The following is a 68,800-nucleotide window of genomic DNA, read 5'->3' as shown; positions in this document are numbered from 1 at the left end:
GTAAGTGAGAGAGGGGGCCGGCCTGTGGAGGGGAATGCTTCAGTGAAAGACTCGTCAAAACAGGAAGTGTTTTATGTTGCTGAAACATTCCATATTTAACTCTCCCAGGCAAACTAAAATAAATAATACACTCAGAATGGCTGGGGGGGAGGAGAAGGTGGGAGGGGGGGATTTGATGGTGGGGGAGGGAGGGGGGAGGGAGGGGGGAGGGGTGTAGCATTGGGGGAGGGGGAGAAGGGAGGTGACAGCCTTGCCCCTGGGCAGTATGGGGTCCCTCAGCATCATGGAGTCATTTCCTGTATGTGTGTGTGTGTGTGTGTGTGTTTGTGTGTGTGTGTGTTTGTGTGTGTGTTTGTGTATGTATGTGTGCATGCGTGTGTGTGTGTGTGTGTGTGTGTATGTATGTGTGCATGCGTGTGTGGTGGAGGCCAGATGATCAGAACTGGAAGATGGAACTCTGATGTTGGTTCTAAGAACAACAGAGAGGAACATTCCAAACACGGGGGCCTCCACCGACTGGATTCTAATACGGTGGCACGCGAACACACGCCTACACACACACACATGCACACACACAAAACCACACACACAAAACACCCCACACACAACACCACACACACACACAGACTGGGAGCGTGTTTCAATACATGGTCACAGCTGAAACACTGGAGGATTTTCCAATCCCAGAATTCCACCCAGCCCACTCTACTTCCTGTGGTAGTAGGCCTTCAGCTTTTCCTCCGGGGAGGGAGGGGGAGGGGAAAGAAGGGGGGACAGATATTTCATACTTACTCATACTCATATCGATTTTATTGTAATATGTGTGAATTTCCCCTCCTCCTCTCCTCCCGCTCCTCCTCCTCCTCTCCTCCTCTCTTCTCCTCCCCCTCCTCCTCTCCTCTCCTCCTCCTCCTCCTCTCCCTCCTCTCCTCTCCTCTCCTCTCCTCCTCCTCCTCCTCCTCCTCCTCCTCCTCCTCCTCCTCCTCCTCCTCTCCCTCCTCTCCTCCTCATCCTCCTCTCCTCATCCTCTCCTTCTCCTCCTACTCTCCTCCTCTTTTCCTCATCCTCTCGTCCTCCTCTCGTCCTCCTCCTCCCCCTCTTCATCCAGCTCTGACAGACACCCCTGGGATGTATGCTCCAATCACGATTCCTGTCCCAAAAAAGAATTCCTGTTTTAGCCGTCGCCATGACGTTCCCTGGAGGGGAAAGCCCCAGTGAGGGACCACAGAAATGTCCCTGCCGAGATAAACACACACACACACAGCAGGAGGGGGCGCTGTGTGAGTACGTCTGTGTGTGTGTGTGTCTGTGTGAGTACATCTGTGTGTGTGTGTGAGTGAGTGATTGTGTGTGTGTGTGTGTGTGGGACGGGTCTGTGGAGAGGAAAGGCCTTGTTTTTTAGAACTGTTCTGTGATTGCACCCTTGTGAGTGTCCAAAAACAGACAGCTGGAGGAAGAGAGAGAGAAGGAGAGAGAAAGAGGGGGGGAGGGACCGTGTGTGTGATGAATATGGACAGAATAGCTTGTTTGTAAAGATAACTGTAGTGATGTGAAATAAAGGGATGGATGGGAGGAGGAGAGGAGGGATGAAGGGGTAGAGGCATGGAGGGATGGAGGGGTGGAGGGGTGGAGGAGAGGAGGGATGAAGGGGTAGAGGCATGGAGGGATGGAGGGGTGGAGGGGTAGAGGGATGGAGGGGTAGAGGGATGGAGGGGTAGAGGGATGAAGGGGTAGAGGGATGGAGAGTTTGTACCCCAGCTGCAGCAACAGTTGTCTGCGGCTCTTCCCGGATCTCCACGGTAACGTGAGATGGGCGGTTATCTGATCCGGCACTCTTTCCTCCCAGGGAATGAAAAATGTAACGGAGAGGAGGAGAGAGGGAGCAGGGGGAGAAGAGGAAAAGAAGAGGGGTAGGAGGAAAAGGAGAGGGAGCAGAGTCAGGAGGGGAGAACCAGGTAACGAAAGAAGGAGAGAGAGGAGGAGGATGAGGGAGAGAGGGGGCTGGAAGGAGAAGGGGAAAGAGGGGAGGAGGGAGAGAGGGCGCGAGAGGGGAGGAGGAGGGAGAGAGGGTTTGGTCATGGTCCCATGGGGGAATATTTAATAACAAACATTAAAAATACCACAGAAATCCTCCACCCGCATTCCCACGGTCAGCCAGCCCTTGACAGCAGAGATATAATTCAAGTTACATGAGGGGATACACACACATGCATACACACACACACGCATAAACACACACACACAGACACACACACATATACAGGACACACATACAGTATAAACAGGGCATGCTCTCACACGCATACGCACACACATTTGCGCGCGCACACACACACACACGCACACAAACATTGTGAAGAGCAAACATACACAACATAAACCAGAACACATAAACAAGGTCTCCAGTCTGCTAATGGTTTCACCATAGCAGCAAACCCAAACACTGTCCCTAGAGTGGCAGCAGCCACTCTGCAGGCCCACTCCCAGACATGCTCAGTCACACAGAGGGACAGCAGGGGGGGAGGGAGGACAGGGGGGCTGCCCACAGGAGGGAAACCGACACACCCCTCTTTCCTCGTGGAGGAATGTGTTTGTGCCCTTGTGTGTGTGTGGACTCTACTTTACTCTAGTGGACTTTAATATATTCTAGTGTGTTCTGTGTTCTAGTGTAATAAGCATATTTGGTGTCTGTGGCTTCTTGACCTTTCCTCTGGGTTAAAACTTCCAGACAGAGATTCCATCACTTCTTACCCTTTCTCTCTCTCCTCCCTCCCTCTCTCTCCCATCCCTCTTTCTTTATCTCTCTCCAACCTCCCTCTACCTTCACTCACTCTTCTCTCACCCCTCCCTCCCTCCCTCCCTCCACCTCTCCCTCCCCTCCCCTCCCCTCCCCTCCCCTCCCCTCCCCTCCCCTCCCCTCCCCTCCCCTCCCCTCCCCTCCCCTCCCCTCCCCTCCCCTCCCCTCCCCTCCCCTCCCCTCCCCTCCCCCTCCCTCCCTCCCTCCACCTCTCCCTCCCTCCCTCCCCTCCCTCCCTCCCTCCCTCCCTCCACCTCTCCCTCCCTCCCTCCCTCCCCTCCCTCCCCTCCCTCCCTCCCCTCCCCTCCCCTCCCCTCCCCTCTCTCCCTGTCTCCCATGTGCGTCAGCAGTAATACCACAGGTCTTAATGCTCTACATCAGCCTCCCTCATTCCCCCAGAACACCAACCACAACCACAGGCCCACTTCCCCCCCTCCTCTCTCTCTCTGTTCCTCTCAACTCTCCCCCTCTTTCTCCGTTCTCCTCCCTCACTGACCTAGCCCCCTTCTCTCTCCTTTTCCCCCCTCCTCACCCAGTTCCTCCCCGCAGAATTTCCCCCTCCCCCCAAACCTCAAAGCCAAGAGGAACCTCCCTTGTCTGGCCTGCAAAACTAAACTTCCACAGATGGGTGAACCAAGACGCGCTGTCCGGGGGGGGGTGTAGAAGGTGCTGTGTTCCTCTTGTGTCTCCTCTCCTCCATTCTGAGTTAGCTGACAAGAGGTGTAGGATGACCAAGATAGGGGAACAGGTTCTAAAAACAGTTACAGGCAGTTCCTTCTTCCTCCCCTTCTCTTTCTTCCTCTCTCTCCCCCCTCTCTCTTCCTCCCCCCTCTCCCTTCCTTCCTCCCTCCAGTTCTGTAGGGTGAGTCTGTCATCTCTCAGGTTCTAGAACTACCCAGTGTTCCACAGGCCTCTCAGGTTCTGGAGAGGGGAGGGGCAGGTTCTCCATAAAACCTGAGCTGAAAGTGAATACGTTTATCTCTGAGATGGTGGATCAGTTCAGGAGGTCAGCTACAGCCGAAGGCAGCAGGAACCACCACCCTGCCAGGCCAGGAGAGGTGTCCTGTGATGTCTGCACCAAGGCCAAACTCAAGGCCCTAAAGTCCTGCCTGGAGTGTCAGACGTCCTCCTGTGAGACCCACCTGGAGCCTCACCAGAGAGTCTCAGGTCTGAAGAGACACCAGCTGGTCGACCCTGAGGAGAACCTGGAGGACAGGATGTGTAGGGAGCACCAGATGATGCACCCTGAAGAGAACCTGGAGGACAGGGTGTGTAGGGAGCACCAGATGATGCACCCTGAAGAGAACCTGGAGGACAGGGTGTGTAGGGAGCACCAGATGATGCACCCTGAGGAGAACCTGGAGGACAGGGTGTGTAGGGAGCACCAGATGATGCACCCTGAGGAGAACCTGGAGGACAGGGTGTGTAGGGAGCACCAGATGATGCACCCTGAAGAGAACCTGGAGGACAGGGTGTGTAGGGAGCACCAGATGATGCACCCTGAAGAGAACCTGGAGGACAGGATGTGTAGGGAGCACCAGATGATGCACCCTGAAGAGAACCTGGAGGACAGGGTGTGTAGGGAGCACCAGATGATGCACCCTGAAGAGAACCTGGAGGACAGGGTGTGTAGGGAGCACCAGATGATGCACCCTGAAGAGAACCTGGAGGACAGGGTGTGTAGGGAGCACCAGATGATGCACCCTGAAGAGAACCTGGAGGACAGGGTGTGTAGGGAGCACCAGATGATGCACCCTGAAGAGAACCTGGAGGACAGGGTGTGTAGGGAGCACCAGATGATGCACCCTGAGGAGAACCTGGAGGACAGGGTGTGTAGGGAGCACCAGATGATGCACCCTGAAGAGAACCTGGAGGACAGGGTGTGTAGGGAGCACCAGATGATGCACCCTGAAGAGAACCTGGAGGACAGGGTGTGTAGGGAGCACCAGATGATGCACCCTGAAGAGAACCTGGAGGACAGGGTGTGTAGGGAGCACCAGATGATGCACCCTGAAGAGAACCTGGAGGACAGGGTGTGTAGGGAGCACCAGATGATGCACCCTGAAGAGAACCTGGAGGACAGGGTGTGTAGGACAGACGAGATGCCCCTTGAGCTGTTCTGTAGAGAGGACCAGACGTGTGTTTGCGCCTGCTGCGCTGGGACTGAACACACGGTTTACCCTTGCGTACCGTTCCAGTTTGTACGTGAAGAGAGGAAGACTTTGGGAACTGAAATGGCACAAGCCAAGGAACTAAAATGTAAATGTGGATTTGCTGCTAATCTTAACAGTTCATCCTTTTAATGAAGATATCATGAACACCAATCTAAATGTTATTATACAAGGTGTGTCTCTCTAAACAGTGTCAGCTGAGTGACACAAATAAAATAAAAGCTTTTCCAAAGTTACTATTATTGATACTGTACTATTTATGGAAAGATATTTACAAATTTACAATTTTCAGTTAAAATGTGGGAACTAAAATAAAGTTGAAATTGAAAATGAGTACAGGATCTACCATCAAATTATTTAAAATATAATACTGTTGCAAACATTTGTTAGAACCAAGACAATGACTGATGAGTTTAGCCATGCTTGAGTTGTAATCATTTGGGTTTTTCTTACAAAACAGTTGTTGTTAGTTACTTTAATTAAAGCAGTCTCACCTATACGTCTGGTTCACCTGTCAGGAATGAGCACAGGAGCATCACTGCAACAAACACGAGGATGTTAGTCAGAAACAATAAGATACCTGACAAGGAAACAGCAGTTGACACAACTACGCCCTGACTGAACTGCGATTTATTTTCAATAAAAATGCATAATAGAATTAACATAATCAGATAAGTTGTTGATGAATATTTTATAGTGACTGTTATTACAATTATTTAAAAGATCCTTTGGGTGATACTTCCTGTATCCTGCTGTAGAGGGAGCCAGAGAGCTACAGCACCCTGCAAACTCCCTGCATCTCATCACCCAGAGAGCTACAGCACCCTGCAAACTCCCTGCATCTCATCACCCAGAGAGCTACAGCACCCTGCAAACTCCCTGCATCTCATCACCCAAAGAGCTACAGCACCCTGCAAACTCCCTGCATCTCATCACCCAGAGAGCTACAGCACTCTGCAAACTCCCTTCATCTCATCACCCAGAGAGCTACAGCACCCTGCAAACTCCCTGCATCTCATCACCCAGAGAGCTACAGCACCCTGCAAACTCCCTGCATCTCATCACCCAGAGAGCTACAGCACCCTGCAAACTCCCTGCATCTCATCACCCAGAGAGCTACAGCACCCTGCAAACTCCCTGCATCTCATCACCCAGAGAGCTATAGCACCCTGCAAACTCCCTGCATCTCATCACCCAGAGAGCTACAGCACCCTGCAAACTCCCTGCATCGGGAGTCAGGTGGCTGAGCGGTGAGGGAATCGGGCTACACTCTCTCATACACAGTCTCTCTCTCATGTACACACACACTTTCAAAGACGCACACATGGAGACAACAGGCCAAAACAGGTTGTCTGCCTATGGTACACACTTCATAAACACATCTTTAGACTTCAATATTAATACTGTCTGACTCTCCAACATGGGTTGGTAGATTGTTCCAGAGATAGGGAACCCTAGTGACAGCTTGCTTATGAGAACTAAATCAATGATGGCCGATTAGCTGGAAGAATTGAGGAAATGCATCACAGGAAATAGAAGAGATATGGATTATAGAAGCTGCTGTTTCCATCCTCGGCCCTCAGTCCACTCCCAGTCAGAAGTCTTCTACAGCCCAGTGGAGACCCAGTCTGAGAGAGAGATGGTTCCTGTCCTGATGCTGGTGGTCATGTTCTGGAGCACAGGTAGGGCTCTGTTGTATCTGTACAGTGTAGGATACAGTACAAACATGGATTACTATATTTAATACTGTCCTATACTGGTATATAACTGTATTAGTGTATATGGTACTGTCTTATACTGGTATAGACCGGTATTAGTGTATGTACTATAGTACTGTCCTATACTGGTACATACCTGTATTAGTGTATATAGTACTGTCCTATACTGGTATAGACCCACTGTAATGGTTAAACCTTTGCTAATCTGTTTGACCACTTCTTGGAGTCCCGGTGATTGTATCTTGACGCGTGATATGAATAAAGTCCAGGAGACGTGGATTTAGTGAACTTGATTCCATTTATTTCGCAAGCTCCATCAAAAGTAAAGTAAAGTATTGTCTTTATCGTTATAATCAGTTCACTGCTCTGCACGTTTCCTGGTTACGCTTCCCGATCACGGTCAATGATGGTATGCGCAGGCCGGAACCCTCTCCTCTCCTTGGCCTGTCACACCTTTATCCTGATGCCAGTAAATGTCTGACCTATAGGGGGCACACACTCAGAAACAATTACAACGTCCTAATTCAGGCTAATTCGATACAAATTAAATCATTACTAGTAACAGTCACACAAACTGGTCACACAAAATGTCAACTCAAATACGCAAAAGGACCCAATTGGCTCCTACACCCACGTTAATGTATTTTAGAAACAAGAATGTTACGTTTTTTTAAAAGGAAGGAAATCAGCATATTAAACATAGCTGTTGTTAATAAATAAATATATATAAACACAAATATACTCTCTCACACCCACTCTCACTGAAACACACTATATTGCACTCACACACACACTAACCTTCACATACACACACACTCAAAGACTACAACGGGCACTCACTCTTATACACACACACACAAACTAATCAAATTAAACCAAAATGTATTTGTATAGCACTTTTTACAAGCAACGTCACAGAGGGCTTCACATACACCCACAGAACTGCCCCTCAACCAACCTAAACCCTCAAGGAAGACAAGGGAAAAAAAACAGAAAAACTCACTAGAGGAGGAAAAATGAAAACTACCCAGGGCACTTGTGAAAGTGTGTTTGACTTTATGAATGTGGACAGGTTGTCAAATTCCCGGTTATTCGCCCGAAAGTGGGATTTTGCTGGGGACGGTTTTGTTATTCAAGTTAGACTAGGGGGCAGCGGGGTGGAGTGGTTTTTATCCCCGAAAATGGGATCCCCATTTCGATAGGTCTGTTTGAAATTTTGTTAACCCTCACTCACACTAACCCTCACTCACACTAACCCTCACACACTAACCCTCACACACTAACCCTCACACACACTAACCCTCACTCACACTAACCCTCACACACTAACCCTCACACACTAACCCTCACACACTAACCCTCACACACACTAACCCTCACTCACACTAACCCTCACACACTAACCCTCACACACTAACCCTCACACACTAACCCTCACACACACTAACCCTCACTCACACTAACCCTCACACACTAACCCTCACACACTAACCCTCACACACTAACCCTCACACACTAACCCTCACACACACTAACCCTCACACACTAACCCTCACACACTAACCCTCACACACTAACCCACACACACTAACCCTCACACACTAACCCTCACACACTAACCCTCACTCACACTAACCCTCACACACTAACCCTCACACACTAACCCTCACACACACTAACCCTCACACACTAACCCTCACACACAGGTACACACTCACGCACACCGGCACGCACAATACCACACACACAACCACACACACAACCACACACACTACCACAGGCACTCACACAGACTGAACACACACTACCACACACATTCACAGACTGAACACAGGACAGCATTAGCTACAGGGGCTGTTCCAGGCAGCACACAGCTACCAGCTAACCAGCTAACAGGTTCTCTACAACCAGGAGGGGTGTGTGTGTGTGTGACCAAAAATACTGGGCATTATGGAGGAAATCTGAATAGGATCTGAAAGATCCTTTACTAAATAATTTGTAATCCATCAAATTAGTAATATTGTTCAAACTATTGGTTGACCTCACATTTGATGAGTTAGTAGATCCTAATAAGACAAAGTGAACAGATTGTGTATTCATGTATTTAATTATGCATTTTATGTAATGCAATGTATAATACTATTTTTAGATTAGAAGTATACAGTATGTATATAACTATAATTTATGATATAACAGTGCGTGTTTACACAAACAATCGTTTATTGAAGGAATATTGATTGGACGTCTGGCCAAACTATACCTATGGACGTTGTGGTAACAGAGCTGTCTTGCACTGGTGTAGACATACAGTACTGTATGTTAGTATACACAGTGCTGGTGTAGACATACAGTACTGTATGTTAGTATACACAGTGCTGGTGTAGACATACAGTACTGTATGTTAGTATACACAGTGCTGGTGTAATGATATAAAGTCATGTTGAGGTTCTGTTCTACATTGTCTCCTCAGGTCTCCAGGATGAACTCACTGATGAACCTCCAGGTTGGTAGAACATGCTACCATGGCAACTAACATGCTGTTAAAGACACTACTGTTTTGACTTATGAAAGTACATGACCTAGTCTAGTGTCTGTGTGTCAGTCTACGGAAACACAACTATGTTAGGTTTGGGGTTAAAGGTCAGGGGTTGTTTCTGGACAGGACTGGACATAGAGTCAGAGGACCTGACTGTCTCCTGTCTCTCTCCAGGTTTTGATGTGAGGTTGGAGGGAGAAGATGGTCTCTGTGTTGGTAATGTAGAGATTGAACACCAGGGAGAGTGGAAGAGAGTGGACGGGCGGTCTGTCTGGGACCTGAGAGCTGCAGCTGTAGTGTGCAGACAGCTGGACTGTGGCTCTGCTGTTTCAACAGGAATAATATATAATAGAGGTGGTAAAAAACTTACATGGAGGTTTAACTCTCGCTGTGATGGGTCTGAGTCTGCACTGTGGAAGTGTGGAACATTGGTGACAGAGCGTCAAGACTTCCAAACCCTGGAGGTGATCTGCTCAGGTAATACACACACAATGTTGTTATATTGATGATGATGTTGGCAGTCACACATCAGTCTCAACCTGTCACAGTAGCTGTCAGTAATTTACAACATATTTATTGGGTGTGCGTTGCCTTCGGCAAGGGCACAACCTTTGTTCTCTCACATATATATTTATTTATTTTTATTATTTATTTTCGCCCCCCTAAAACTCAGTCAATATTTGGACTACATACACAACGGCGGTGTCAAAAGTTTCGTCTTGGTAGCGATTGAGTTGCTTCTATTGGAATTTATGTTCCGTTGCATCGTTTAGGCTTCAGTTAAGTTTTTGTGGCGAAAAGTGAAGCTAACGGTGGCTAATTTGCTAGCCACAGTCACTGACGTTACTAACGTCACTGCGTCACTAACGTCACGAAAACACGCGTGACTACCTGTAGCAGAACATTCGTTTCACATCTGTTAACTTGGGGGATAGCTAGGCTAACTATAGCTTTACTGCAAGGCAGCTGCAGAAACGCCACAAGCAAAGAGGCCAGGGTGATAACTATTTACTCATTTTACTTTGTGATGTGAAACACAATTATGAAATGTAATGTACAATATTAGCTTATATTATTAAGGAAGTAGGCCCACATTTACTTTTGGAAACGGTAGTCTACTATTTCACTGAAGCATTAGCATCATGACATTAGCCTCTGTTGCCCGGGCAACACATACTATAGTGGTCTATGATGCATCTGTTTTCAATCTTTAAAATAAACATTCCTCACAAATACATTTTCGTTGTAGGATTTATTATGACATTACATTACAAGTAAACGATTTGTGGGTGAAATTATCATTACCTGTGGTTTCAAACCAGTGTTGCTCACTGCAACGCTGTAGCCTACGCGAGACACTACAAAAACATCTACACAGCTGTAGGAAGTCAAACGGCGACAGAACATGTTCGGCACTCCCCTTACTTAAATCAAAAGTCTATCTAACTGCTAACCTTAACTTCATTGCCACAGCCTAAACTTTGTCAATCTGTTCATGAAAATAATTAATTTCAGCCTAAACCGTACAACGGAACGTTAAATCCAATTCAACCAACGCAATCGCTACCAAGACGAACACAGCAGTAGTCTACTGTACTGTAGTAGTACAATTTACCGGGGCAGCTTCTCCACACAGGGATAGCGCACTTTGCGTTGTTACTGTTGTTACTTAATGATCGCTACTACCAGTGAGCTTTTCATGAAAGCAATTTTCCACTAAATAAATGTCAAGCTTATTTACGTTTTTGGGGGCATATTTTCAGTTAGAAGATGGTACTGTTTGAATCGCGATTCAATCTTCTACTGCCGGTAACGTCGTAGAATAATCTTCAAAGGGGATTCTTTATTCATGAATGAATGCAATATGAGTAGGCTAAATGCATGAAAATATCACGAGAAGGGAAAAACTTAAAAGGACGTTTACGTCATAGAGATTAGGTCAATTTTTACACCGGTCTGCCAAATTTATTCGTTTTGATTCAACGATGAGGATGCCTTTTGCAGGGGAAATGAGAAGATCCATTTCATTCTACACTTCACTCGTATTTTCAGTTGGAAATGAGCAGCAAAAAAAAATGCTTTTAAATCTATGTAATTTTTATAAATAATAAGTATGCATTTTTATATAAAATATACAGAAATATCAGTTTTAAAAATATCATTCAAAAACGGACCCCTGTGCAACCGACGCAAGCAAGCACACCCTACAATTTCACCAGAAATTGTACCCTCTCTAGTTTATATTGTTATTAAATAATATATTAAGGTTTTCTAGTCTGACTAGTTTCAAGGCTGGAATATGTTCACGTGATTAACTTCATGTTAAGAAATATTGAAATGGATCAAGGGACACTTTAGGAATATACACAATGTTATTTGTCCTGCTAAATTACATCCAGTATTTGAATCAGGGGGAACTGGAAGGATAACTGAACATGTCATAATAGTTTGTACCCCCTCACCCCCAAATGTCTCCACCCCCTCACCCCCAAATGTCTCCACCCCCTCACCCCCAAATGTCTCCACCCCCTCACCCCCAAATGTCTCCACCCCCTCACCCCCAAATGTCTCCACCCCCTCACCCCCAAATGTCTCCACCCCCTCACCCCCAAATGTCTCCACCCCCTCACCCCCAAATGTCTCCACCCCCTCACCCCCAAATGTCTCCAACTATTTCATGACCCTGCCCCCCCACCCCCCTCCCTCCCTCCACCACCATCACCATCATCCACCATAAGAACCCCCCAAGAACCCTGATTGCATCCATGTTCATCTTTATGACATTTCTTCCTTCAGAGTCTGTGAGGCTTGTGGAGGGAGCTGGTCTGTGCTCTGGCAGAGTGGAGGTGAGGTCTGATCAGTCGTGGGTCTCAGTGTGTGAAGCTGACTTTGACAGGCTGGATGCAGAGGTGGTCTGTCGGCAGCTTGGCTGTGGGGCTCCTTCAGCCCTCCAGGGGGCGCTCTATGGAGAAGGGAAAGGTCCACTCTGGGATAAAGAGTTCCAGTGTGGAGGCACGGAGTCCCGTCTCCTGGACTGTGACACCTCAGACTCAGCTAGAAACACCTGCTCACCTGGCAATGCTGTTGGACTCACCTGCTCAGGTACTGGAAGAAGCAGTTTGTCTTTCCAAGATGAATCCAGTATTTTGTCAGGATACAGAGATTCAGAGGACCTGACTGTCTCCTGTCTTTCTCCAGGGCCAGATGATGTGAGGTTGGAGGGAGGAGATGGTCGCTGTGCTAGTGTAGTGAAGATTAAACACAGGGGAAGGTGGAAGGGAGTGGACACCTGGTCTCACTGGGACCTGAGAACTGCAGCTGTAGTATGCAGACAGCTGGACTGTGGCTCTGCTGTTTCAACTGGAAGAATTGGTGATATTAAAGAACATAATGTATGGCCGTTTGAATCTCGCTGTGTTGGGTCTGAGTCTGCACTGAGGGAGTGTGTAACAGTGGATGCAAAGTATGTACATTCCGCTCCCTCTATCGTGGAGGTGACCTGCTCAGGTAATACACACATAATGTTGTTATATTCAGCTGATGATGTTGGCAGTCACACATTACTGAGTCTCAACTTGTCACAGTAGCTGTCCGTTCTCTACATTAGATACTTTTTTACGTTGTTATGAAATGCTAATGAAAGTTTTCTCATCTTACTGAGTACAATGCTGCTATCTGTTAAAGTGATTATCCTTAGGTTTAAGCATATTGAAATGGATCAAGGGAAACTAAAGTATTCTCTCAGAAGATCCAAAATGTTACTTGTTCTGCTAAATATATATAACATCCAGTGTTTAAATTGGGGGTCTGGAAGGATAACTGCACATGTCATAATAGTTGAGTCCATAGATATATATAAACACTAGATGTCTCGTCCGCGTTGCCGGTCAACGGAGTCGAACGTCCGCACATGGCGGCCATCTTGCTACAGTCAACTCGCTCACCCATAACATTGTGTTGATGCTACATGTACTTTTTAAATGACCATAACTTGCTCAATTTTCAACCGATTTTGAAACGGTTTGGTTTGTTATCAACGTCAGAGATGTATGCCACTGCATACTTATGAATAATTATGTTTTTTTTATTTTATAGAATAGAAGTATGCAGTGGCATACCGACATCTCTGACGTTGATAACAAACCAAACCGTTTCAAAATCGGTTGACACACGCAAGTTATGGTCATTTAAAAGGTACATGTAGATTCAACACAATGTTATGGGTGAGCGAGTTGACTGTAGCAAGATGGCCGCCATGTGCGGACGTTCTAGACTCTAGTGTTTATATATATATCTATGGTTGAGTCCACCCCCATATGCCTCCTCCTATCAGGAGACCCTCCACCATCACACAGTCCACATTGAGCACACCCCAAGAACACATGCATCCATGTTCATCTTTATGACATTTCTTCCTTCAGAGTCTGTGAGGCTTGTGGAGGGAGCTGGTCTGTGCTCTGGCAGAGTGGAGGTAAGGTCTGATCAGTCGTGGGTCTCAGTGTGTGAAGCTGACTTTGACAGGCTGGATGCAGAGGTGGTCTGTCGGCAGCTTGGCTGTGGGGCTCCTTCAGCCCTCCAGGGGGCGCTCTATGGAGAAGGGAAAGGTCCACTCTGGGATAAAGAGTTCCAGTGTGGAGGCACGGAGTCCCGTCTCCTGGACTGTGACACCTCAGACTCAGCTAGAAACACCTGCTCACCTGGCAGTGCTGTTGGACTCACCTGCTCAGGTACTGGAAGAAGCAGTTAGTCTTTCCAAGATGAATGCAGTATTTTGTCAGGATACAGAGTCAGAGGACCTGACTGTCTCCTGTCTCTCCAGGGCCAGATGATGTGAGGTTGGAGGGAGGAGATGGTCGCTGTGTTGGCAGAGTGGAGATGAAACACCAGGGACAGTGGAGGAGAGTGGACAGAGATGACTGGAACCGGACTCTGGACCAGAACCTAAATGCTGCAGCTGTAGTGTGCAGACAGCTGGACTGTGGCTCTGTTGTTTCAACAAGAAGCATTAGTAGTGATAAACAACGTGCTAAATGGGAGTTTATATCTCACTGTGTTGGGTCTGAGTCTGCACTGAGGGAGTGTGGAGCCCTGAATAGAAGGTATTACAGTGTCTCCACCGAGGAGGTGATCTGCTCAGGTAATAAACACAATATTGGTTTATTCACAGTCACAGCAGCTGTTAATAGCCACAGCTCTGGATAAGAGCGTCTGCTAAAATGACTAAATGTAGTAAAGGTTTACAACAGACTACTGCCCCCTGCAGGTGTAATCAGGAACAGTATCCGGTATCGTGATGTTATTGCTTATCGTTCCATGCTGGTGGGATTATCACAGCTGAAAGAGAGGTGTTTGTCCAGCTTTTGAAATGTTCTCCCTTTACTCCTTTGTCTCTTTACTCCTTTGTTTACAGATATCCTGTTCCAGCCCAGAATCTCCCTGTCTTCCTCCATGCTAGGGGTCTCCCAGGACCAGCAGCAGGGGCTGCAGGTGTTCAGGGACCACAGCTTCACCATCACCTGCTCCATCCAGCCACAGTACCCAGGAGGCTCCTTCCACCTCACCTTCACTGGCTCCAACACAACCCTGAGACACACCCTCACAGCTGTCAATCACTCTGCCAACTTCCTCTTTCCTGCTGCAGACCATGCCCACCAAGGAAACTACAGCTGTGTTTATGAAGTCTACGTTTTCTCTCATAACTTCACCTCTGAGAGTGAGCTCCTCTCTCTCACTGTAGCAGGTTAGTGAGACTGGAGTTTAAAAGCACAACCTGCGACTTTTAAGTCCATCAAAGGGGCTGCCTTTAAACATTTCTGGAAACTTAGTGGGGGCTGGTCTTGAGGAAACCTAACAGGACTAATTTGAGTCCTGTTCTGCAGGAAGACACCTCCAGAATGTGTCAGTAGCAGTCACCTAGGTCACTGCTCATCTCCACACTCACCTAGGTCACTGCTCATCTCCACACTCACCTAGGTCACTGCTCATCTCCACACTCACCTAGGTCACTGCTCATCTCCACACTCACCTAGGTCACTGCTCATCTCCACACTCACCTAGGTCACTGCTCATCTCCACACTCACCTAGGTCACTGCTCATCTCCACACTCACCTAGGTCACTGCTCATCTCCACACTCACCTAGGTCACTGCTCATCTCCACACTCACCTAGGTCACTGCTCATCTCCACACTCACCTAGGTCACTGCTCATCTCCACACTCACCTAGGTCACTGCTCATCTCCACACTCACCTAGGTCACTGCTCATCTCCACACTCACCTAGGTCACTGCTCATCTCCACACTCACCTAGGTCACTGCTCATCTCCACACTCACCTAGGTCACTGCTCATCTCCACACTCACCTAGGTCACTGCTCATCTCCACACTCACCTAGGTCACTGCTCATCTCCACACTCACCTAGGTCACTTCTCATCTCCACACTCACCTAGGTCACTGCTCATCTCCACACTCACCTAGGTCACTGCTCATCTCCACACTCACCTAGGTCACTGCTCATCTCCACACTCACCTAGGTCACTGCTCATCTCCACACTCACCTAGGTCACTGCTCATCTCCACACTCACCTAGGTCACTGCTCATCTCCACACTCACCTAGGTCACTGCTCATCTCCACACTCACCTAGGTCACTGCTCATCTCCACACTCACCTAGGTCACTGCTCATCTCCACACTCACCTAGGTCACTGCTCATCTCCACACTCACCTAGGTCACTGCTCATCTCCACACTCTAAAAACAAGTAGCAGCACTTTATACTGGAGATGGAAGTTACAGGATGTGTCTTTACCTTGGTTGACAGTCTGATCGGATGATGATCATTCTCTTCATCCGCTGTGTTTCTGTTCCAGCCAATCCTCTGCCAGCTTTCATCATCAGAGTGGTGGTGGTGCTGCTGACTCTGCTGATGTCCAACACTGCCCTCTATCTGTACTTCAAGGTACTGTCGTTGGTTCATGTCACATTTCTCTGGGTTTTCCCCTTTTCCTGAGTCTCTTGTGTTGTGTCTCTTCAGACCCCCAGGAAGCCTGTAGAGAGGGGGAGCATGCAGCTGGTCTCCCTGCATTCCAGTGCTGAAGCTGGGCCAGGAGAGGAGAGAGCAGCCCAGAGGATGGAGCAGGAGGAGAGTGCTGTCTAGACGCTGATCTGAGGTCAGTCATGGAGTCCCTGCCAATGGTGACTGACAGCACTGGGAGAAGCTGGTCTGATCCTGGATCTGGGTCTTTGGACCAGTTCCACCAGGATTACTTTAATATCGCCAACATTATATCCATCATCGAGTGTTAATCAGTGTTTTATCTTTTATTGTTGTTATATTATCTGGAATAACTGTTAAAGGTGACTTTTCTATAGCACATATTTGTTTCAGCATGGTTGCTTCATTAATGATGTTTACTTGAATAACTTAGTATCTGTAATAGGAGTAATAGTGTTTTTTCTTGTTGATTTTTAGTACTTCAATTTGAATTGATTTACCTATATTCTGCTGTACTCTAATGTCTAATGTTTAATCTACTCTGTTATGTGTGTGAAAACAACATTTTGAAAGTAAAAACGTTTTTAAATAAAGTTTCAAAAAAGGTTTCAAATAAAAATAATTTCCAATTGTGTTCATTTTTGGAAAGGTTGAGTACTAAATGAGGACTCTACTATACTCTACCCTGCTGTACTATACTCTGTTTTAGGATTCCCTGTTCTCCCTTTTCCTCTTTACTTTACTTAGGTACGTGTCACAGCCCATACTTCTTTAACTTGAGTGAAAAATCTTAGTCAGCACTTCAACATTTACCAGTCTTTTTTAACACGAGGATCTGACTTATATTTGAGTGAAGGATGTGTGTACTTTTGCCATCTCTGCCACTGAGCTGAACTAAGTTTTGTTTAACTGTACTGCCAGTTATGTACAATAATTCTGATTTGTGACGTGGCTGTGTACAAACAGACAAAAGACACCTTGGAGGATCTTTATATCATTATTTACAGCCTTTATTTTGTGATTTCTCCAAAATAATTATATACTACAGACAATGCATGTAATCAATGTACAATGGATCAAACTTGAGAAACAGAAGTCGAAGAAAAATAGAAACAGTTTGTGATCGGAACACCATGATGATAAGAGAGCAGGGAGGGAGAGAGGGGTAAGGAAGGAGGGAGAGAAGGGTAAGGAAGGAGGAAGGAAGGGATGGAGAGAGGGGTAAGGAAGGAGGGAGATATGGAGGAAGGAAGGAGGGAGAGAGGGGTAAGGAAGGAGGGAGAGATGGAGGAAGGAAGGAGGGAGAGAAGGGTAAGGAAGGAGGAAGGAAGGGATGGAGAGAGGGGTAAGGAAGGAGGGAGATATGGAGGAAGGAAGGAGGGAGAGAGGGGTAAGGAAGGAGGGAGATATGGAGGAAGGAAGGATGGAGAGAGGGGTAAGAAAGGAGGGAAAGAGGGCGAGTTAGATGCAGGTTATAATTTGAGTACGTTTGGATCACTGATATGATCATGTTCATCTGAGTGGAGGCTGATGAGGTTCTGGTGACACGGACCTCCACGCTGAGGGGGAGGGGCTTATTTGGGGCCTCTTGAGGTGGACACAGAGAACGGTCTCAGACACACCTCCATGGGTAAACACGTAGTACGCAAGGACAGTTCCAGGACAAGGTTCTAGAACACGGCTCCAGAACGCTGGTGGGTGATTCCAGAATGCGGTTCCAGTATGGCAGATTAGAGCACGGTTCAGCAGAGTTCAGTGTAGCAGAGCGTAGCAGAGTTCACCGTGGGTGGAACAGCAGGTTGCACTTCCCAGCAGCAGGGGAACTCAGAAGCTTGAACAGACAACAGAGAGGTGTGTGTAGACGACGATGATACTGCTAGAATGCTAGCAGAGGTGTGTGTGTAGGAGAGAGGAGGTGTGTGTAGAGGAGAGAGGTGTGTAGAGGATAGTAGGTGTGTGTAGAGGAGAGAGGTGTGTAGAGGATAGTAAGTGCGTGTGTGCAGAGGATAACAAGTGCGTATGTGTAGTGTGCAGAGGAGAGGTGTGTGTGTATAGAGGAGGGTGTGTGTAGGGTGTCAGGTGGCTGAGTGGTGAGGGAATCGGGCTAGTAATCCAAAGGTTGCCAGTTCGATTCCCGGTCAAGCCAACTGACGTTGTGTCCTTGGGCAAGGCACTTCACCCTACTTGCCTCGGGGGAATGTCCCTGTACTTACTGTAAGTCGCTCTGGATAAGAGCGTCTGCTAAATGACTAAATGTAAATGTAATGTAAATGTGTAAAGTAACGATGATGCTGCCAGACTCGTGAACGCCCCACAGTTCACCCTGACAGTCCCAAAATAAGGCTTCGGGTTGTAGGCACACTGAGGTAAAACACTGAGCTAACAAGTTGCATTGTTTCCTGTTTTCTGATTCCCAGTCCAGGCCTGCGCGATGGCAGGGTTGCTATAGCGATACAACAGTTCAGACGTGTGATTGCAGAGGAGGAACAAGGCGTGTCACAAGTGCATCATTGGCAAAAAAAACGCTGGTGAGGCAAAGTTGAGTGTGTGTGCACATACGTGTCTGTGTATGTGTGTGCACACATTTACATACAAGTGTGTAGGAGCAAGCGCCATCTTAAAGAGGTAGCCGAGAAATGAGTAATAAGAGCCACAAAAGAGGTTCCCCTCTCAGGTTCCCTCCAGTACCTATACCTGCCGACAGAGAAGGTGAGGAGAGCCTGAGTATCCTGTCTCCCCATCTCAGAGACGACCACCACACCTCACAAACACCCAACCACACCCACACGCTGGGGGCTGGAGTCCCAACACGCCAGCACAGAGATGAAAGGAGCAGTCATGTTATGAGGTTTGACCCAATGAGCTGCTGGCATGAGGCTGCAATGTCACATCCTGTTCTGTTCTCAAGTCGGCCTGTGTGGCTAAATCCTGATGTGATGATATCAAAATGATGGGGGGGGAGAGAGAAATAGAGGAGGATGGAGAGAGGAGGTTAGAGACAGAGGGAGAGAGAGGAGGATGGAGAGAGGAGGTTAGAGACAGAGGGAGAGAGAGGAGGATGGAGAGAGGAGGTTAGAGTCAAAGGGAGAGAGAGGAGGATATCGGTAGACAGGGAGAGAGAGGTGGACAGAGAGAAAGAGGCTTCTGACTTTCCTTCAGTTACTGATGTTTAGGCATATCCAGAAATGTATTGAGGAAAACCATCCAGCATTTGAAGAAATACTAATACTACTAACAATGACGTAGTGAGTAAAAAAAAAAAAAAATCCCATTGACTACACTGCTCCTGAAATTACAGAACACTGTGCAGAGGGGAGAGGTAGTCTGTTTTGGTTGGACGTGTTGCCTCGGTATGACAACCGGTGAAGGCGAGGAGGGGCGGAGCCGAGCTGCCGTTGCAGCTTCTGATTGGCTCGTTAGGTCAGGCTACTGCACACCTGTTGACCCAGTCAAGCAGCTCGGAATAACCCGACACTACGGGAACCACGGTAACGGAACGGGAGTTTTAACCGGTTCTGGTGAGCCAGCTCATGACCTATCTAACGGGTTGTTTGTCTGTTCCGGACCAGGCCACTTACACCAGACACCGTGAGTGGTGACAGGCAGGCAGTCCTAGAGCTGGTGAAGAGCTAATACCGGATGCATGGTATGATCTTGGACAGACTTTCTCACCCAGGTCCTCGTGCCCCCCGGCTCTGTATCTTCTAGATGTTTCCCCGCTCCAACTAACCTGATTCAAATGAATGGGTCCCTGAGGACCAGGGTTGAGAAAGTCTAGTCTAGGATTTTTTTAATATGAAAACTGAGACGACGGCGTCGCTACAACGCGAAAGTTCGGATTTCACGAGAGCAGCAGCGACTCGCCTCCTACAGAAACAGAACCCGGTGTTAGCTACCAGTAGCTAGCTATTACTCCGTCAACACAAACAAAGTATCCGATTCCGAACCATCACAAAACTAAAAATCCCACAAAAACATCTCTTTAACAACAACCAATTACACAGACATAAATCCAAACCCACACATTTAAGTAATGTTGTCACCGTCTTGCATTTAGTTCAGCCAAAGCTGTAGCCATGTCCATGGATATTTTTCATGAATTTTCCGTTGATTATCCATACATTTTTATGGATAATCAACAAACGTGTCTCATACTTTAAACATTAATCCCAGGGTAACATGTATCCTCAATCACAAACTAGCAAAAGCCTCGCTTCATCCTTGAATACTGACCAGAAACTCAACTGTTACTGCGACTTAAATCTAACGTACAGGTGTGCCACACCAGGCGTCAGCCCACCTGCCAACAATCCGCTTGATTTACACACCGGGCACACAGAACCAATTGAGTTATCAAGTGCATTCTGTGTGTGCCGCGGTGACACGAATCAAATACACATGAAGCTTTAGATGCGCTACAGTGTGACGCCCCGGGTTTGTTTGATACAATTACTGTGTGTACTGCAGCTGCAGTAAGTTTCAACATTTGATTATTTGAGTAGGCCTAATAACAAACAGAGTGTATGTGTGGGTGTTAAAATAAAGGTATCCCTCTTTTACTACACTGAGCAGCTAACAAGGACCCATAGTCAAGGCCGTCGACTTCGGACAAACAACCTGTAAAAATCACCCTGAAACACTGTAGAGGATGTTTGATTATATGATCTGAGTGTTCATATGACAGTTTGAGTATGTACTGAAGTGTCTGTGTGTGTGTAGTGTGTTTGTATGGAAGTGTAATGTGTGTGCAGAGCGTGTGTGTGTGCAGTGTGTTTGTATGGAGGTGTAATGTGTGTGCAGAGCGTGTGTGTGTGCAGTGTGTTTGTATGGAGGTGTAATGTGTGTGCAGAGCGTGTGTGTGTGCAGTGTGTTTGTATGGAGGTGTAATGTGTGTGCAGAGCGTGTGTGTAGCATGAGTGTGTGTGCGCAGAGCGTGTGTGTAGCATGAGTGAGTAACATGCTTGTTTCCCTTCTGTACTAATGAAAGTGTTTGCTGTGGACCACTGAGGTATCTGATATGGTAACTGAGAGTTTCATAAGGCTAAAGAGGCGGAGAGCTGGCCGGTGTCTGTGGGGGGAGAGAGAGGGGGGGGAGATAGCGGCCATTTTGGGGAATCTGTCCCTCCCTTAGTCCTGAGCCTACTGAGTATGGCTGGTAAACATGTAGATGAGAGAGCAGTCAGCAGGTCTGTGAGCCGTATATGTTTATGTATGTCTGAATAGCTGGACTACAGCTCGATGGTTTAGCTGTTCTCACACACAGAACGTTCAGTCTGGGCTACGCAACACCTGTTCCCACGCAAAAAGGGTTCCGTGTGAGCTACAGAACATGGGTTCTCACACAGAAAAGGTTCCGTCTGTCGAGCCTGATGAGCCGAGGTGAGATGTTCCACGCCCAGGGTTCTGACCATCCAAAGTTCTTGTGTTCCTGTTTCAGTGTAGATTCATCTTTCCACCAATCACAGTCTCTGATAAAGGCTTCGTCACAGCCTATCAGGGCGCTCGTTATTCAACGCCCATCCCGTCACCATGACAAGACAGTCTCTCGGTTTCCGTGAGAAAACGTCCAAAGCAGCTGCTCTAAAAAGTAGGATATCAACATCCGAGAAGCCTTTGCTGCGTTGAGGCTGTTAGTCATGCATGAGTTCTGATTGGCTGGCTGCCAGCCAAGGTTAAAGCTATGAAGAAGAGATCTGCCAAGCCGAAGGTTCCGTTCTCAAAAGAGGAGGCGTGTCCAACATATGCTACACAGTCTTTGATTGGCCAGTTTTCCAGAGAGAATATTGAGGCAGTTTTAGTCCACTCGTTTGTGTGATGATGTCACCACGGTTAAGGGTTCCATGGTGCTGAGCCTACATAGAGCTTATGTCCTTGGTGTGAAAAATAAGAAAAGATCTTTTGCGCGCAGCTTAGCGCTGACGTCAGAGAAAACAACAACAACCTTAGAATCAAACTGTAGAATCAGAGAGCAGAGAGAAGAATCTTCGCATCAAAGAAGTAAAACAAAAATAAAATAATGGATATATAAGTTGTCAAAGCTTATCACAACCTTACAATGAGGTACAAAATAAGAAAATAGTCCATCTCCTATTTGCATATATATCCAGAGCATCTTGTCAACGTTTCAATTTTCTTAGTATTTGCCTACTTTTTCCTTGCTATGTACAGAAACAAGTGGTATTTACAGAGTGACCACCAGAGAGCGCTGCCGGCCTTCAGAAGGGGGATAGAGGAGCACGTGTGGGGGGATGTAATATGTTCAACCTGGCACCCAAACCCTCCATTCTAACCTGACCTAAAAATGTATGTTTGCATCTCAAGGGATCTACTTTGGTTGTGCCCTTCAAAAAACACCTTACACGAATGTCAAATCCTTTTTATACCAGCATAGAAGTCTGATATAATCCTAACTGGTAGCATTTCTGTAGAATTAAATCTAACTAATGTTATTTAAAGAGGATGATAATATGCCACCTAGCTAACTAGTGTCTAAACCAGCTGACTAGCGTCTAAACCAGCTGACTAGTCGTCGACACCCGTCAACACTGTGGGCTGTGTTTGTGCATGTGTGTTTGTGTTGTGTGTGTGCATTAGATTCGTCTCTAAGCGGCGCCCCACTGGTATCCTGCAGGGCTCTCTCCTGATCAACCTTCCTCATTTACAAACATCAACAACAGCAGGTGCTCCATCCTCTGCTGCGTGCGTGTGTGTGCACGCGTGCGTGTGTGTCCATCTGTATCATTTACACACCCAAAGCCAACACAAACACACATCACAACAGAGGTTTTACTCATCCCGTAGTAAACAAACGCTGAAAAAGAATCACACTTGTTTGTTTTTCCTTTCTCTCTCTCTTAAATATAGATACTAGCTTAAGTGTATTATTAATATTTATATATATATATATATATATACTTAAAAATACATTCTTTTTGAAATTCCCTTTTTTCAGATGAACGGGGAATTTCAATCAACCAAAGAGCCCCCTCCTCTTCCTCCCTACCCACAACCCCCCTCGCCCTGGCAACCCCCCACCCACCCTGGCAACCCCAACCACCACCGTAGCCCTACACCATTACCCCAACCCCACCCTACTACTCTAAGCCCCCCACCCACCCAGCTCAAACACTACTCTAAGCCCCGCCCCCTACTTCTATAAAATGTTTTACTACTCTAAGCCCCCCACCCACCCTACTACTCTAAGCCCCCCACCCACCCAGCTCAAACACTACTCTAAGCCCCGCCCCCTACTTCTATAAAATGTTTCACCCCCCCCCCCTCCGCTTCCTCCTTCCTCTCCTCCTTCACTCCTCTTCTACCAGCCTCTCCTCCTGCTTCTATCTGGTCGGAGGTGGTAGACCTGGAGGAGGGATGGGGGACGCTGGGGACCCCTGGGGGGCTGGGAAAGACTGGAGGGTGAGGGGGGGTCAGAGGGCTTGATTAAGGAGCCCTGGGATCGGGTTTTGGGAGGTACATTTAGGGAGTGAGTAAGGGCTGTAAATGGGTTAGAGGTGAGGGTTGCTTGTTAAAGGGGCCATGGTGAGTATATGTAGGGGGTGTAGGGGGCTTGTTTGGGGGCCCTGGGGGGAAGGTGTAGAGGGGGGTGTATTAAGGGGGCCCTGTGGGAGGGGGGGTATGTTTAGAGGCCCCCTGGGGGGGGGGGGGGGGGTACTAGGACACCTCACTGCCGAACACCTCCAGGACCAGGGGGGTAAGCTGCATGCTGTGCTCCGGCTGGAAGGACAGCGAGCGGTACTGCTTGGAGTGCTCCTCGTTCAGGCTGCGCAGGTCGGCCAGCTTCTGGATCATCTTGGCGTAGAGCAGATGACCGCCGGGGTGGTTGACCCGGATGTAGGCCTGGAGGACCTCAGACAGCTGGTTCTGGAGCTGCTCGATCTTCACATGGTCCTGGACCCCCGGACGATCTAGGGAGAGGGGAGTGTATTTGAAAATACACACATAGACATTCACCCAAACACCCTCTCCCTCTCTACCTCCCTCTCTCTCTCTCTCTCTCACCCCTCCCCCTCTCTCTCCCTCCCTCCCTCTCCCTCTCTCTCACCCCCCCTCCCTCCCTCTCTCCCCTCCCTCTCTCTCTCTCTCCTTCCCTCCCTCTCACCCCACCCTCCCTCTCCCTCTCTCTCACCCCTCCCTTCCTCTCTCTCCCTCCCTCTCCCTCACCCCCCCTCCCCCTCCCTCCCTCCCTCCCCCCTCCCCCCTCCCTCTGTCTCTCTCCCCCCTCCCTCTCCCCCTCTCTCACACCCCCCTCCGTTCCCCCCCCCTCCCCCTCCCCCCCTCCCTCCCTCCCTCCCTCCCTCCCTCCCTCCCTCCCTCCCTCCCTCCCTCCCTCCCTCCCTCCCTCCCTCCCTCCCTCCCTCCCTCTCTCCCTCTCTCACCCCCCCCTCCTGTACCTGGGGACAGCAGGCAGATGGCCATCAGCAGCACATGTTCCTCCTCGTGGAGGTTCAGCTTCTTCAGCCCCACCTGGAACTTTACCAGCGGCTCCAGCAGGTCCAGAGTGTGACCCGCTACACACACACACAGAAGTATACACACACACAGCCATACGCACACACACATGCACAGTCAGAGTTTATTTATGAGAGACAGAGAAAAGTGGTGTGGGTGCAGGTAAGTATGTGTGTGCTTTTCTGTCACCAAGTGTCTATCTGTGTGTGTGTGTCTCTGCGTGTGTGTGTGTGTGTGCTGACCCTTGGTGACGTCGGTGATGCAGTACTTGAAGTCGGGGCCTCCACAGCTCCAGGACATGTCATCCAGGCTGAAGGACTGGTTGGATCGCAGCATGATGATCTCAATGGCGCTCGACTTCAGCAGAGCTATCTGGTCATCCGCAGTCAGGTCTCTGCAGCACACACACACACACACAGAGACATACACACACAGAGAGACATACACACACAGAGAGACATACACACACAAAATAATAGTTCATTAGCATTTTCGTATCTATGGGTTATATTATCTTACAAACACACACAAACACCGTAACGCACACACACATACAAACACTGTAACGCACACAGACACACACGTGTGGCAACCCTGGAGCACGGGGTCAGGTGATCCAGGGGAAGATTCCCGCTCCCCGGCCGGCTAACGAGGAAGCAGGAGGGAGAGCGTCCAGGGTGGGAGCTGCATTGGACGGATCCTGACCCTGTTCCCCTCTTCCATCAGGCCCAGAGAGCCCCCGGTGAGACGGATCCTGACCCTGTTCCCCTCTTCCATCAGGCCCAGAGAGCCCCTGGTGAGACGGATCCTGACCCTGTTCCCCTCTTCCATCAGGCCCAGAGAGCCCCCGGTGAGACGGATCCTGACCCTGTTCCCCTCTTCCATCAGGCCCAGAGAGCCCCCGGTGAGACGGATCCTGACCCTGTTCCCCTCTTCCATCAGGCCCAGAGAGCCCCCGGTGAGACGGATCCTGACCCTGTTCCCCTCTTCCATCAGGCCCAGAGAGCCCCTGGTGAGACGGATCCTGACCCTGTTCCCCTCTTCCATCAGGCCCAGAGAGCCCCCAGTGAGACGGATCCTGACCCTGTTCCCCTCTTCCATCAGGCCCAGAGAGCCCCCGGTGAGACAGGGCCTGACCCTGTTCCCCTCTTCCATCAGGCCCAGAGAGCCCCCGGTGAGACGGATCCTGACCCTGTTCCCCTCTTCCATCAGGCCCAGAGAGCCCCCGGTGAGACGGATCCTGACCCTGTTCCCCTCTTCCATCAGGCCCAGAGAGCCCCCGGTGAGACAGGGCCTGACCCTGTTCCCCTCTTCCATCAGGCCCAGAGAGCCCCCGGTGAGACGGATCCTGACCCTGTTCCCCTCTTCCATCAGGCCCAGAGAGCCCCCGGTGAGACAGGGCCTGGCTGTGGATCTTTCCCTCCACTGGGGAGTGTTTTGTCTTGATAATTCCCCTTCCTCTCTGTCCCTGGTGGTGCTCCTTTCTTCAGTCATACGAGGTCAAAGCCTGAGGGAGCGCCCTGGTTACCACAAACACACTCACAGTCCCCCTGCGTTCAGAGGGGCCTCAGTGTTCTAGAATGTTCCAGGCAGGAGAGAACACTGGGTTCTATGGTAACCAGGACAACAAAGTTACGCTGCCCCGTACAGCATGTGCTGTACCCTGACTCCAATAACACACACACACACACACACACACACACACACACACACACACACACACACACACACACACACACACACACACACACACACACACACACACACACACACACACACACACACACACACACACACACACACACACACACACACACACACACACACACACACACACACACACACACACACACACACACACACACACACACACACACACACACACACACACACACACACACACACACACACACACACACACACACACACACACACACACACACACAGGGACCAGTGTATTCCTGCCAGGCTCCCTCCCTGTCTCCACTGAGAGGTACTCAGGATGATACCACACTAACACACCCCTAACACATCCGTAACATACCTGCCTGCAACGGACCTGTGTGTGTGTGTGTACCTGAAGCCGGGGATCATCTTGGCGAAGCCGATGACCTTCTGAATGCTGTAGCTGACCAGGTCAGCCAGGTGAGGCAGCATGGACAGCTTGGAGTTGTGTTCCTCGCTGGAGTCAGGACTGCCTCCAGCGCTGTCCTGGTACATCATCAGCAGACTGCTGAAGTTCATCAGCTTAGTGTCCACTGACTCTGCAGGGAGGGGGGGATGGGGCGGAGTGGTGATGAGAATGTGAGATGACATTTAGAAGGGAGGGAGAGAGGAGGGAGAAAGATATTCAGAGTGAGAGGAGAGAGAGGGGGAGACATAGATTGAGGAGGTGGGGATGATAAAGAGGGAGGGAGGAATGAGGTTGAGAAAGAGGGAGAGAGGGATGAAAGAAGGAGGGAGAGAGAGGAGGGGTAGAGAGATGGAGAAAAAGAGATTTGGTTTCCAATCAGATATGAAACATTTTTGTGTTTCTGTCTGACGAAAACTAGTGTTTCATGTCTTGGTCGAGGAATCTAATCTGGTGTGTGTGTTACATGGAGAGTAGGTGTGTGTGTGTGTTACCTGGAGAGCTAGTTTGTGTGAGTGTGAGTTACCTGGAGAGTGTGTGTGAGTGTGTGTTACCTGGAGAGTGTGTGTGTGTTATCTGGAGAGTGTGTGTGTGTTTGTGTGTGTTACCTGGATTGTGTGTGTGTTACCTGGAGTGTGTGTGTGTTACCTGGAGAGTGTGTGTGAGTGTGAGTTACCTGGAGAGTGTGTGTGAGTGTGAGTTACCTGGAGAGTGTGTGTGTGTTATCTGTAGTGTGTGTGTGTTACCTGGAGAGTGTGTGTGAGTGTGTGTTACCTGGAGAGTGTGTGTGTGTTACCTGGAGTGTGTGTTACCTGGAGTGTGTGTGTGTGTGTTACCTGGAGTGTGTGTTACCTGGAGTGTGTGTGTGTGTGTTACCTGGAGTGTGTGTTACCTGGAGAGTGTGTGTGTGTGTTACCTGGAGTGTGTGTTACCTGGAGAGTGTGTGTGTGTGTTACCTGGAGAGTGGTTGAAGGAGTCAGAGGAGGCGTCAGACAGAGAGTGGAGAGAAGCAGCACGGCTGGCACTGCGGGTCACTGGACCCTCCCTCACCGGGGGCTGCACACACACACACACACACACACACACACACACACACACACACACACTTTAATACTTTAACCACACAAGCACGTAGCCGTGTGTGTGTGACACCATGGGAGTGTGTTTGACCATGAGTGTGTGAGACCAGAGTGAGTGTGTGAGACCAGAGTGTATGTGAGGATGTGTGTGTGTATCTTAGCGCGTGTGTGTTACCCTGAAGCGGTTGAAGTCGGAATAAGAGTCATCGTAGGTCTTGTGGTGGGCCTCCACCAGGGAGGAGATGACCTGGCTCTGCTCCTCACTCAGACGGGGGCGCTGGGCCTCCCTCGCCGCCTCCTCCTCCTTCCTCTTCTGGATCATGTCCTTCTTCCTCTGTACCTCCTCGTCTGTCAGGATGACTGGGAGGGAGAGATGGAGAGCGGGAGAGGAGCAGGAGGATGGTGTGGAGGGAGGAGTGTGGGGGGGATTGGGAGAGGAGCAGGAGGGAGGAGAGATTGGGAGTGGGGGGGAAACAAGAAGGATGGGAAGAGAAGTGGGGGAGAGGAGGAGAGAGAGGAGAGAGATAGGAGGAGAGAGATAGGAGGAGAGAGATAGGAGGAGAGAGAGGAGAGAATTCAGCATCTTGACACCTCCCAGTGTGTGTGGGCCGTTTTTTACCAAGACAGTAAAATACTGTAAACATACTATCACTGGAACTGTGCTTCCACTGCCTGTAGTCTTCACCTGACCTCAGTAACCACGCCCCCACACACACGCAACACCAAACAAAGGACTGACACGAGAGAATCCTGTCAATGTTTTCTTCTTGTTGTTCATTCCTTCACCAGCAACGTGGTTACTTCCTGTTTCTGGGGTCATGGGAGGAGAGCTGCCGTTGTCATGACTGGCTGGCGACGGAGCAAAGGTTCAGCTCGCTTCACATGCTACACGGAGCCTACTGGTTTATTTATGCTGAGGGAAAGTGTGTGTGTACATCTGTGTGTGTATTTATATACACGTGTGTGTGTGTGGGCCTTTGCCTGTGTGTGTTTGAGTGTTTATATAATGCATATATAGGTGTGTGTGTGAGTGTGTATAGTGTATATGTAGGTGTGTGTGTGTGTGTAATGCATATATAGGTGTGTGTGAGTGTGTATATGTAGGTGTGTGTGTGTGTGTGTGTGTGTGTGTGTGTGTGTGTGTGTGTGTGTGTGTGTGTGTGTGTGTGTGTGAGAGAGAGAGAGACCACGTGGTTTGAGTTGCTGGGGCATATGACAGAGAAAGACAGCACTGGCCTCACAGCTGCAAAGGTGCATGAAGACAGAACGGCATGTGTCCCTGCATATTGTATTAGACTGCAGAAGCGTGCAGGATAGAAAGTAACAACAGATTAAATTCCTTCTTTTGTTGTGATACTTCTGATTAGAATTATTGTTGCTTTTGTGTATATTTTACCTGTTTTGTCTTTTGTTCTGTAATTCCATACATGGTGTAACCAGAACGCTTGAATTTCCTCTGGGATTAATGCAGTGAATTGAATTGAACACGAGTAAGGTTAGCGAGGGTAATTGTATACAGTGTAATACAAGACAGCAACAGTGTTTTTATACGATGAGATGGGCCTAAATGATATTGAGTGGACTAATATGCCCAGATATCGAGGTCTCTCGACAGAAACTAGAAAACAATCTGAACAAATCAACTCAAATGTGATATGGACTATTAGTTACAGTGTGGCAAAATAGACTGAGACTAAATGAATGCTAGTGTAACAATGCCATACCAACACCAACCAGCTAGCATGCTAACAAGCTTGTGTAAGAATGCCATGTTACCAGCGCCACAGCAAGCCCGCTAACGAGCTGGCCAAACTTGGCTGCGATCAACCACAACACCACTGAGAGACTCATTAGCCATAATAGCATCAGCATCGCGGCTCTTTCCTAGTCTGGCGCTACACAATCTGGCCGCTACCATCCTCTCACCCTCCTGCTCTGCTAGCGCTGGCGGAGCCAACACGGCAGAGCTGCGCTGCCAAGACGGCGAGGGAAGCAGCGGGCAGCACCAGAGCCAAGCGAGGGGCGAGCGGGCGGTTAGGAAGGATTCGCGAGAAAAACTAAAACAACATTCTTGTTTATCGAAAGTTTGTCCACATCTATTTCGCATGAGCAGATTGGTCATCTGGCAAAACGCAGTCGGACTTTGAAGTGGAGAGCCAGGAAAAACGGGAAATAGAGACGTTTACCAGGAACACGAAAGCAAATTCGCTACACGCTCTTGACACTTTGTGCGTAAACACCATTCTTGTGGTAACTAGCTGCTCTAGACCCCCCTTACTTCTGTTCTAAAGTGCTGATTGGATGATATGTGGCGTTTCTTCCACTTAAGACACAGTTAAGTACCAGGATGAGGACATTGTTGTTGATCGCTATTTCCTCTCACACATCCAAACACAGCGACGGTGATGCCAGGATGATAAGACACGGCTAGGAGAGACCTGGCTCCGGGCCTGCCCTCCTTGTTGCACAGGAAGTGTAATTTGTTTACACCCTCACCCACTTGGCCTGAGATGAGTGAGGGAGAGGGAGCTATAGAGATAGAGATGATAGAGATGAAGGGAGGGAGAGATTAAGGGGGAGAGAAAGGGATGGAGGAAGAGGGAGCTACACTAGAGTGAGGGAAGGAGAGGGAGGGAGGGATGAAAGGAGAGAAAGGCAGAGAGAGAGAGGGATGGAGGGAGGGAGAGACAGAAGGGTAGGGTTGACTGCCACACTAGCAACTGTGGACAGGGTGGCTGAGAGCGGCGGGCCTTTGAAGAGGAAGAATCAACACTACGTGGGTGGGATCCAGCCGCGGGATTGGGCGAAGCCCAGAACCGACCAATCAGACGCAGTGTTGTCCAGATCAACAGTATCTAGTCAGGGACAGAAGCCAGGATACAGATCCTCAAATACACAGCAAGATCCCTGACCGAGGACAGTCCAAATCTATTCCACTTGCCCTCCTCTTTCCTCTGTTCCTTCTATCCTCTCCTCCTGCTCCGTTTCTTCTATCTTCTCCTCCTCCCTGTTTCTTCTATCTTCTCCTCCTCCTCCATTTCTTCTATCTTCTCCTCCTCCTCCGTTTCTTCTATCTTCTCCTCCTCCCTGTTTCTTCTATCCTCTCCTCCTCCTCCCTGTTCCTTATATCCTCTCCTCCCCAGTTTCTTCTATTTCTTCAGCGTGCTGTGGTTTGTGTGTCAGCGTGCTGTGGTTTGCGTGTCAGCGTGCTGTGGTTTGCGTGTCAGCGTGCTGTGGTTTGCGTGTCAGCGTGCTGTGGTTTGCGTGTCAGCGTGCTGTGGTTTGCGTGTCAGCGTGATGTGGTTTGCGTGTCAGCGTGCTGTGGTTTGTGTGCGTCTGTGGAATGATGCATGATGCTCATCCACACCACGGCCTTAGCAGCGAGCTGCTTCTCTGGTTACAGCTGAGCGTGTCCACCTGGCCTGGTCAGCTCAGCACATCCTATCATCCAACTGAGACGCTTGTTTATGAAGCACTTCCTGGCACCTGTGTGTGTGTGTTTAAACATGTTTGTGAAAGGGTTATTTAATGTGTGTGTGCGTGTGAATGTCAATGTGTGAGTGTGTAAGCACGTGTGTGTGTGTGTGTGTGTGAAAGTGTGTCTGAATGTGTGTTTGGGGTCTTGTTCAACTATCCTTGTGGGGACTCCTGGTTGTGTGTGTGTGTGTCAGATGAGGAGTCAGATGGCTGAGCGGTTAGGGAGTCGAGCTATTAATCAGAAGGTTGTTGGTTCGATTCCCAGCCGTGTAAAATGACGTTGTGTCCTTGGGCAAGGCACTTCACTCTACTTGCCTCGGGGGGAATGTCCCTGTACTTACTGTAAGTGGCTCTGGATAAGAGCGTCTGCTAAATGACTTAATGTAGATGTGTGTACTCACACTCCTTCATCATGCCGATGTCCACGCAGCGCTTCAGACGGCAGGCCTGGCAGTGGCGGCGGTTGTCCTTGGTGACGGTGCAGCTACTGTTGAAGGGACAGGTGAAGCTGGCCTTCCTCTTCATGCTCCGCCTAGAGCACACACACACACACACACATCAGATACACACACACATACATCAGATACACACACACACACACACATCAGATACACACACACACACACACACATCAGATACACACACACACACACACACACACATCAGCTACACACACACATCATCATCATCAACTACACACTCTTCATCAACTACAACAACACACATTTCATCTACACCAACATCAACTATGCAAACTTCACCAACTACATCAACTGCCCCAACAAAAATGTATTTGCAATTTGTAACAAGTTAGTTGGTTGTAGACAGGTAGGGCTAGAGTAATTAGGTAAACAACACACACACACACACACACACACAAACACAAACACATCAGATTCACACACACACACACACACACACACACACATCTTATAAAGCCACACTAGCCTTCTCAGTGAAAATGTTTATGAGCCGTCACGAAGCAAGCTCTTTGAAACGGCTCAACATGGAATAGAGAATCCCATTTACAGCCTGGACCCACCACACACACACACGCACGCACGCACACACACAGGCGCACGCACACCCACCACACACGCACGCACGCACACACGCACACACGCACACACGCACACACAAACACTTCACCAGAAAAATATATACACACAAAACCACATTTAAACATGCACACACACACATAATTCACCATAAAATGCACACACACACATACACAAAGTACTCTACACTACTACACCAGGATCCCCTTCACTGACCACACACACACACACACACACACAGCAGAAGGCTAGGCTGCGCGCCCAGGAAGATGGTGTTTGATTGGCAGCTGACAGGTGAAGGGGGGGCAGCTAAGATCAGGTTAATGAGAACAGCATCAAAGGGGAGCGTGAAGAGAACGAGGAGAGAGGGAGAAGAGCAAGGCAGGGAAATGGAGAGATGGAAAAACACATAGGGAGAGACCAACAGAAGAAAGCCATATCGAGAGGGTGTGTGTGAGAGAGACAGACAGACAAAGACAGGAGATATATCCATGTGTCCAGAGAGACACAGAGAGACAAAGACAAGAGATACATCCCTGTGTCCAGGGTGTCTCAATCTCTCCATGACAGGGAGACAGAACGAGAGAGGCAGATGGAGATACAGGGAGACCGAACGAGAGAGGCAGATGGAGAGACAGGTAGAAAGAACGAGAGAGGCAGATGGAGATACAGGGAGACCGAACGAGAGAGGCAGATGGAGAGACAGGGAGACCGAACGAGAGAGGCAGATGGAGAGACAGGGAGACCGAACGAGAGAGGCAGATGGAGAGACAGGTAGAAAGAACGAGAGAGGCAGATGGAGAGACAGGGAGACCGAACGAGAGAGGCAGATGGAGAGACAGGGAGACCGAACGAGAGAGGCAGATGGAGAGACAGGTAGAAAGAACGAGAGAGGCAGATGGAGAGACAGGGAGACCGAACGAGAGAGAGAGCAGAGACAGACAGGAGGACAGATAGACGTCCATGAGCCCGGGATCTGACCTGAAGAATCCCTTGCAGCCCTCGCAGGTCATGGCGTTGAAGTGGAACCCGGTGGCCTTGTCTCCGCACACGCCGCAGATCCTGGGAGCGTTGCGGTCGAACTCGTCCAGCCCTGAGGCCGAGGCACTCACAGTCATGGTCTCCATCACTGGGGAGAGGGCGGCAGGGAGAAGTTAGCCAGGACACAGCGTGTGTGTGGGGTGTGTGTGTGAGGGAGGTTGAGGTGTGTGTCGGCTGGTTTTAGAGACCTGTGTCAGGGACATGATCCTAAATGCATGAGATACGGAGAACCCAGCATTAGACTAGAACTGGTTTTGTATCACACACACGTGCAAGGACACACACTTGCACACAAACACACACGCAGTGACACACACACACAGCATCTGCCTCTGGTAATTAAATAAATATCATAGAAGCAATACAGAACACCACAGACCATCAGCTCTGCCTGACCTGAACCATCTAACACACCAGCACGGAGAGAGAGATGGGGGGAGATGTGGAGAGAGATGGGGGAGATGTGGAGAGAGATGGGGGAGATGTGGAGAGAGATGGGGGAGATGTGGAGAGAGATGGGGGAGATGTGGAGAGAGATGGGGGAGATCAATTGGAAAGCGAGAAAAGGAGAGAGGAAGAAGGTCAGAGAGATCCAGAAATAAATATAAAAAAGAAAATGAGAAAGTGAGAGAAAACGAGGGAGAGAGAAAGATAATAAGGAAGACAGAGATAATAATGGCAAGAGTAAAACACAAGACTGGAACAATGTGGTTGTTTTAACAAGAAAATGAACACTTAGCTCGTTCATTAGCTTGTGTGTGTGTGTGTGTGTATGGGCGAGAGAGGAAGACATGTTGATGGTTCACACCATGATCCATATTGAAATGAGCTCAATCTCTGTGAATCCTTATTCATTGAGAGAGTGAAAGAGAGGGGTCGGGTTGCCAGGTTTGGTTAACAGGTGATTAACCCCCCCAGCAGCTGTCCAGAGCGAGACTCCAGGAGGGTTAGATTCCAGCTGTTCTCTCCTCTCTGCTCTCACTCTCAGCTTGAACAAACAAGTTGTTTTTCTAGTGTTGATGAAGGCTGGACCTGGTCCTCTCTCCCTCCCTCTCTCCCTCACACCCTCCCTCTATCCTTCTCTCCCCCTCTTCCTCCCTCTCCTTCTCTCTCCCTCCCTCTCTCTCTCTCTCCCCTTCTCTCCCCCTCTTTCTCCCTCTCCTTCTCTCTCCTTCTCTCCCCCTCTTTCTCTCTCTCCTTCTCTACCTCCTTCTCCACCTGTCATTCCTTCTCTTTTTCCAAGAAGCCATAAGCTAGTTTCTCAGACAAACTACTCAGAATCTATGCTAAAGGTCAGAGTTACACACAAGCACGCATGTTATCAACACACACGTACATTAGTACGACAAACACTCCCACCCACGCATGTGCGAACATACACACACACACACACACACACACGGGACCAGTCCCACAACTTTGCTTATCTTCCTCTCAGTCTGCTCAGAGGTGTGTGTTCATCCTGCCTGGAGCTCCTTGAGTCTACTGGTCTGGCCTCTCAGAAACACACTGTGCTGTACAGAAACACACCGTGCTGTACAGAAACACACCGTGCTGCACAGAAACACACCGTGCTGTACAGAAACACACCGTGCTGCACAGAAACACACCGTGCTGCACAGAAACACACCGTGCTGTACAGAAACACACCGTGCTGCACAGAAACACACCGTGCTGCACAGAAACACACCGTGCTGCACAGAAACACACCGTGCTGCACAGAAACACACCGTGCTGTACAGAAACACACCGTGCTGTACAGAAACACACCGTGCTGTACAGAAACACACCGTGCTGTACAGAAACACAGATCAACAGTGATGGCGACAGGCTGGGGTCAGGGTGTGTGTGTGTACAGATGGAAGTGTCCTGGTACTGTGTGTCCCAGCACAGCGGGGGAATGGGGGGGGGGGGGGTCACGCCTGTGGCCTGCACACACCAACACACAGCTGCACAAACACACACTCTGAGTCAACACGTGTCACACTTAAATGCACCTGCACATCCCCGGGTCACCATGGGAACCGCAGGGTCGCTATGTCCATCACCTCTTACACTATGACCCGTGTGTGTGTGTGTGTGTGTGTGTGTGTGTGAGAGAGAGAGAATGTATGTGATAATAGAGCTTGGTACAGACAGTACTGTAGGGTACAGTAGAGTATCCTACAGTAGAGTCCAGTAAAGTAGAGTCTAACACAGTAAAGTAGAGTCTAACACAGTAGAGTAGAGTCTAACACAGTAGAGTAGAGTCTAACACAGTAGAGTAGAGACAGGGTCTAACACAGTAGAGTAGAGTCTAACACAGTAGAGTAGAGACAGGGTCTAAGAGTACAGTCCAATAAAAAATGGAGGAGGTGTTGATGTTAGTTGAGCGGACATCAGAACATGGAGCCGATGACCCAGAAGGCACTCGGGTGGGGCCCCCAATGTGTACATACACAATGTGTGTGTGTGTGTATATTGTGTGCGCGCGCGCGCACGCGCGCGCACGTGTGTGTGTGAGAATATTAAATCACAATGTGAGACCCAACTGCTTCTCTTTTTAAAACTGTACAGATGCAACCTCCTCATTGGCTGAGGCAGTCCCTAAATGCACCGCTCTGATTGGCCGGTCAGTGCAAAGCATGCCTAGAGAACACACACACATACAGACCTAGTTATGGTACACACACACACACACTCTACAGTGACGCATAATTGTGCACGTTTGTCTGGCTGTGTGAGAACTTAATGATCGAGGATGAAGCTGAGCTGCAATAGAAAACAGGTGGGCACACACTCACACATACACACATACGCGTTTACACCAACACGCAGGTTCACACATACATGGAGGGGAGGGATGGAGGGAAGGGGGGAAAGAAGGAGGGAGGGTGGAGGGTAGATCTCCTCTCCCATGCCCCAGATCTCAGCTACACACACAGCAGAACTGAACTCTAGACCTTGTTTTTCTGCACTGGATGGAAATGAACAGGCTGACGAGGATTTGGCAGCCTGCCGCAGAGAGAGAGGGAGAGGGGGGGAGAGAGACAGAGAGAGGGAGGGGGAGAAGGGGGAGAGAAAGGAAGAGGGAGGAGAGAGAGAGAGTGAGAGAGGGGCAGAATGGGGAGGAGAGAGGGAGTGAGAGAGGGGGAGAATGGGGAGGAGAGAGGGGGAGAATGGGGAGGAGAGAGGGAGAATGGGGAGGAGAGAGGGAGTGAGAGAGGGGGAGAATGGGGAGGAGAGAGGGGGAGAATGGGGAGGAGAGAGGGAGTGAGAGGGGGAGAATGGGGAGGATAGAAGGAGTGAGAGAGGGAGGGGAAATACAGAAAAGGAGTCAAAGAAAGAGGGAAAAAAGAGAGAGCTGTCTTGAATGTTACATGGGTCCCTACACCCTCACTGAGGCCTTCACAGGAATGAAAGAAGAGGAGAAGGAGAGGAAGAGGAGAAGGAGAGGTGGAAGAGGAGAAGGAGAGGAAGAGGAGAAGGAGAGGTGGAAGAGGAGAAGGAGAGGAAGAGGAGAAGGAGAGGTGGAAGAGGAGAAGGAGAGGAGGAAGAGGAGAAGGAGAGGTGGAAGAGGAGAAGGAGAGGTGGAAGAGGAGAAGGAGAGGAGGAAGAGGAGAAGGAGAGGTGGAAGAGGAGAAGGAGAGGAAGAGGAGAAGGAGAGGAGGGAGGGGAAATGCAGAAAAGGAGTCAAAATAAGAGGGAAAAAAGAGAGAGCTGTCTTGAATGTTACATGGGTCCCTACACCCTCACTGAGGCCTTCACAGGAATGAAAGAAGAGGAGAAGGAGAGGAAGAGGAGAAGGAGAGGTGGAAGAGGAGAAGGAGAGGAAGAGGAGAAGGAGAGGTGGAAGAGGAGAAGGAGAGGAAGAGGAGAAGCAGAGGAAGAGGAGAAGGAGAGGAAGAGGAGAAGGAGAGGAGAAGGAGAGGAGGAAGAGGAGAAGGAGAGGTGGAAGAGGAGAAGGAGAGGAGAAGGAGAAGGAGAAGGAGAGGAGGAAGAGGAGAAGGAGAGGAAGAGGAGAAGGAGAGGAAGAGGAGAAGGAGAGGTGGAAGAGGAGGAGGAGAGGAAGAGGAGAAGGAGAGGTGGAAGAGGAGAAGGAGAGGTGGAAGAGGAGGAGGACAGGTGGAAGAGGAGAAGGAGAGGTGGAAGAGGAGAAGGAGAGGTGGAAGAGGAGGAGGAGAGGTGGAAGAGGAGAAGGAGAGGTCGAAGAGGAGAAGGAGAGGTCGAAGAGGAGAAGGAGAGGTGGAAGAGGAGAAGGAGAGGTGGAAGAGGAGGAGGAGAGGTGGAAGAGGAGAAGGAGGGGTGGAAGAGGAGAAGGAGGGGTGGAAGAGGAGAAGGAGAGGTGGAAGAGGAGAAGGAGAGGTCGAAGAGGAGAAGGAGAGGTGGAAGAGGAGAGAATCTGCAGGCTTATATCTAAGTTTCTCTAATCTCACATAACAGCAATGTTGACATCAACAGGTCCACTCCAGGGAACAACAAAATCGATAATATTGATACAGTAATGAAATAATTAAACCTCAGTTTACTTTGCTCTCCTCTGATCAGGAGCCAGATCGCAGCTCTGCATGTATACAAATAAGAAACAAGTTTCTGTAAACAAGCAAGTCTGGGAGAAACCCAAGGCAACCACATCCCATGACCATCACCAGAGTATCCATAGGAGCGAGGGAGAGAGAGAACCAGAGAGACAGACTATTAAAAAAAACACAGTGAAAGGAGTATAATAGAGAAGCCTAAAACTGATTCATTAAAGCAGAGTACAATAGGGTACAGTAGAGTATACATTTACATTACATTTACATTTAGTCATTTAGCAGACGCTCTTATCCAGAGCGACTTACAGTAAGTACAGGGACAATCCCCCGAGGCAAGTAAGGTGAAGTGCCTTGCCCAAGGACACAACGTCAGTTGGCATGACCGGGAATCGAACTGGCAACCTTCGGATTACTAGCCCGACTCCCTCACCGCTCAGCCACCTGAGTCCCTGACTCCCTAAACAGAGCGTGATGGAGCCACAGTGCTGTGGAGATGTTCCAGGAGGTTGTGTGAAGGTCTGCAGGTCTCCTCCCACGCACGAGAGGCGTTCCTACGGACGTCGTGATTGGCAGACTGGCTGGGGGGCTGGGCCGTGGACCGACCAGATGACACAGTCTGTTTTCAGAAGTATCATTTTACAACGCGTGATTGGACCGCTATGGAATCAAATTTATTTGTTTTATGGATGAGACCAAAAAAATGGATATCCTGCATAATTTTTGAATTCCATCTTCTCAGGGTTATTCAGAGTTAGCTTCCTCTGCTGTGTCCGGACTAACGAGTGTTTAGATACAAATTCAAAATTCAAATATATACAGTTTGTTTTTGTTTCTGTTGCCAGACAGGCTTTGGGACTGGGTCAGGCATCTGATTAGCTTCCTCTGAGCTAATCAGGGCTAGAATAACCGTCTGCTAGTGACATCACGTTCCTAAAGCCTCCAGATCACCACGGCAACGTGGACATGACCAGCTTCTTCGAGTCCCCATTCCCCCTACCCTTACCAGATCAATGGGATTCTGTCAATTCCTGAATTGGAGTATGGAACCAACACATACATCAATAGCATGGTGACCCCATCAGACAAACACACTGCCAGTCAGCAGGTCATCCAAGAGCAGCCAGCAAGGGAGACATACAGTCAACCAACCCACCAGTCAGCCAACAAGTCATAGCCAACTAACCAGCCAGTGAGCCAAACCAACCAGCCAGCCAGTCAGCCAACCAGCTAGCCAGTCAACCAAGTCTGTGTGTGTGTGTGTGTCTGTTTGTGTGACTGTGTGTGTATGTCTGTGTGAGTGACTGTGTGTGTGTGTCTGTGTGAGTGTGTGTGAGTTTTTGTCTGTGACCCTTCCCCTTCCCATCCATAAATCACCAGCACACAATCACAACCAAAGATTTGTGCGTCCCAATGCATTACGGCCCTTTCACATCTGGCTCATAAACGTCCAGGTCCAAGAAGAGCCAAGACCTGAGACGAACCCACAGATCAGCACTTCAAACTGCCGCCTGTGAGACACGGTCTGGCCTTGACTCCGCCCATGACACGGTCTGGCCGTGACTCCGCCCACGACACGGTCTGGCCTTGACTCCGCCCACGACACGGTCTAGCCGTGACTCCGCCCAGGACACGGTCTGGCCTTGACTCCGCCCACGACACGGTCTGGCCGTGACTCCGCCCACGACACGGTCTGGCCGTGACTCCGCCCACGACACGGTCTGGCCTTGACTCCGCCCACGACACGGTATGGCAGTGACTCCACCCACAACACGGTCTGGCCTTGACTCCGCCCACGAGCACCTTCAACACTCCGGCTGAACGGGGCAAGGAGTGTGTGGCACATGACATGGCAAAGGCAGCACTGATAAGCTAATCGGACAGCATTAACTGTTTAAGCGCTGTAACGGGATAACGAGAGTAGAGTGGGCATGTTGCCCCAACTCTGGAGGCTCCGGCACACCAACTCCGACCTTCAGCCCAGAAGGAAAGTCCCTCTTTTTTCTGTTTCGAACCTGCTCTCTGTATTTTTGTCTTTTCGGTTCCCTTAATCCTCCTCTCAACTCTTGTTCACCTCCCCTCTTTCGCTGCGTCTTCCTCTTTACCTTTCTCCTCCGCTGGTTATCTAACTCTCTCGAGTTTGTTCTCTCACTTGCTTCTATGATGATGTTGTTGTTCCCTCTCTCTCTCTCTCTGAGCCAGAGAGGTTAACATGTTAATGTTTAACTTAGTCCTGGGGTCACCAGGGCAAACTCCAGAAATACAGCATGGACATCGCTGGGAGAGAGGTGGGGAGAGAGAGTAGAGGGGAGAGAGTGAGAGGAGAGAGGGGATGATGGAGAGAGAGGGGAAAGTAAGGAGGGCGGGGAGGGAGGGAGGATGAAAGGAGAGGGGGAGAGAGAGAGGAGAGAAAGGAGAAGGGAAGGAGAAAAGAGAGGGGAGAGTGAGAGAGAGGGGACAGTGAGAGTCTGAGGAGAATGGGAATCTTCCTCTTCCTGCAGAAGATGAAGCAGAGAGAACCGTGTCTTTCTTTCAACACCTAGTGATTTCAGTGGAAATCCTATTACTGAGAGCAGTGGTGGGGCAGGAGCCTGTGACTTTGAAAAACATGATAGAAGACCTGCAGCAGTGAAGTATATAGAGGCTTGTTTTACATCAGGATCCACAGATCAGAACCAGGGGTTTCTGGCCTGGGCAGACTACCATTGTAAGCCCTACTCAATAGGCTTATTGTCTCTTTACCTAGTAACCAAATAAAATAACCTTTGTGATTCTCTTGTGATAAACCTGCCCTCAGCATACATTTTGTCAAACGTTTGAACAAGCAACTTGAATTCCGATTCTCTGATTTCATTGAAAACGAGTTTTAAGTTCACCACACCACAGAAGAATGTGTTATTAACTACCCATACAAATTAGAATGAGGAAAAAAAAAACACAGACAAGTATGTTAAATTAGGCTTTGAAATCGTGAGAAAATCAGCAGTCTTCTCTGTTCGAGACTGGGGGGGCGTGTCGCCTGAAGGAGCTGAAGCTCGGCCTCCTCACTCAAGTAAGAGAAGGCGCCGCCTCTCTCAAGTAAGCTACCTACGACCCAGATAATGGACGCTACGTCAAGCCGAACAAAACAGTATAGAATTAGAATGTATTTGTTCAATGAGTGCAACATACAGATGCATATAAATTAAGCTTGTTCCCCTGAGCTGTAACACAGGAGTAAAAATGGACACCAGAGACAGCAGACAGTGAGCTCTCCAACTACTTCTAGCACATTAGCTACCATTTCACCAAAATACCATCATTCTACACAGAGTAGCCTAATATCAAGTTAGCGGTTTGCGGTTAGCGGTGGATGGTCCAGGTGCGACCGGAGGATGAACGGCCGGAGGGGCGATGCTCGGTACGGCTCCGCGCTGCAAGAGAAGCCGTGTGTTGGTGAACCCCGTCTGTCTCTGGTCCATGTTAAAATTATCCGCCATGAAATGGTCAGTGCAGAGGCGGCTGTTGGAGTTTATCCGAAGCTTTCCATGCTTTCACAAAATCTATCAACCTATTTTTCCTTTCCTTATCAATAGGGAACTTAAGTAGCGTTGCAGCACAGCTGAAGTTATTGCATCAGGGAAGATGCAGTTGCGGGTGGTGGGACACATCCTGAAGCTAGCTAGCTAGCTGATGTAAGCTACAATAACAGTACAGCAGGAGGAGCCATTCAGTGATCTGACGTAGATAGGGCGAAATGACGTAGATAGGTCATTTTTTGGTTCCGCCCATTAAAACCTGATCTGAAAACGGAACAGAAACTGTTCTTCGGTCTAACTCCACATTTCAGTGCGACAAAGTTTTAGCGCTTTGCACATGCTTTCAGGAACTCATTACACACATATATATTATGTACTTAGAAGCAAAACATGAATTTTGCTTTACAGGATCTTTAAGGCCACTAAGGCAGCATGTTAGGTAGTGGTTGCTGATTACGTAACACGGCTGTAACCGAAAGGACAGCAGAATTTTCAAGGCTTGAAGTTCACCGGGGTTAAACAGTCGTAGGCAGCAAAGCAACAGCATAACATTAGCGTCAAAGTAACGTCCTGCTACTATGTATCAAAGGTCTCCGATATCATTACGTTCAGAGCGATTCCCTCTAATCTCCAGTGTAGTTACACAACGTCAACACGGTGTTGACGTCTTCAAGTGCCGGTGTTGTGACATTTCTTTCGTTCTGATGGGTAGCAAAAAACCATAACACAACGACCACACATGTCGAGGCAGCGTGACTCACTTGGAGCCTTCCGTGTTTTTGTGGAACGGGTCACAGTGATTGGCTAAACCGAGTGGAGAGGAGCATTACATTACATTTCCATTTAGTCATTTAGCAGACGCTCTTATCCAGAGCGGCTTACAGTAAGTACAGGGACATTCCCCCCGAGGCAAGTAGGGTGAAGTGCCTTGCCCAAGGACACAATGTCATTATGCATGGCCAGGAATCGAACCGGCAACCTTCTGATTACTAGCCCGATTCCCTAACCACTCAGCCACCTGACTCCCCATTGCATCGTAAACAAGTACGACATTGGAATGTTGTAGTCCGGTAGCGAGCTAGCTGGCGTCAGCCTTAGACAATGTCAGGCATTTAGACGTGCTTTTAGAACTATTTGACTCCAGGCGGAAGATTCAACACTGCATGTCAACTGCCTGACCGCAACTCCAAAGCTTAAAAACTAGTTCAGCACTAAAGTCTGGTTGGTCTGCAATTTAAATGATGGAAGATCCCAGGAACTGACAAGAAGGACCTTTCATTATATTACATTTCATTCATTTAGGTGACGCTTTTTTTTTATCACCACAATCACCTCACTACTTGCAGATGGTTATAATGTGAGCAACTGCATATCAGAATCATAAACTGGTTTATTGCCAAGTACGTTTTCACATACCAGGAATTTGTTCCTGTGAAGTTGATGCAGACAATAAACATAGTAGTAAAATAAAATGTATAAAGAAAGATAAAAACAAGTGCTGTGATATCCCAATGCAGTGACACGGTTCAGCTAAAGGAAGCAACCGATCACTGAACTAGCAGGATACCGAAACACATAATACTGAACAGAGGCTACGACTGAAGGATTCCAGATAGGAATGTCCAGATTCAGTTACCGTGGATATAGGCTCATCAAGAATGATAAAGAGAAACGTATCAAAATGTCTACCCTCACACACACACTCACACACACACACACACACACACACTGAGATCTGGCTACCACCTTGCAAGGAGTGTGTAACACTGAAGAGCTGGTGTGTGTGTCTCTCACACCCAACACACACCCAACACACACACTCACACAAACATGTCAGGCTCGGACATTTCATCAACTTAACTTGAGGCAGAGTGGAGGGGAAAAAAAAGAAGAAAAAATATTTAATCTGAGCTTTAGCTCTCTGCCAACACACCATGCTAACGAGCTAACGGCCGAAAGCCAAGACTAACTGACGAACTCGCTGAAACCAACCTTCCTCCAGCCAACCCACCGCCCACAGGAAGTCACTCACATTCAGCAGTTCACGCATCAAAGGAACTTGTTAGATTCATTTCCATTCATTAATAATAATTATGGACCATTAACCTAACAATAGCGAAACCTGTCTGGTTTTATGAGGCTGAACCAGAAGGGTGCTTGTCGACAGCGTCCTACCCTCTCTGGAGGGAGTTGACGGTTGAAACGAGGCAGTGACCCGCCCTGATGTTAGCGAATCACCCAGTTTCATGTCTCATCAAGAGGATCGGGCGTGTTATCAAAAAGCCTACCTGGAACATCCCAATGTCGTTACACGGTTCGATCAATAGGAGCGACCAATATGTAGTACCAGAATCTTGCCACACTCACAAACCAATTGGATGCGACGATTAGTCATTCCAGATAGGAATGCTCAGATTCATTTTGCACACAGGTCCTTCAAGCATGATAATAATAGATGGAAAGAGAGGAGATGAACAGCCTTTTCAGTTGGCATCAGGCAGAACACAAGGAAACATCCCCTCATCTAGCTAACACTGGACACGCACACAGATATCTGGCCTTGAGTCTGCAGTCGGAGGACTGCTCTGAGGAGCTGGACATTCAGGCGTGTGTGTGTGTGTGTGTGTTTGAGACACACACCCAACTCGCACACACACTTATCAGGGGGCGTGCAGTCAAACTCTACATGTTCTCTGCCACGCACGCACACACCGGCTGTCATGACGACCGAACCTAGCATTTTGATAAAAGGTTGATGAAGGTGGTGAATCCTCCTCTCTCTCATGTCTCAGTGAGTACAGTGTGTATGTGTGTGTGTATGTGTGTGTGTGAGGGGGGGGGGGGGGAGTTCTGGTAGGAACATTTATCTAAGGTAACCATGTTCCTTCTCTGACAAATGTCTTAAGTGGGGAGAGGATCAACCCTTTGGAATATGTGATTATCTAGGAACATCTCCCTCCCTCTCTCTCCCTCTCTCTATCTATCTCTCTGTGTGTCTCTCTCTCTGTGTCTCTCTCTCTCCCTCGCTCGTGAAATTGTCGCAACACGACGGAGGGTCACAATGACTGAAGGGTCACAATGACCCGAAGATAACACCAGGGTTAAGCTTGGTGACAGTGGGAGGACATAGTATTGAGGACGCCAAGTTGTGCATTTTACTGAAAATCATTTTCATAATGAATTTACTGAAACTACTTTGTGTCTCTGTGTATTGTCTGTAGGCTAGTTTAGTTATTTCAAGCTGTGCAGAGACAGACACGTTCATTAATGTGTTTACATCTTTTCCTTAAATCTGTTAATTTAATGTACAAAAAAGGCTGAGAACTTAAAATAACTTGCTGTCTATGCTACTCCACTACATTGTAAGCACTGTACTTGCAAATTACATGAAAATATAATATATACTCCATATCTATTGGAGTGTTACCTACAACATTATGTTTGCAGTGTAAAATGGATTGACCAGAAACTAAACCTGCACATGGCTATTGAGTAGAGGTGTCCCTTCCAGACGACAATCCCAAGTCTGTTTCCATTTCAACAAACTCTGGCACAACACTGAAGGTAGCTTAACCGAGGTGGCATTTCAAACCTAAATCATCAGCCGTAACGTTTCCCTAGCGCAGGGCCACTTGGCTAACACAACCCATCTCAAATTGCGCCTGCTTGTTGGGCTTTGATGGGACACTTTGAGGAGCTTTCTGGGGGAGAAGGGATCCTGACGAGGCTTGTTCTCCTGGAAGGAGGCGGGGATGAGGGGCGGCTGTGTTGTGGGGGCCAAGAACTCACATTAAGCTCAACAGGTATGCAACCCTACCCCAGATACTGCTGCCCTGTGTAGGAGGGGGGGGGATTAGGGGGGGGGGGGGGGCGGGCCAGGGGAGTGGGGCGGGGCGGAGCGTCTACCTCCACATATCACAGGACAGAGATAGGGGAGCGGGGACCGGGTAGGAGAGAGCGAGCTTTGCCCGAAAGGTTCATAAATCAGACTGGAGGATTAGTAAACAATGAGAATGTATCTCAACGGTGCCTCTGGAAAGAGACACCAACTCAAACCACCTACACTCACACACACACATAAACCTCCAGAAACACACACTACACACACATGTAACCTCCAGAACACACACACACACACACACACACACACACACACACGTAACCTTCAGAAACACACACATGTAACCTCCAGAAACACACACACACACACACGTAACCTCCAGAAAACACACACACGCACCAACAAACTGCAGTGTTTTAGTTTGAAGACCACAAGCTGAAGGTGTATTGTTCATCCGGATGTTTATCAGTGCGTGTATTACAGTGCATCGTGACAATACAGTCGTTCGCAAACGGACTGGACTGAAGATTATAGCGACACAGTCTGTTTCTTCAATAGCCTGTGATTTTACAACGCTCAGATTGGTAAACGGACAATCTACGGAACACCACGTTGAACTGTGAGATGTACTGTCAGCCTGTTTACTGCCTGTCAGCCTGTTTACTGCCTGTCAGCCTGTTTACTGCCTGTCAGCCTGTTTACTGCCTGTCCACCTGTTTACTGCCTGTCCACCTGTTTACTGCCTGTCCACCTGTTTACTGCCTGTCCACCTGTTTACTGCCTGTCCACCTGTTTAATGCCTGTCCACCTGTTTACTGCCTGTCCACCCTGTTTACTGCCTGTCCACCTGTTTAATGCCTGCAGGCTGGTGGCATGGTACAGAACATGCTGTTACCTAATCAGCTTATTAAAGTGAGGGGCCTGGGGGGGAGAGGAGGGGGGATGGTGGGAGAGGAGATGGGGGAGAGGAGAGGGGGATGGCGGGAGAGGAGAGGGGGATGGTGGGAGAGGGGGATAGGGGAGAGGAGATGAGAGGGGGATGGGGGGTGAGGGGGAGAGCAGAGGAGGGGAGGGTGATAAAAAGGCCACTGTTGTGGTCCTGACAATTCTTTTGAAACAAAGCGAGGACAGAGGAGAGGAGAGGAGGGAGGAGAGGAAGAGTGGGTAAAGGGGAGAGAAGGGAGAGAAGGGGAGAGGAGAGCAATACAGCAAGACTTTTACCTCATTTCCACTTCCTGAATTGGCTACACTGAAATAGACTTCAAACCTGTTCCAGGACTGAACCTGCATCCATCCTTTTGCCAAGAACTACCACCACATCACAGCCCCTCCCCCCCCGCACACCCACCACATCACAGCCCCTCCCCCCCCCCCCCGCCCACCACATCACAGCCCCTCCCCCTCCCCCCCCCCGCCCACCTCATCACAAGCCCCTCCCCTCCCCCCCCGCCCACCACATCACAACCCCTCCCCTCCGCCCACCACATCACAGCCCCTCCCCTCCCCCCCCCCGCCCACCACATCACAGCCCCTCCCCCCCCGCACATCACAGCCCCTCCCCCCCCGCACACCCACCACATCACAGCCCCTCCCCCCCGCCCACCCACCACATCACAACCCCTCCCCCCCGCCCACACCACCACATCACAACCCCATCCCTCCCCCCCCGCCCACCACATCACAACCCCTCCCATCCCCCTCCGCCCACCACATCACAGCCCCTCCCCCCCGCCCACCCACCCACCACATCACAACCCCTTCCCTCCCCCCCCCGCCCACCACATCACAACCCCTCCCCTCCCCCTCCGCCCACCACATCACAGCCCCTCCCCTCCGCCACGCCCACCACATCACAGCCCCTCCCCCCCGCCCACCACATCACAGCCCCTCCCCTCCCCCCCCCCTCACCACATCACAACCCCTCCCCCTCCGCCCACCACATCACAGCCCCTCCCCGCCCACCCCACCACATCACAGCCCCTCCCCTCCCCCTCCGCCCACCACATCACAGCCCCTCCTCCCCGCCCCACCCACCACATCACAGCCCCTCCCCCCCCTCCCACCACATCACAGCCCCTCCCCCCCCGCCACCCACCACATCACAGCCCCTCCTCCCCCCCCGCCCACCACATCACAACCCCTCCCCTCCCCCTCCGCCCACCACATCACAGACCCCTCCCTCCGCCCGCCCACCACATCACAGCCCCTCCCCTCCGCCCGCCCACCACATCACAGCCCCTCCCCCCCCGCCCACCACATCACAGCCTCCTCCCCTCCACCCCCCTCCCACCACATCACAACCCCTCCCCTCCCCCTCCGCCCACCACATCACAGCCCCTCCCCGCCCACCCACCACATCACAGCCCCTCCCCCCCCTCCCACCACATCACAGCCCCTCCCCCCCCCGCCCTCCACCACATCACAGCCCCTCCCCCCCCCCCGCCCACCACATCACAGCCCCTCCCCCCCGCCCACCACATCACAGCCCCCTCCCCCCCCCCCCTCCCACCACATCACAGCCCCTCCCCCCCGCACACCTCTTCACCCCCCCCCCACCCCTTCACCACCACCCACCCCTTCACCACCCCCACCCTTCACCACCCCCACCCTTCACTACCCGCCCACCCCTTCACCACATCAGGTGACTCATCAGACTTTCTGGTTGCTACCTTGTTCAGTACGTTAGCAGAATAATGAAATAACATCAGCGTGCAGCCTGTTCTGGGAACTAGGAGAGGGAGAGGGAGGGGTAGAGAGAGAGAGGTAGAGAGAGAGCGAAAGGAAGAGGAGAGGGAGCAGAAAGAGACGGGGAGAAAGAGGAGAGAGAGGGAGAGAGAGGTAGAGGAAAGGAGAGGGTGGGAGAGGCAGAGAGAGAAGGAGAGAGAGGAGAGGCAGAGAGAGAGGGAGAGAGAGAGAAAGGGAGGGAGGGATGGAGACAGTTGCCATGCCAATTACATGCACGCATCCCACGACCACTGTACTATGTTGTGTGTGTGTGTGTGTGTGTGGTGTGTGTGTGTGTGTGTTTTTCTATGGAAACACAAATCCCATGGATTTGGTGTGGTTGCTGTGTTTAATAACACGTTTGATTAGAACAACAGACAGGGAACAACAGAGAGGGAGGAGGAGAGAGAGAGGGAGAGAGCGAGGAGGTGTAGAGAGAGAGCGAGAGAGAGAGCGAGAGCGAGAGAGGGAGACAGAGAGAGAGGGAGACAGAGAGGGAGAGACAGAGAGAGAGGTAGAGAGGAGGTAGAGAGAGGGAGGGGAAATAGGCAAAAAAGGAAGAGGGAACAAAAGAGAGGCAGGGAAAGGGAAGAGAAGTAACAAAGAGAGAAAGAGAAAGTGAATAAACTGGCGTAAACTCTTCGCCTGCCTTGTTTTATCCTTCTCTTGTTTCACACACTCAGAAAACAAACCTTCCAAAGTTCCCATCTGTGTGTTTGGTTCTGTTTACACGCACGACAAACACAGCACAGAGCGGTCACTGTGTGGGCAGCTGGAACACAAGAGTGTGACAACCGCAGTGTCACCAGCAGCCCTACCTCCAGGAGCAGCCAGTCAGAAGCAGCCCTAACCTCCAGGAGCAGCCAGTCAGAAGCAGCCTACCTCCAGGAGCAGCAGCCAGTCAGAAGCAGCCCTACTCCAGGAGCAGCCAGTCAGAAGCAGCCCTACCTCCAGGAGCAGCCAGTCAGAAGCAGCCCTACCTCCAGTAGCAGCCAGTCACCAGCAGCCCTACTCAGGAGCAGCCAGTCAGAGCAGCCCTACCTCAGAGCCAGTCAGAAGGCAGCCCTACCTCCAGGAGCAGCCAGTCACCAGCAGCCCTACCTCCAGGAGCAGCCAGTCAGGAGCAGGCAGTCAGAGACGCGTGTGAGAGCTGGGTCATTCAAGCCTTCATTTCCTGGCAGAGGGAATCTAAATACCTCTCCTCCCTGCTGCCCCTGGCTCCCTGCCCAGCCGCAAGGGACTCTGCTGCCTGCCTGCCTGCTGGTGCGTGGTCTGCCTGCCCTGTCTGTGTCTCTGCCTGTCTTTCTATTTGAATGTGGCCTTGCCAGTTGTTCTGCCTGCACAAACACAAAAACGTCAGTTTTCTCCGAATGTCCTTCACAACAAGCAAAGTATTTATTTTGTTTTAATAATACTCGCAGCTTTTCTGGTGGATGATGGCTTCTGGCTTCTCCTCCCTGCGTGATGTCAGTGAGGGGGCGAGCCCATGTTCAGAACCCATGTTCAGAACCATGTTCAGAACCAATAGTTTGATTACTTAGTTATAAGATCGTTTTAAGGGGTGACAGTTAGCTACCGTTAGCTTTGAGCTGTGATGAAGTCTGTGTCTCAACCTGGATCACCTGAACCCAGACCTGACTCAGGAGGTGACAAGATCATCTGGGACTGTCGGCGCAGAACCTATGGTGGGCAGGAAAAGCAGTCACACATTAGAAGTGTGGCGAAATACTGTGGGTGATTCCCCTATCTGACATAGTTATGCTGTATATATATATATATATATATATATATATATATATATATATATATGTGTGTGTATGTAGGAATGTGGTGTGTGTGTGTGTGTGTCTCAGGGGGGTACACAAACGAGATATTGGAGAGAACAGGAGACCCAGACCAGGAGACAGAGACCAGGAGAGACCAGGAGAGGGGGGCATGCATCTGGTTGGGCTGACATCGCTCTGACCCAGCACAGACCCAAACCAGATGGAAAGAGAGAGAACCTTCTCAGAACATGCATTCCATATTCCACACCTCCCTTCTGAGTCTCCCAGACAGAACAAAGAGGAGGGAGGAGACCGGTGGAGGAGAGAAGAAGAGGGGAGGAGGGAGGGGAGACAGTGAGAAGAGAGGGGAGGAGGGAGGGGAGAAAGTGAGGAAGAGAGGGGGAGGAGGGAGGGGAGAAGGTGAGGAAGAGAGGGGGAGGAGAGACAGTGAGGAAGAGAGGGGGAGGAGAGACAGTGAGGAAGAGAGGGGGAGGAGGGAGGGGAGACAGTGAGGAAGAGAGGGGGAGGAGGGAGGGGAGACAGTGAGGAAGAGAGGGGGAGGAGGGAGGGGAGAAGGTGAGGAAGAGAGGGGGAGGAGGGAGGGGAGAAGGTGAGGAGAGAGGGGGAGGAGGGAGGGGAGAAGGTGAGGAAGAGAGGGGGAGGAGGGAGGGGAGAAGGTGAGGAAGAGAGGGGGAGGAGGGAGGGGAGAAGGTGAGGAAGAGAGGGGGAGGAGGGAGGGGAGAAGGTGAGGAAGAGAGGGGGAGGAGGGAGGGGAGAAGGTGAGGAAGAGAGGGGGAGGAGGGAGGGGAGAAGGTGAGGAAGAGAGGGGGAGGAGGGAGGGGAGACGGTGAGGAAGAGAGGGGGAGGAGGGAGGGGAGACGGTGAGGAAGAGAGGGGGAGGAGGGAGGGGGAGACAGTGAGGAAGAGAGGGGGGAGGAGGGAGGGGGAGACAGTGAGGAAGAGAGGGGGAGGAGGGAGGGGAGACAGTGAGGAAGAGAGGGGTCGGAGGGAGGGGAGACAGTGAGGAAGAGAGAGACAGGAATGGCTTCCCAGCCAGACATGCTTGGTCCTGTTTTGTGGGCGTCAATCCACTGCACCCACACAACATCACAGGAGCCAGCAGCTCTGTGTGTGTGTGTGCGTGTGTGTGTGTGAAAGACAGAAAGAGAGACAGTGTGTGTGTTTGTGCGTTTGTGTGTAAGAATGCATGTGTGTGTGTGTGAGAGAGAGATTGTATGCGGGTCTTTGTGTGGCGAGTGAGAAGAGAAGAGAGTGTATGTGTGACAGAGGAAGAGAAAATGTGTTTGTGAGAGAAAAAGAGAGTGTCTGTGTCAGATATAGTGTGTGGGGGGGGGGGGGGTTAGAGAGAGAGAGACAGGAAAGAGTGTCTGTGTGTGTGTGTATCCGTGTGTGGGTGTGTCTGTGTGTGGGTATCTGTGTGTGGGTGTGTCTGTGTGTGTGTGTATCTGTGTGTGTATCTGTGTGTGGGTGTGTCTGTGTGTGTGTCTGTGTGTGGGTGTGTGTATCTGTGTGTGGGTGTGTGTGTGTGGGTGTGTGTGTGTGTGTGTGTATCTGTGTGTGTGTGTGTGTATCTGTGTGTGGGTGTGTGTATCTGTGTGTGGGTGTGTGTATCTGTGTGTGGGTGTATCTGTGTGTATCTGTGTGTGTGTGTGTGTATCTGTGTGTGGGTGTGTGTATCTGTGTGTGGGTGTGTGTATCTGTGTGTGGGTGTGTGTGTGTGTATCTGTGTGTGGGTGTGTGTGTGTGTATCTGTGTGTGGGTGTGTGTATCTGTGTGTGGGTGTATCTGTGTGTGGGTGTGTGTGTGTGTATCTGTGTGTGGGTGTGTGTGTGTGTGTGTGTATCTGTGTGTGGGTGTGTGTGTGTCTGTGTGTGTGTCTGTGTGTGTGTGTGTGTGTGTGTCTGTGTGTCTCCTGCAGTGTGCAGGGGACAGTGCAGATGATGATTATGCGTCTAACACAAACAGGAAGGGGAGGGTCCTATTACAGGGGGGCTTGTTCTATTCAACCAATCACTTTTAGTGGCTTGACTTTCACTGCATCGTCTCCTCTCACACACACACACACACGTGCGCACACACACAAGCTGAAGCCGTGGCAGCAGCAGGATAGCAGGGCAACGGAGCGAGAGAGAGAGAAGAGGAGAAGAAGGGGGGTAGCAGTGCCCACTCTCCCCTTAAACTGGGCCTCTCAGTAAGAGGACAGTCAGACCCTCCCTGTATACCAGCAGACACAACAATGACCTGCCTGCCTGCCTGCCTGCCTGCCTGCCTGCCTGCCTGCCTGCCTGCCTGCCTGCCTGCCTGTCTGCCAGAGAAGACAACAATGACCTGTCTTCCTGTCTATCTGTCTGTCTGCCTGTCTTTCTGCCTGTCTATCTACCTACCTACCTGGCTGCCTCTGTTTCTCTATCCACCCATCCGTCTATCTCTGTACAGAAGTTAAGGGTCATTGGTCCTGGTGCAGATTTATGGGTCTGTCCTTAGGGTGCCCCACTGTCAGCATGACTAATCATCCGTGATGAACAACGAAAGGCGGATCGATATACAGCTAGCGTGTGGCTATGGTTAGTATCAACAGTCAGGCCCATTCGCTGTGTGGTCTGTCAGTTCACCACGCCCTGCTAGCTTAGATGTGGCTACTCTGCGATGAGGCTGGGAAAGCAGAGCGTCCCCTGACCCTAACCACTGACATACTGATGGAACTAAATCCTGTTCCAGAACTCTGCATTTCTGATCCTCTGATGTTCTTTCTGTATGCACTGTTTGTTGGTGGTCACTGTAGATCAAAAGGTCTGCTAAAATGAATCAACTTAAATATAAAAGTAGAACTCTCTGGTCTGGTTCACACTGGTACTGGTTTAGAAGAGAAAAGCTCAACTTTTGAACACAGGTTTTAATAAAGTCTGCCTCCGGCGTACAAGTAAGCAGATCTGGCTACGCCCACCGTCTGTACAACTAAATATATGTCATTTACGTTACATTTGAATTCATATACGTACATTTATATTACATATAAGTAAAATGTGCATTGTCATTGTGTGTCTGTTTCATGTATGTACTATTTGTACATACATGTACTATAGGGGAGTCAGGTGGCAGAGCGGTTAGGGAAGCGGGCTTGTAATCAGAAGGTTGTAGTTCGATTCCCGGCCGTGCCAGATGACGTTGTGTCCTTGGGCAAGACACTTCACCCTACTTGCCTCAGGGAGAATGTCCCTGTATTTACTGTAAGTCGCTCTGGATAAGAGCGTCTGCTAAATGACTAAATGTAAATGTAAATTTGTAAAACATAAATATACAGTATATATCTAAACCTAGCTGAAGCAGTGGAAAGCTTCTTGGGTTGGAAAGTGAAGTTTTATTCTACTGTTCTATTCATTTTCTATTGTTGTTCAACGATTCTGTCATGTTGTGTTCTGTTGTTAGTTGAGTCTCTCACAGTTTCTTTCTTGTGAATGGTGTTCTTCATCACTCACAGCCGAGGCACACACACACACTCTGAAGCACACACACACACACACACTCTGAAGCACACACACACAGACACACAAACACACTATGTAGTCTCCTCACAGCTACCCTCTTGTGGGAGGAGTTAGACTGAGGGTAAATCAGGAACACCCAAGATGGGGGGGGGGGTCATCAAACATGAAACTTAACACTTTAATTAACACTAAACTGCCCCTCTGAATGAAGTGAAGAGAAAGTTGAAAGAGAAAAGACAGATATAGAGGGGAGCGTCAGAGAGAAAATTAAGAGCAAGAAAAAAAAGGGAGAAAGATCCAAAGTTTAAAGAGTGAGAGAGAGTGAGAGTGAGAGAGTGAGTGAGTGAGAGAGAGACAGAGAGAGAGAGAGTGCGATCCCGTGGCAGTGATCTTGGCGTGATAACGATGTTGTTTCAGAAGAGGTTTAAAAGTGTAATGTTGGTCTAGCGAGGCTCATAAGGCTGAGATGTCGCCCAGCGCTTCACCTCCCAGCCTGCTCCCTCGTTCTCCACAAGAACAGACTGAACCATCTCCTCCATCCAGGACAGACTGAACCCTCTCCTTCATCCAGGACAGACTGAACCCTCTCCTTCATCCAGGACAGACTGAACCCTCTCCTCCATCCAGGACAGACTGAACCCTCTCCTTCATCCAGGACAGACTGAACCCTCTCCTTCATCCAGGACAGACTGAACCCTCTCCTCCATCCAGGACAGACTGAACCCTCTCCTCCATCCAGGACAGACTGAACCCCTCTCCTTCATCCAGGACAGACTGAACCCTCTCCTCCATCCAGGACAGACTGAAACCCTCTCCTTCATCCAGGACAGACTGAACCCTCTCCTCCATCCAGGACAGACTGAACCCTCTCCTTCATCCAGGACAGACTGAACCCTCTCCTCCATCCAGGACAGACTGAAACCCTCTCCTCCATCCAGGACAGACTGAACCCTCTCCTCCATCCAGGACAGACTGAACCCCTCTCCTTCATCCAGGACAGACTGAACCCTCTCCTTCATCCAGGACAGACTGAACCCTCTCCTCCATCCAGGACAGACTGAACCCTCTCCTTCATCCAGGACAGACTGAAACCCTCTCCTCCATCCAGGACAGACTGAAACCCTCTCCTCCATCCAGGACAGACTGAAACCCTCTCCTCCATCCAGGACAGACTGAACCCTCTCCTTCATCCAGGACAGACTGAACCCTCTCCTCCATCCAGGACAGACTGAACCCTCTCCTCCATCCAGGACAGACTGAACCCTCTCCTTCATCCAGGACAGACTGAACCCTCTCCTTCATCCAGGACAGACTGAACCCTCTCCTTCATCCAGGACAGACTGAACCCTCTCCTTCATCCAGGACAGACTGAACCCTCTCCTTCATCCAGGACAGACTGAACCCTCTCCTTCATCCAGGACAGACTGAACCCTCTCCTTCATCCAGGACAGACTGAACCCTCTCCTCCATCCAGGACAGACTGAACCCTCTCCTTCATCCAGGACAGACTGAACCCTCTCCTCCATCCAGGACAGACTGAAACCCTCTCCTTCATCCAGGACAGACTGAAACCCTCTCCTTCATCCAGGACAGACATCAGCCTTTGACATCCCCTTCCAATGAAAAATGTCTCCTACGCAAATATTCGCCATTTAATAAATTGGTTCCATTACACTGACTAACGCCACAAACGGTACAAACGCCATCTAAGGGAGTCAGATGGCTGAGCGGTGAGGGAATCGGGCTAGTAATCCGAAGGTTGCCAGTTGGATTCCCGGTCATGCCAACTGACGTTGTGTCCTTGGGCAAGGCACTTTACCCTACTTGCCTCGGGGGGAATGTCCCTGTACTTACTGTAAGTCGCTCTGGATAAGAGCGTCTGCTAAATGACTAAAATGTAAACGCACTAAAACCAGTACTGCAGATGGACACAGGGAACCCTGTGGGGTGTGAGGGGGGTGTGAGGGGCAAGAGGACCAGACAGGATGTGGAATTACCTGAAAGGAAGTGATGACAGATGAGTCCTCCTTCACTGTGTGGATGTGTGTAATTGGGAAGGTCACAGCAAGGTGAAACAGCTACTTAAGGCAGTAAAGGAATTACTGCCTATCCAGGAATGCTGTCCGTTCTACTCTGTCCTGTTCTATTCTGTTATTCTGTTCCTTCTATTAAGTTCTATTCCACTTAATTCTATTTTATTCTACTCTGCACTGCACTACCGTACTTCATCATATTCTACTGTACTCTACTGTACTCTACTGTACTCCAATCCTGGGTGCCTGTCCCGTTTCCCACTGGATCCAGACTACAGCTATCCCCCCTGCAGCTTAGCAGCCCGGACCCAGGCCCGGACCCAGGCCCCGACCCAGGCCCGGACCCAGGCCCGGACCCAGGCCCGGACCCAGGCCCGGACCCAGGCCCCGACCCAGGCCCCGACCCAGGCCCGGACCCAGGCCCGGACCCAGGCCCGGACCCAGGCCCCGACCCAGGCCCCGACCCAGGCCCGGACCCAGGCCCGGACCCAGGCCCGGACCCAGGCCCCGACCCAGGCCCGGACCCAGGCCCTGACCCAGGCCCTGACCCAGGCGGGGGGCCCTAGGGCCAGCCCACTGAGAGGGGGCCACACAAAGCCTTGAAATTATCTTCATCAAGGAGCTACGTTGCCGTGAGGCTGGTGCTTATTATGGGATGGCTGGTTGTGAGGCTCAACTCAAGACGAAAAGCCGTCGTTGACCACAATATGACCCCTGCAAAGAGGGCTGATCATTTGAGGTAGTTATGTGGTTGTAACTGATCTGTATGGCTGTGCAGTGTAACCAGAGCGTGTGTCGTTCTGACAAAAGATATGGTGGAGAGGAGTTAGGAAAGTTAATTCTCTTTGATCAACGGGGCGGGAGAGATTTAGGCATATAAATACCTAATCGGTATTACTGACAAAGTAATATTTCATTCACACTTACTATCAGCATCTTAAACTGAGACGATAAATAAATGTAAATAAACGCTATTTGCTTGTGGACACTGTGTAGGCTAGACGTTGTGCTGTTATGACAACTGCAGGTGCGGAAAGAATGGAGCCGGACTACCAGCCAAAACATTTCACGTTGAGCTCCGAAACCAATTCCACTGGACACTACAAACTCAGTTTACTCAGAAAATCAATTTTGCTAAATAGCAGTTAGTACCAGATAACCAGTCGGATAACCATGTGGACCAACTCAAAAACCAATCGTGGCGTACCTTGACAATGTTTTTAATGATATAACGCTAAAGCCACAAAGCGCTGAATGCCGTAAAATACGAAATCATCAGACAATTGTTTTGTTCGTAGTAACTGTTATGTTATTGTTGCGTGGTGTCACCAATGAAGTGCAGTTTCGCTATGTGTGATGTTTGGGTGAAAACGCATTGGCATGGTTTTTACTTATTGGGGTTCATTCTGTGTAAGCTATATGCCCCCTTATGTTTTCTTGAACTGCTACAATTTCCCCTCTAATGCCTACTAGAGAGATCTATATATCTAACTATCTTTCTTGACTATCCAATACAACGTTCTTACCTGATGTGGCATATCACCTTTAGCCTAGTTTGCTGGGTAACGTTAACGGGGATTGTCGAAGTTGAAGCCAGGTCTCCACGATCTCCAATTGATAACGACCTGACGAACTTACTCCTCTCCGACTGGAAACTTTTCTGCAGCAAATACTGTCAACAAAAGAACGTTGAATTACGCAAAGCTGGCTAACGGGTCACGAGGGTAGCCCATGGATAGGACAGTGGTATAGCTCCGCTAACGGGCTAGCTAAATCAAAGCATCCCCCCGCACAACATAGCTATAAACAAAACCGGGCTAGTACGTGTTTTAAATGCACCCATAAACACAGAAGGTGATGTGTTTCACGGGGTGACAAAGTAACCTACGTCAGCGAGTTTATCACTCTAAAATAGAATTTTTTGGCAGGTTGGCTTGCTTGAGTGAAGGGCTTTTTCAGCGGCCGCGCAGTTGGAGGAGAAGTGCGAGTAAAAAGCGAAGCATGCAGCTTTGCTCGCTAGCGAAACACTTTGGTAAAAATGTCAAACGAAACACAATGTAACCCTATCTACGTTCCCTTCATTCTAAATACACAGCACGCAAGTATCGTAAAGGTGTTACGTAAACTATACGGGGTTTGTATAAATGCAAAATAACTCACGTTGTTGTTATTCCGTTATTCAGGTAGTCCTCAATCAATCCGTACATAGATGGACACCACGACTCCTGTTAAGTCCCGCCTCATTGTTAAGGAAAAAAGGCATATCTATAGATTTATCACCAGCAGCAGCCAATCAGAGACGACGTTTAATAGTCTCTTTTCTAATTGGACAAAATGCGTGTTCGTTCAACGCCTTCGGGTCGAATAGAGCTCAAATGAATGCACGGAGGACAACGCCTCCACTGCCTTGTTAGGGGTGTGTCCCGACGTCAAACAGTCGTACTTAAGTAACGGGTAAACACTTCGGCACTAAGTTCGAGAGGGTCTCGCTGGTACAGTTTTACCGGACGTAAATATAACCTTTAGATTCAGCTGAAGGAAACGTAAATACTTCCTTTATGTCTTAACTATATATGCAGTTCAGAAGGGCATTCTCTATGTGGGACAGCGAGATAACTTACTGTATAAGTTATCTAACAATTCATTAGCCATGAGTAGGCAACGTATGCATTATATATCAAAGGTCCCCCTCTCTCTTGATCTCTCTGTGTCCTGTGAAAACTGATGCCCCAGCCTAAGGAACAGACAAAGAAAGAGAAAGGGAGAGAGACAGTGAGGGAGAGAGAAAGAGGGGGGGGGGGGGGGTGAAGGGGGTACAGGTATGTTCCTGTATTAGAGCTTGATCAGGCTCTAATGCCAGACTCCTGGAGACTGTCTGGAATGTGAGTTGAGCCTTTCTGTCTGTCGGTGACCGTGTGAGTCGGCTGGGTTGATCTGCGCTTGATTGGGTTGATCCAGGATGGACTGGATGTGGAGCTGGGGTTGAGGCTGGGGTTGAGGCTGGAGTTGAGGCTGGGGGCTGAGGCTGAGAGCTGGGGCCCAGTCCGGGTACTAGGGCTGGGGCCCAGTCCGGGGACTAGGGCTGGGGCCCAGTCCGGGTACTATGGCTGGGGCCCAGTCCGGGGACTAGGGCTGGGGCTGATGAGGACCTGATTGAGTTTCTGTATCCAAAGAATGTTAGAAGTCCACTTTCCGTGGTTCCGTAGTGTTCTGTGTGTCTTCCACCCAGCAGGAGGCAGGCTCGCTCATCCCTCAGAGTCACATGGTGCCCCTGGCCCCAAGTCACTTCCTGTATCTCTCTCCTGTATGTTTGCTTGTGTGTGTTATTGTGTCTTTCCATGTTGTGTGTATTGTGCGTGTGAGTGTGAGCTTGTATTGTGTGTGTGTTCTCTTAGCCTATGGAGAAAGCCCAATCTGTGTGGCTTTGTCTGAATTCTTTGCGTGACAGAAAGAGTGCATACATTCGTGTCTACGTACGGCCAGTTTGAAATGTTGTACTTTCACAGTAACACTGAAACAAACCAGACAACCACTTGTGCAGTGTGTCTGTAGCTACCTCTCATGTATGTACCAGTTTACATCATAGATATATATATTATTTATCTTATATATATATGTAAACTAATTGAATGTGGCAGAATATCTACTGTATTTGTAAATCTGTTTGTGTGTGGCTGTAAACAGAAATGTAAAGTAGTATGTAGGTTGCGTGTTCAGAACAAGCTTGTTTAATGTCTTGTCTGTTTGTCCCAGTCTACACGTGCTGGAATCTAGGCCAGCGCTTGTGGCTGTGTGTCTGTGTGGGGGATCAGCGAGAGTGTGTGTGAGCAGTGAGGAGGGGTGTGTGTGTGTGGGTAGGAGGACTGTGTGTCTGTGTGAGTAAGAGGGGTATGTGTGTGTGTGTGGTTTGGAGGGGTGTGTGTGTATGGGTAGGAGGGGTATGTGTGTGGTTTGGAGGTGTGTGTGGGTGGGAGGGGTATGTGTGCGGTTAGCAGATGGGGGTCTGTAGGAGTGGTGTGTGGGGGTAGGGATGGGGAAAGTGGGTTGAAGGTGTGTGTGTGTTAGAAAGTGTGTGTGTGTGGGGGGGAGGGAGGTTGTGTGTGTGTCAGGGGAGGGCAGGGCAGGGAGGGGAGGGGGAATTTGAGAGGGAAAGAGTGTCTCCTGTTCCTTCCTCCGTCAGGACTGTGTTTACACAGCAGACACACCTCTGCTGATCCACACACACACACACACATGTCCACTGGGCATCCCTCTCTCTCCCAGAGCAAACACAACGCCTCATAGCACCACGCCTTCAGGACTCCTGGGGTGGAAATTCCCATCTACAGTACGTTCTCATAGAGGCTGGCTAAACACCGCCTACATCCTGCCTGCCTGCCTGCCTGTCTGTGTCTGCCTGCCTGCCTGCCTGCCTGCCTGTCTGTCTGTCTGTCTGTCTGTCTGTGTCTGTGTCTGTGTCTGTCTGTCTGTCTGTCTGTCTGTGTCTGCCTGCCTGCCTGCCTGCCTGCCTGCCTGCCTGCCTGCCTGCCTGCCTGTCTGTGTGTCTGCCTGCCTGTGTCTGCCTGCCTGCCTGCCTGCCTGCCTGTCTGTCTGTCTGTCTGTCTGTCTGTCTGTGTCTGCGTGCGTGCGTGCCTGCCTGCCTGCCTGTCTGTCTGTCTGTCTGTCTGTGCCTGCCTGCCTGCCTGCCTGCCTGTCTGTCTGTCTGTCTGTCTGTCTGTCTGTCTGCCTGTGTCTGCTTGTGTCTGCCTGCCTGCCTGCCTGCCTGTCTGCCTGCCTACTTGCCTGTCTGACCCTACTCTGTCCCAGACTGGTCTATTTAGAGCCTGTTGCACAGTTGGAAAAACAAACAAAGACCTGAAACACGGATGGAGAAAGACACACCAGCGAGGAAGATTGGTACTCTTACATTTACATTTATGCATTTAGCAGACGCTTTTATCCAAAGCGACTTCCGAGAGAGAGTTTTACAAAAGTGCATAGGTCACTGATCATAACAACGAGATAGCCCCAAACATTGCGGGTCGCCAAACATGATGCATACTCTTCTTCTCTTATAGTTCGTTGTGAAAACCCCAGGGGAGAAAGAGAAAGTAGTGAAGGTAGGATGACTCACTCGCAAAAGGAGAGAAAGAGGCAGACATCCAGAGGAAGAGATGGGATGAGAAGATTACAGAGAGAGAGACCGAGGGAGAGAGAGGAGAGATTGAAAGAGAGAGAGACTGAGAGAGAGAGGCAGAAAGAGAGACAGTAGAGAAAGAGAGAGAGAGAGGAGAGACTGGGGGAGAAAGAGAGAGGAGACACTGAGGGAGAGAGAGAAAGGAGAGAGAGATTGAGAGAGAGACTGAGAGAGAGAGGGAGAGAGAGAGGGCGAGACTGAGAGAGAGACGAAGAGACTGAGGGCATTCAGGGCATCTTTTACCTTTGCCCCAGTGAGCGAGTGTTTGAGATAAGGGGAGGTCATTAGCAGAAAATGCTGAAATAATAATACTCAAATCTCTTGCTCACCTCGCACCCCCAACGCAAGGCTCATCCCGTCACTCTCCAACCCATACCCAAGCCCCAGCAAAAATTATTCCGATTTTTAAAAGTTGAAAAAACATTTTCCAAAACACAATTTTGAAAGGTTGAAGAAATATATATTTTTAATGTTAAAAACAAAGTTTGCATCATTCATGAGTACTTCATGAGGACTGTACTATACTCTACTCTATCGTACTCTGTTCTGCTTTGATCTACTCTGTTTTAGGTTTCTATGTTCTCCTCCCCTCTCCTCCTCACCTCCTCTCCTTTCACATTTATATAACGTCATTTAGCAGACGCTCTTATCCAGAGCGACTTACAGTAAGTACAGGGACATTCCCCCCGAGGCAAATAGGGTGTAGTGCCTTGCCCAAGGACACAACGTCATTTGGCACCGCTGGGAATCGAACTGGCAACCTTCTGATTAATAGCCCGACTCCCTAACCGCTCAGCCATCTGATCCCCTTTCACAGTGCAGGGAAAAGAGAAGTGCGTGACATGTTCACTAGCTCTCTAGAGACCAGCGTTCAGTTCACCAGACCTGATAGAGGATGGCCACCTTGCACAACTGTCTGTCAACATGGCCATCGGTGACCTCAGTCAATGACCGTTCAGCTTGATCTACTGTATGTTGGGAATTGGTGACCTTCTCAACCCCCGCCCCCTTCTCAACCCCACCTGATGTGTGATTTACAGCTTTATTATTTTTACCTTGTGAAACAGAAACCTTTGGAGGTCACAAGGGAGATGTAAATTAATGGGCCGAGTGAGTACACTTCTCTCTTTCCCTCTCTCTTTCCCTCTATCGGTTTGCCTCCCTCCCTCCCTCCCTCCATCTCTCAATCTGTCTCTATCTATCTCTATCTCTCTCTCCCCTCTTTCTCTCCCTCTGTCTCCCTCCCTTACCCACTCTATCACTCTCTCTCTCTCCCTCTCTCTCTCTCTCTCTCTCTCTCTCTCTTTAAGCAGCTGTGATCAACCTTCTCTGATGACCTACGCTACACCCTGTGTGGTTCAGGTTGAAAACCACATTCTCATGGATCCAGGTCAGCTCTGAGCACTCTGAGCACTCAACAGCGGTTTAACCACGGTTCCTGTCGCCTGATTTCTGAAATGTTTTGAACCTGTTTGAGTAACAGGATTTCCTGCTTTCTGAGGTTGAAGGAGAGGAGCAACATGGAGGATGGCTTCTTCAGAGGACATTTAACTTTGTACCTGTGTGCGTGTGTATGTGTGTGTGTGCTTGGTTGTGTGTATATTGTACGCGTGTGTGTGCATGCATTTGCAAGTGTGTGTGTGTGCATATGCTTGTGTGTATGTGTGTGTGTACGTGTGTGTGTGTCTGTGCCACCCTGCGGCCCGATGCCTCGCGCGTGTGTTTGTGTATCCGCTTGTTTTATACCAGCCAGCTTTTCTGCTCGCGTGTGTGTACTACTGTGTGTATTGGTGTGTGTGTGTGTGTGTTCAGAGCCAATTAAAAAAAGACTGCAAACTGGCAACTCTGACCATCTCGCCCCTGAGCCAGAGTTATACTTAGAAAATGACATGGAGGACCTGCCAAAGCATGCAGACGCGGCCCGCTGAGTGCAGCAGGGACAGATTAGACTGAATAAACAGGAGAAGGTCCTCCTCAGACCAGCCACCCTCCCTGGACAGCACTAACCTGCCAAGCTAAAGCCTGGGCACAAAATGTGTTTGAGGTCACTGAGGAGTGTTTCAAGGGGAGCCAAACCTTCCACCTACTATAATGATCACAATGTAGTCATTTAAGTTTGGTTAAAAAAAAATTTTTTACAGAGAGATACTTGAACCTGCAATCTCTAGATTAGCAGTTTATAGGCTTTAATCGCTGAGCTATGCCTGAGAAGCGAAAGGTAAGGACTATTAGGGGCCTGGCGTTAATTAAATTAGCGGTTACATGTGTTCATTTTATTACAGTTTTTTATGTGTCTGTGTTCTTTCCTTAAAACACGTCACTCTGCAGTCCAACAATCCCAGTCAGAAAGCAGTCAGCTGACGGAGCTATGTGTAGTTCTGCTGAGATAGGATGTGACGTTAAACAACTTGAATGTTTTAACTACAGCACGACTAAGGAGTAAACAGGCTTAAACGGCACACTGTTCTGTCTTATCAGAATAGAGCAGCCCTGGCCTATCAGGGCAGGGCAGCAACCTTCCCTAGCCTATCAGGGCAGGGCAGCAACCTGCCCTGGCCTATCAGGGTAGAGCAGGGCTGTGATAGGTCACTGTGATGGGTCCCTCGTTGACGTGTGTCAGGGGGTCAAAGGCTGAGAGGAGAGCTACTCACCCATCAGAGAGAGAGAGAGAGCGCTGAGAGGAGAGCTCCTCACCCATCAGAGAGAGAGAGAGCGCTGAGAGGAGAGCTCCTCACCCATCAGAGAGAGAGAGAGCGCTGAGAGGAGAGCTCCTCACCCATCAGAGAGAGAGCGCTGAGAGGAGAGCTCCTCACCCATCAGAGAGAGAGAGAGCGCTGAGAGGAGAGCTCCTCACCCATCAGAGAGAGAGAGAGCGCTGAGAGGAGAGCTCCTCACCCATCAGAGAGAGCGCTGAGAGGAGAGCTCCTCACCCATCAGAGAGAGCGAGAGAGCGCTGAGAGGAGAGCTCCTCACCCATCAGAGAGAGCGCTGAGAGGAGAGCTCCTCACCCATCAGAGAGAGAGAGAGCGCTGAGAGGAGAGCTCCTCACCCATCAGAGAGAGCGACGAGAGCGCTGAGAGGAGAGCTCCTCACCCATCAGAGAGAGAGAGGAGAGCGCTGAGAGGAGAGCTCCTCACCCATCAGAGAGAGCGCTGAGAGGAGAGCTCCTCACCCATCAGAGAGAGAGAGAGAGCTGAGAGGAGAGCTCCTCACCCATCAGAGAGAGCGCTGAGAGGAGAGCTCCTCACCCATCAGAGACAGGGAAAGAAAGAAACCAGGTTGTTCTGCAGGGTGTTACGTAACACCACACTCAGATTATATCTACTTACTAGTATTCTCCTTCCATCCATCCTCCCTCGCTCCAACCTCTCCTCCCCCTCCCCCTTTTCTCTTCCCCCTTCCCCCTCTCTTGTTCATCAGTCATCCTCTCCCTGGGCTATCATTTGCCCTTTTTCCTCCTTGTTTCTTTTCTATTTTCTTTCTCAAATCTCTCTTCTTTCTGATTTATCTCTCTCACTCTCTCTCACTTGCTACTCTATCTATCTATCTATCTCCCTCTCTCTCTCTCTCTCTCTCTCCTCTCTCTCTCTCTCTCTCTCTCTCTCTCTCTCTCTCTCTCTCTCTCTCTCTCTCTCTCTCACTTGCTTCTCTATCTCTCTCTCTCTCTCTCTCTCTCTCTCTCGGTAGTTACAGCTCCACATAAGAGAAAGCAGGAAGCTGAAAATAGAAAAACTGTTCAGGGAACATACGAACGTTGTTGGAAAATACGACAAAACAACCAATTATCGAATCAAGCAATTTGCTGTTCAGAATTTCTCTGAAGCTGAAGTGTGCTATTAGCTTCCGTGACTAGTGGCCATAAACACAGTTTTTATTCCTCAGGACCAGAGAGGCCCCATGCTGTGTAACTGTAGCTCGGTGTACCGTGGGTGTTTCAGCCTGCAGGCTGTCAACTGACACAGAGTGTACCTGGAAATGATGCCTCACACCCTCAGACAGAGCACACACACACACTCGGTGAAACACACACAGTTTGTGAAACACACACACAACTACCATGAAACACAATACACATCCTTCCTCTGAGAGTCACGGTGGGCACACACACACACACACATCCACACACACGCTGCATCGCGTACCACTGAGGTGTGATCATGAGGTGTGTGTCTGCAGAGAAAAATACTGAAGACAGCCAGAGAGAGAAAGAGGGAGAGAAGGGAGAGAGAGAGAGAGAGAGAGAGAGAGGGAGTAAGAGAAAGACGGGGGGAGAGAGACAAAGAAACAGAAGAGGGGGGAGAGAGGGGGAGAGAGACTGAACTTGTACTTCTGAGCAACACTTACACACCCACACACCCACCATATAACCGACGGCAGTGTGTCCAGGCAGTGGAGGCTGGGAAGCCCCCCGTGAGGGGGCGGGGGGGGGGGGGGCCGTGAGGCGGGGTGGGGGGGGGGGGCCGTGAGGCGGGGGGGGGGGGCCCGTGAGGCAGGGGGGGGGGGGCCGCGAGCAGCACCACGTCTTCACCAGCAACCATACTTGCTTACTTATTGTCAAGAATTAATGTTTTCCTTTCCCTCCATTGATTGTGTTATTTCAGTGGCGGTGCTGAACTATCAAAAGGCTGTAGCGCTGTCTTTGGTTTTGAACAATGACAAATAGGCTGCTGTTATGCTGACGCAATTGTGCTTTTTTTATTTTAAAACTTTTTTTATTTCTCTCACATTGCTGAATATATGCTAAAGGTAGACAGCAATCAGTCTATTGGCAGTTGTATAAGATTTTTGCGGGGAGGCCTCAGCAAAGTCCCAGCCGCCACTGTGTCCAGGAGGTAGTGATCAGCCATGCTAGCCCAGGGAGGGCCTTAGGACGTATTAATGAGGCCAACAGTGCTGAGATTAGCAGGAATTACCCCCTCGCCTGAACCAGATGAGACTGGGGATTAGGGCTTGTGTGTGAATGCAAGGTAGCTGTGACGCGGGGTCTTAGTCCTCACACTCTCACGCATCCCAGCCACACACACACACACCCTCACGCATCCCCGGCCACACACACTCACACACTCACACACTCACGCATCCCGACCACACACACACACACACACCCTCACGCATCCCGGCCACACACACTCACACACTCACACACTCAGGCATCCCGACCACACACACACACACACACACACACACACACACAGAGAGCAATCTTTTTTTTCCAGTCCCTGTTTTGTTTGTGTTGCGCCACAGCTAGCCTGTGTTCAGGAGGGGGTTTGAGGTTAAGCGATCTGCTGGGCTGATCCTCAATCATTGTGTCTCCCCAGGTGGGGGAGGATGGGGGGGAGGGGGGGGTGGGAGGTAGGGCGGGTGGCGGGGAGGGATGGTGGGTGATGTGTGGATCTCCAGTTATAGATCGCCCCTCAGTAATGCAGCCTGTGTGCGTCACGGCTGTCAGCCGCTCTCCTGTAGGTGAGAATAAGATGCATGTCCTCACACTAACTAGGATTCAGAATGAACTGCTGCTCCGGCCGTTTGTTTTGTGGCTAAATTACGGTTCTGTGCCACCACCTAGTGGTGTTGTTGTGTCATCACATGCATTGTTCTCGGCTCTGTCAGGTACAGATTGAGGATCTGGAAAGAAGTTAGTCGACAGCAAGGCCGTAGCCATGGAGTCAACATTGGGGGGGGACGAATTAAATTTGTTATGATAATTTCGGACAGCGTGCGTGGTTGCCTGTCGTAGCGTAGCACATTTATATTTTTATATCAATATATTGGGGTGGACATTTTGACTAGATTTGAATATTAGGTGGGATGTGTCCCCCCCCAATATGTATTATGATTACGGCCTTGGTCGACAGCAGGCGTGTCAGGATGGAGCAATGCCACCGACTTTTTCAACCCGATCATGACGTAGCCTATTGAATTCTGTCGTTTTCATTGTCCATTTGGCTCTCCGCTGAGAATGCGGCACGAAAATGAATGCTAAACATCACAGCAACGTACAAGATTAATATATAATGACATCTACGTGCTGTTTGGTCATTTGACGTGTATTAAGGAGCTACAACGCACGTAGGTTACTCGACCTAGGTAGACGCTAACTGTCTTAAAATGTCTCGACAGAAAACTTTTTCACCGATTAACTGCTCTGCATTTGAGCTCGAGCGCTTTCTGCCAGCAGGCGGCTTCTCTGTCCGAAGCCGTGCCACTTTTCCACACGACATGACCGGATGTAGCCGTTCATCGAAAATGAAATAATTGAAAAGGAAAATATTGTACACATAGTGGCTTACCGCTACTAATTGCATACCGTCGTTAGGAGAAGAAAGAAAATATTGTCAATATCCGTCATATTATAATGTTATATATCCTTCTTATGATCTCACTCGGGTCCTATGGTGTAATGGTTAGCACTCTGGACTTTGAATCCAGCGATCCGAGTTCAAATCTCGGTAGGACCTCGTCCTTTTGAAAAAACAAATGTCAAGAAATGTTGAAATCCGTTGACAATGCTCAAGTTCAGGCTTTCCGAATTCGGTAATGTTCATGGGGGACATACCGACTCCCGTTCCTGTTGGTGCCCGCAGTAGATGATAGACGGTTGGCTAATACATCACCGTCATGATAAAGCAGAAACTATGAGAGGATTTTAGCTGACTACTATTATATTCTTTATTAAATGTGAAAAAGGAAGGATATGTGTTCTCAGGCAGACTGGACAGTTTTAAAAGTATTATTATGTATATAGATTATAATATCTATATAGATTATCAGCAGCATCATCGAGTCCGTCTGCAACAGCACTGATGGTTGTTTAACTCATGTTTCATCCTTCAGATAACAGAATAACATCTTCATATCCATCTACACTAATAACTAAATCACATTCAGACATGGTGATAAATAATAATAAACACTCAAAACAAAAGCGACAACGGACAATTTTAATCAGAATTATTTTATTCGATTCCACACGTATTGTAACATTGTCATGTAACATTGTGTTAATGAAAAATATTAAAAAGGCTTATATACAGTTGTGTTGCACGTGTTTCTTTGGGAGAGTAAAAAGGAATGTTTGTTTGTAGGCAACACTGCAACGCAACGCTGATGGCACTCATGTTCTGACTACACTAACCCTGGCTGGTTTATACTGTACATCCCTGGTAGTTAGATAGAAAACCACAATATCACTTTTGACAGGAGACATATACACATTTGGGATAATTTGCATGATGCTCTTATACTGAAAATGTTAGCAGATCGTCAACTGTTTATGTACATGTCAAATCTGTCTGTCTGTCGGTCGGTCGGTCTGTCTGCCCAGCCTGCCTGTCTGTCAAAGATCGGGATTCTGTACATCGTTCAGTAATGCATCAAAAAATGAAAACACAACAAGTTAAAATGGTCGACCTACTGTATATTTTGTACACTACACCGTCTAAGAAACATACCATAATAAATATACAAAATAATCTCCCCAGCACTGACTTACACCCTGCCAAAATCCAAGCCCTTCTCACATGTGTGGATTCAGTCCCAGTTTCATCCTAAAGATGTCAGCTGGTGTGTTTAATGAAGGCCAAAGATGATGAAGACAAGAGGAGTCGTCAGAAAAAAAAAAGATTTTTACTGGACCCCTCTAATAAGATGCCCACTAGAGAGTGATGTGTGTATAAACTAGAGAGGTGTGTGAGTGTGTGTTTGTGCTTGAGATTACAATTTACATACGTTTGCGTGAAAGAAAATACACCATAAGTGTGCGATCATTTATACGTAGAAGGTCTTTCGGACTTTGTGTTTTTTTAAACTCCAACCATAACATCCTGTTTTCCTGGAAGTGATGCGAACGATAAACAGGAAGTGACGCAAACAGGAAACGTCACCAACGGGAAGTGACAACGCTCCCCGCATCAGATCTCGGTGGTCTCCAGGATCAGCGGCGGGTCGGCCTCACCGTTAACGCTGGCGCGCTGTTTGCCGTTGCTCTGCCCGTTAGCTTGCGGCGCGAGCGCGTCCGTCTTGGCGTGGTTGTGGTCGTGGCGCTCGTGGAACACGGTGGCTCGGCTGGTCTCGGTGACAGAGTTGGTGTGGTAGTTAGAGTGGGAGTCTGAGGTGATGGGGGTCAGGCCCCAGACTGATCTGAACTGGGCCCAACTGTCGCCTAAGGACTGTCTGAACCTGAGGGGGGGGGGGGGGGGTCACACGTTACCATAGTTACATCACCTTGGTTACTTTACATTGTTTATATTAC

General features: G+C 49.5%; 3 protein-coding genes and 1 non-coding gene across 4 annotated transcripts; 2 read left to right on the top strand and 2 right to left on the bottom strand.

Moving 5' to 3' along the window:
* The first annotated feature begins 6,620 nt into the window (after window positions 1-6,620).
* Window positions 6,621-16,378, top strand: LOC136945525 (scavenger receptor cysteine-rich type 1 protein M130-like). The gene is made up of 10 exons (XM_067239410.1): window positions 6,621-6,650; window positions 9,157-9,189; window positions 9,397-9,699; window positions 12,019-12,324; window positions 12,421-12,729; window positions 13,644-13,949; window positions 14,042-14,359; window positions 14,633-14,962; window positions 16,092-16,180; window positions 16,256-16,378. The coding sequence occupies exons 1-10, from the start codon at window positions 6,623-6,625 to the stop codon at window positions 16,376-16,378; spliced, it is 2,145 nt and encodes a 714-aa protein (XP_067095511.1). The 5' UTR covers window positions 6,621-6,622.
* Window positions 16,379-23,887: 7,509 nt separating this feature from the next.
* LOC136945770 (vitamin D3 receptor A) lies at window positions 23,888-57,005 on the bottom strand. Its single transcript, XM_067239792.1, has 9 exons — window positions 56,900-57,005; window positions 33,412-33,559; window positions 31,774-31,904; window positions 28,071-28,255; window positions 27,773-27,872; window positions 26,763-26,949; window positions 24,928-25,079; window positions 24,628-24,744; window positions 23,888-24,141 (listed from the first exon to the last, which is right to left on the bottom strand). The coding sequence occupies exons 2-9, from the start codon at window positions 33,555-33,557 to the stop codon at window positions 23,888-23,890; spliced, it is 1,272 nt and encodes a 423-aa protein (XP_067095893.1). The 5' UTR covers window positions 33,558-33,559; window positions 56,900-57,005.
* A 9,930-nt stretch (window positions 57,006-66,935) lies between these two features.
* trnaq-uug (transfer RNA glutamine (anticodon UUG)) lies at window positions 66,936-67,007 on the top strand. The gene has a single exon. It is a non-coding gene; the product is annotated as a tRNA-Gln (tRNA).
* Window positions 67,008-67,509: 502 nt separating this feature from the next.
* On the bottom strand, window positions 67,510-68,729 carry LOC136945423 (calcitonin gene-related peptide type 1 receptor-like; the record flags this gene model as incomplete). The annotated part of the gene is given in 1 exon segment (XM_067239227.1): window positions 67,510-68,729. A coding segment is annotated over 1 exon segment (86 nt), but the record flags the coding sequence as incomplete, so codon positions are not given.
* Window positions 68,730-68,800: the final 71 nt, after the last annotated feature.

Source organism: Osmerus mordax, chromosome 7, assembly GCF_038355195.1.
Source record: "Osmerus mordax isolate fOsmMor3 chromosome 7, fOsmMor3.pri, whole genome shotgun sequence".
Classification (NCBI taxonomy): Eukaryota; Metazoa; Chordata; class Actinopteri; order Osmeriformes; family Osmeridae; genus Osmerus; species Osmerus mordax.
This window is presented reverse-complemented; position numbering and strand designations above follow the sequence as displayed.

Coding starts and splice junctions, on each gene's coding strand:
- LOC136945525 (XM_067239410.1), top strand. CDS start 6,623: ATGCTGGTGGTCATGTTCTGGAGCACAG. Junction 9,700..12,018: donor CCTGGAGGTGATCTGCTCAG/GTAATACACACA, acceptor TTCTTCCTTCAG/AGTCTGTGAGGCTTGTGGAG. Junction 12,730..13,643: donor CGTGGAGGTGACCTGCTCAG/GTAATACACACA, acceptor TTCTTCCTTCAG/AGTCTGTGAGGCTTGTGGAG.
- LOC136945770 (XM_067239792.1), bottom strand. CDS start 33,557: ATGGAGACCATGACTGTGAGTGCCTCGGCCTCAGGGCTGGACGAGTTC. Junction 31,905..33,411: donor GGCTGCAAGGGATTCTTCAG/GTCAGATCCCGG, acceptor TGTGTGCTCTAG/GCGGAGCATGAAGAGGAAGG. Junction 24,142..24,627: donor CATCTGCCTGCTGTCCCCAG/GTACAGGAGGGG, acceptor CCCTCTCCCTAG/ATCGTCCGGGGGTCCAGGAC.